Source organism: Gopherus flavomarginatus, chromosome 13 (assembly GCF_025201925.1).
Source record: "Gopherus flavomarginatus isolate rGopFla2 chromosome 13, rGopFla2.mat.asm, whole genome shotgun sequence".
Classification (NCBI taxonomy): Eukaryota; Metazoa; Chordata; order Testudines; family Testudinidae; genus Gopherus; species Gopherus flavomarginatus.
The window spans coordinates 6,797,477-6,868,891 of NC_066629.1; the positions used below are offsets into that span (position 1 = coordinate 6,797,477).

The 71,415-nt window shown below is 48.2% G+C and overlaps 2 protein-coding genes across 2 annotated transcripts in view; both read left to right on the top strand.

Annotated features, from left to right (window-relative positions):
• Positions 1 to 24,772: 24,772 nt before the first annotated feature.
• LOC127033543 (fibroblast growth factor receptor 3-like) lies at positions 24,773 to 49,842 on the top strand. The gene is made up of 14 exons (XM_050921482.1): positions 24,773 to 24,946; positions 31,523 to 31,646; positions 32,085 to 32,272; positions 32,878 to 33,022; positions 35,785 to 35,942; positions 36,899 to 37,083; positions 37,171 to 37,292; positions 38,843 to 38,953; positions 44,313 to 44,500; positions 45,793 to 45,915; positions 46,615 to 46,685; positions 47,360 to 47,497; positions 49,342 to 49,447; positions 49,744 to 49,842. The coding sequence occupies exons 1-14, from the start codon at positions 24,806 to 24,808 to the stop codon at positions 49,840 to 49,842; spliced, it is 1,899 nt and encodes a 632-aa protein (XP_050777439.1). The 5' UTR covers positions 24,773 to 24,805.
• A 10,466-nt stretch (positions 49,843 to 60,308) lies between these two features.
• Positions 60,309 to 71,415, top strand: part of LOC127033638 (protein phosphatase 1G-like) — a 17,974-nt gene continuing 6,867 nt past the window's right edge. The window contains exons 1-3 of the mRNA XM_050921675.1: positions 60,309 to 60,511; positions 63,464 to 63,533; positions 70,681 to 70,766. Coding sequence (XP_050777632.1) covers positions 60,392 to 60,511; positions 63,464 to 63,533; positions 70,681 to 70,766 — 276 coding nt within the window. The 5' untranslated portion in view covers positions 60,309 to 60,391. The remainder of the gene's footprint in view (positions 60,512 to 63,463; positions 63,534 to 70,680; positions 70,767 to 71,415) is intronic.

Here is a 71,415-nt window from a genome sequence, read left to right on the forward strand (position 1 = left end):
CATTTACGCCTCGACATCGGGCCCGGAGAGGCTGGGTTTTTATCAGCAGGCATCCGCCTTCCTCGGCTCCCTGGATCCTTGTGAGTGCCTGGTCCTGGGAGGGGACTTTAACGCCACCCTCGAGGAATGGGACCACTCAGGGACCGAGCAGTGCCCGGCCGCCGCGGACATCCTCCGGGAGATCGTCGAACGCCACTCCCTGGTGGATGTCTGGCGCGACCACCACCCGGACGACATCTCGACGTTCACCTTCGTCCGGGTGGAGGCCCATCGGTCGCGCCACTCCCGGCTGGACCGTATTTACTTGTCACGTTTCCACCTTTCACGGGCCCACTCCTCCAGCGTTCGGCCGGCCCCCTTTTCGGATCACCACCTTGCCACCCTGAAGGCCTCTCTCTGCGCGGAGAGGCTGGGGCCGGCCTATTGGCACTTTAATAATAGTTTGCTGGAGGATGCAGGCTTCGTGGCGTCCTTCCAGGAGTTCTGGCTGGACTGGCGAGGGCAGGGGCTCGCCTTTTCCTCGGCGCGGTGGTGGTGGGATATGGGGAAGGTGCGCGCCCGGCTCTTCTGCCGTGACTACACTCAGGGCACCAGCCGACGGAGGAATGCGGCGATAGGGCAGTTGGAGCGGGAGGTCTTGGAGCTGGAGAGGCGTCTGGCCGCCAGCCCCGAGGATTCATCCCTCTGCGGAGCATGCCGGGAGAAGCAGGAGGAGCTCCGGGCCCTCAAAGACCATCAGGCCCGGGGTGCTTTTGTTCGATCCCGCATCCACCTCCTTCGGGAGATGGATCGTGGCTCCCGCTTCTTCTACGCCCTGGAGAAAAGGAGGGGGGCCAAGAAGCACGTCACCTTCCTCCTGGCGGAGGACGGCACCCCCCTCACGGATCCGGCGGAGATGTGTGGGAGGGCCAGGGCCTTCTATGCGACTCTTTTCTCCCCGGATCCGACTGATCCTAACGCTTGCAGAGTGCTCTGGGGCGGACTCCCGGTGATCAGCACGGGTGACCAGGACCGGCTAGAGCTGCCTCTCACTCTGGCCGAGTTCTCGGAAGGCCTCCATCACATGCCCACCAATAAATCTCTGGAGTTCTACCGCGTGTTCTGGGACGTCCTCTGCCCGGACCTAGTTACTGTCTGGGCCGAGTCCTTGCAGAGAAGGATCCTCCCTCTCTCGTGCAGGCGAGCCGTGCTCGCCTTATTGCCGAAGAGGGGGGACCTCCGCGACTTCCGGAATTGGCGTCCCGTCTCGCTCCTCAGCACGGACTACAAAATCATTGCAAAGGCCATCTCGATGCGGCTAGGGTCCGTGCTGGCGAACGTGGTCCATCCAGACCAGACCTACACCGTCCCGGGCCGCACCATCTTTGATAACTTGTATCTGGTCCGGGACCTTCTGGAATTGGGGTGTAGGGATGGTCTGTCATTCACCCTCTTGTCCCTGGATCAGGAGAAGGCGTTCGACAGGATGGATCACGGGTATCTTCTGGGCACTCTGCGAGCGTTCGACTTCGGACCCCTGTTTGTGGGTTTTCTCCAGGTGCTGTATGCTTCTGCGGAGTGTCTGGTCAGGCTCAACTGGACCCTGACCGAGCCGGTCAGCTTCGGGCGAGGAGTGCGACAGGGGTGCGCCCTCTCGGTCTAGCTGTACGCTCTGGCGATCGAGCCCTTCCTCTGTCTCCTCTGCAAGAGGTTGACGGGGTTGGTGCTTCGGGAGCTGGGGCTGCAGCTGGTCCTGTCGGCGTACGCTGCCGATGTGCTCCTCGTGGTCCGGGACCCGGGCGACTTGGCGCGGGTGGAGGCTTGCCAGACTGTGTGCTCAGCGGCCTCCTCCGCCCAGGTCAACTGGGTCAAGAGCTCTGGCCTGGTGGTTGGGGACAGGTGGCAGGCGAGCTCCCTCCCACCCACGCTTCAGGCCATCCAGTGGAGCGCAGGTCCGCTGCTCTATCTCGGCGTGTACCTTTCTGCCACGCATCCGTCTCCGCCGGAGAACTGGCAAGATTTGCAGGGCAGGGTGACGGAGCGGCTCCGGAAATGGACGAGACTACTCCGGTGCCTCTCCCTTCGAGGGAGGGCACTGGTGCTCAATCAGCTAGTCCTGTCCATGCTCTGGTACCAGCTCAACACCCTGGTCCTGGCCCCGGGTTTACTGGCCAACCTCCATATGGCGATTCTGGAGTTCTTTTGGCCAGGTATGCACTGGGTCTCTGCAGGGGTCCTCCACCTGCCCCTGGAGGAAGGGGGCCAGGGCCTGAAGTGCCTACACACGCAGGTCCGTGTCTTCCACCTCCAGGCCCTGCAGAGGCTCCTGTATGGTGCAGGTAGTCCGATGGGGAGCGTATTGGCGCATGCCTTCCACCGCTGCTTCCGAGGGCTCCGATATGACCGGCAGCTCTTTTACCTCCATCTGAGAGATCTTCCGCGACACCTCTCTGGGGTGCCGGTCTTCTACCAAGACCTCCTCCTGACCTGGAAGCTCTTTTCAACAACCAGGTCTGTGGCAGCCACCGTGGGGGCTGATCTCCTCGCGGAGCCCCTGCTACACAACCCCCAGCTTTGTGTGCAGGTGGCGGAGTCCCACACGGTGCACCAGAGGCTGGTCTTGCCGGGAGTCACCAGGCTCGGAGACCTCCTGGACTACAACCGGGGAGACTGACTGGATCCCCTGACACTTGCTCAACGCATGGGGCTCTCCAGACCTCGCACTCCCCGGCGCGTACTTCAGGAGGTGAAGGCCACTTTACTGCCTACTGCTCGGGCCTGCCTTGACCTGCAAGAGGGCACGCCCTGCCCACCCTCCACCCCGGGCCCGTGGACCTTTTTATTGGGCCCTTGCCCTGTGGACCTAATCGGCACCCCCGCCCTTTCACTGCGAGCCAGCTGCATGATCTGCAGCCGGTTCTGTTCCAGATGGTGCCGAGGAAACATCTGTACATGCTCATGCTCCACACTCTTCACTACCTCACCCTCGTGTCCCACCCCGATACAAAGTGGCAGGACCTCCTGCCACCTCTCGAGGGTGAGAAGCCCTGGTGGGCCAGCTTATACTCTGCCCTGGTCCCGAGGCCCACCGGGGATGTCAGTTGGCGGCTCCTTCACGGGGCTGTGAGCATGGGCATGTACTTGGCGCGGTTTACCCCAGGCCGCAACACCTGCCCCTTTTGCGGCATGAAGGAGACCCTGGCACACATTTATTTAGAGTGCGCAAGGTTGCAGCCCCTGTTCCAGCTCCTCTTGGATCTCTTCTTGCATTTTTGGTTGCACTTTTCCCCTCACCTGTTTATCTATGCACTCCTCATCCGTGGCCCCACAAAGTTGCGGGATCTCCTTCTCAACCTCCTCTTGGCCCTGGCCAAACTAGCCATGTACAAAACCAGGGAGAGGAGATTGGGTGACGGGATTTCCTGTGACTGTGGGGCCTTTTTCTGCTCCTCTGTCCATTCACGCATCTGGGCAGAGTTCCGCTGGGTGGTGTCCACTGGCTCCCTTGACACCTTCGAGGAGTAGTGGGCACTGTCTGGGGTTCTTTGCTCGGTATCCCCATCAGGTTCCCTTCATTTAACCCTATGACCTCACTCCCGATCTTGTTTTTTTCATTGGTTGTCCCACATGATTATTTGGTATCACAGACCTGTGGATACTCACCTTAGGCAGAGGGGAGGTCCTTTAGCACTTCCTGGATACCAACAGGACTATTCTGCTCTTCTCAACTGGCCTGTGTCTATCACAGAGGTTAATGAATCCTTGTTTGGCTGAGGAGATTACAAACGAGTGTGTATTGTGGCAGTGTGTTGTGTTCACGCAATGAAATGACAATAAAAGTCCATGCATGTACAATTAAAAATAACTTAAACAAGTACAGATTTATGCATGCTTAGCCACTTGACTCCTATGGTGGGAAGACTTTGAGATTGGCAAGCAGGATAGCTATTAAGCTGCAGAAATAAAACATTTCTATAGTTGTCTACCAGTCACTGGCCTATAGTCAGCAAGATCTCACGTGGGAGAAAGTCTGAGGATGTTCATTCACTGTACATGTTGAATTTTTAGGGTACAGTTCATGAAAAGTAGCTGTAGCATGTGGTGTTGCATGGCAGAGTGTGTTGACACTTCACTCATGGAAATGCGCGCGCGCACACACATATATATATACACACACACACACTCTTCTTTGAGTAATGTCCCTGTGGGTGTTCTACGTCAGTATACGCTGCCTGCTCGTGCACTCTTGATCAGCGATGTTTGTCAGTGGTGTCCGCACCTATGCCCTCTTCACCTTCATACCCAAATAAACTGCCAGTGTCTTGCAACAGAGCAGTCCGTGCCCAGCAGTTGAACTATGCAGCTGGCTACCCTTTGCTTTCTTCTGCCTTTCTCATTTTAGTTTCTTCTTAGTTTTTTTTTCTGTTAGCACAAGTTCACGCTTTGAGAGAGTTCACCCCTTCTTTCCTCTGGGTCCCTGTTCTTTCCCTCGCCCCACCCTCAACTCCCGGCCCTCATCCGCAGCCCCACATGTGGGTTATGCTGAAGACCCTGGACTTCATATCTTTCCGTATGTGCCACAAGTCCTTCCCTTGGAGTGATGGAGATTCAACCTGCCTCTCTGCTGCTTGGGAGAAATCCACATTCCCTCTAAATGTAAAGTCTACTTAGATTTAAAAACAGATCTAAAAAATTGAGGTAGGAAAACATACATTCCTATTTATGTAGTGCTTTTTGAGACCCAGGCGGTGAGTTATCCCCAAATATATTGGTTCCATTCACCGGCTCTCCTTCGGCAGTAAACAAAGATGCTAGACTTCCCAAGGAAAGACCCCATTCTCCAGAATCAGACAAAAAAGGGAATGTCACTTCCTTGATCTGGGTCTCAAGAGACCTCATGTCCAAACACAGATATTGCTGAGGCTCCCTTTCCTGCAGTACTGTGACCACAGGAGCATACCTAAAAGTCATCTAGAGAGCTTCCAACACTGGCATCCGACTTAGCCTTCATTCAGATTTGGAGGCAAAGTCCTTATTGGTACAGTCTTCCATAGCCAGAAGTGAAAAGTGTACCGTACCTATTCTGGTGCTGCATCCAGCACCACCCCAAATGCTTACTCCTGAGAAAACACATCCACGCGCACTGGTACTGTCTAGACTCCTATCTCACAAAGACCTTCGAATCCTCAGAGAGCCCAAATCATCATTATTGAAAGGTACTGAGAGGCGCTCTGCGCTGGTACCAACTCATTTCTCTGAGCTTGCTTACCGTCCATCCTCTTCTTCGATGGTGACTCACACTGTGGTAGTGACACCATCCCCACACAGGCTCTTAACTTAATTCCTTTGACATGATTTGGACCTAAACTGGTGATAAAGTTGGTCTGTTTTAACATTGCTCATTCTTGTAAATGACTTTTTGGAAAATGTGTTCTTCAAGCCTTACTTCAAAAGATGGAAGATGACTTATTTACAGCCTACAAACCTGCAGAAGAGCACAAAAGATGACTCATGAGAGCATTCTGTGCCAAAAAATTCTGCACACGATATTTTAAATAATTGTCAGATAAATGTGGAGGCTCCAGCATGGTGTGGGGAGCTCAGGACACTGGCTGCACAGAGACGGAAGATCACTGTGCAGCTCCAACGTGCCCGCTCCCCGCCCCCCTGGGACAAAGACAGTGAGGCTGCACCCAACTGTGACATAGTGTGTCCCAGAAACACCCCAGGGCCCAACCCTATGTGCCGTATGCAATAGGGCAGGCAGGATCCAAGAGTGGAGGGGCTTAGTGTGGGGGAATCCAGGTGTGAGTTGGAAGGGTTCTGTGTGGGGCAGTCTGGGTGGAGGAGGCTTAGTGGGGGATCTGGGTGCGGGGGGAGGGAAGATCTAGATGCACAGGGACTTGTTGGACAGTTCTTGGTGCAGTATTAATGGAACTCTGCATGAGGGTCCATGTGAAGATGGTTGGGGTTCAGTGTGAGGCTCCAGTGGGGTCAGGATCCAGATGCAGCTGGTTGGGGCTTGGTAGTGTGGGTTGTTGGGATAGTCCAGGTGCAGGGGGAGTGCGGCTAGTCGGAAGGATTCTGAGTATAAGGGGGTCTGGATGCACGGGGAGCAGCTCCCTGTACAGCAATTCGTTCCTCTGCAGCTGAGGAGCGATGGATATAGAAAGTGTGGGGGATGATAGGGGAAGGGAGAGGAGGGAGTTGACAGAGCTTCCGTCAGCTGGGGGAGAAATCTGGGGATGGGTCTAGTATTATCCCAGATGCCATGCAGGGGAAGAGGAAGTCCCGTTCTCCATAGCCCAGCCAGGACTAGCAGCTGAGCCCAGTTCAGGATAGGAGCCGCCAGCCAGGTCAGATAATTCATTTTGCATTTAAATTTTATCGTGTAAATTCTGAGAATGCTTAAACTTCCAAATATTTTCTGATTCAGGTTGGATGGGCAATGGTCTGAAGGTTTAATGTCTTCAAATAATATTCTGCATTTCAACAGTCCATTGACTTACAATTATACTGGGACTTACGTCTGTAAGGTGACCAATTCCCTTGGACAAACAAGTGATCAACAGACTATCTACATTTTAGGTGAGTTGTTCTTTCTCCCTTCACTTCCTAAGCATGCTTTGTTTAAAATACTGTGCCAGAAATTGGATTAGGTGTCTAGTTGAATGTGTTTTTTAGCCATGTTCTATACCTAAAACTCAGTCTTTGATTAAAGATAATATAAAACTGTAAAGGACAAATGGAAATAAACCATAACCCTACTAGTACTGCTACTGTTTCTAGGGGCTAATATCGTTGTTCCATCATGCATGCAGTGTGCCAATCGTAGTACTGAAAGGGACCACAGTAGTGTCTTAGATGATGAAAAGTTAGATGCCTGCAAGTCACCAGGGCCTGATGAAATGCATCCTAGAATACTCAAGGAGTTAATAGAGGAGGTATCTGAGCCTCTAGCTATTATCTTTGGGAAATCATGGGAGATGGGGGAGATTCCAGAAGACTTTAAGGGGGCAAATATAGTGCCCATCTATTAAAAGGGAAATAAAAACAACCCAGGAAACTACAGACCAGTTAGTTTAACTTCTGTGCCAGGGAAGATAATGGAGCAGATAATTAAAGAAATCATCTGCAAACACTTGGAAGGTAGTAAGGTGATAGGGAATAGCCAGCATGGATTTGTAAAGAACAAATCGTGTCAAACTAATCTGATAGCATTCTTTGATAGGATAACGAGCCTTGTGGATAAGGGAGAAGCAGTGGATGTGATATACCTAGACTTTAGTAAGGCATTTGATACGGTCTCGCATGATATTCTTATAGACAAACTAGGAAAGTACAATTTAGATGGGGCTACTGTAAGGTGGGTGCATAACTGGCTGGATAACCGTACTCAGAGAGTAGTTATTAATGGCTCCCAATCCTGCTGGAAAGATATAACAAGCGGGGTTCCGCAGGGGTCTGTTTTTGGGACCGGCTCTGTTCAATATCTTCATCAACGATTTAGATGTTGGCATAGAAAGTATGCTTATTAAGTTTGCAGACGATACCAAACTGGGAGGGATTGCAACTGCTTTGGAGGACAGGGTCAAAATTCAAAATGATCTGGACAAATTGGAGAAATGGTCTGAGGTAAACAGGATGAAGTTCAATAAAGATAAATGCAAAGTGCTCCACTTAGGAAGGAACAATCAGTTTCACACATACAGAATGGGAGGAGACTGTCTAGGAAGGAGTATGGCAGAAAGAGATCTAGGGGTCATAGTGGACCACAAGCTTAATATGAGTCAACAGTGTGATACTGTTGCAAAAAGAGCAAATGTGATTCTGGGATGCATTAACAAGTGTGTTGTAAACAAGACACGAGAAGTCATTCTTCCACTTTACTCTGTGCTGGTTAGGCCTCAGCTGGAGTATTGTGTCCAGTTCTGGGCACCGCATTTCAAGAAAGATGTGGAGAAATTGGAGAGGGTCCAGAGAAGAGCAACGAGAATGATTAAAGGTCTTGAGAACATGACCTATGAAAGAAGGCTGAAGGAATTGGGTTTGTTTAGTTTGGAAAAGAGAAGACTGAGAGGGGACATGATGGCAGTTTTCAGATATCTAAAAGGGTGTCATCAGGAGGAGGGAGAGAACTTGTTCACCTTAGCCTTGAATGCTAGAACAAGAAGCAATGGGCTTAAACTGCAGCAAGGGAGATTTAGGTTGGACATTAGGAAAAAGTTCCTAACTGTCAGGGTAGTTAAACACTGGAATAGATTGCCTAGGGAGGTTGTGGAATCTCCATCTCTGGAGATATTTAAGAGTAGGTTAGATAAATGTCTATTAGGGATGGTCTAGACATTATTTGGTCCTGCCATGAGGGCAGGGGACTGGACTCGATGACCTCTCGAGGTCCTTTCCAGTCCTAGAGTCTATGAATCTATGATACCTGAGCCCTAAGTGCTAGTAAGGACTTAAATACAATGGCAGAGTTGGGGGCAGAGGGAAGAAATGTTATAAAACCCAAAACACTTTCCTGAGGTAGTCTGGTTTTATTCCTTTACCCTCAGCTGATCTGGTCAGAATAACCGTGATGCCTCTCACAGCTCATACACTCCTATGGAGCAAGCATAAAGCTAATTACAGGGGGCAGAAATGGTTAGCACATCTTGCTCCACCTGCCCCTTCCCATCTGTGTGGTACTCTCTTGTGGGTGGGGTATTGCTGTTGGCAGACTTTTAGTTAGTATTTAAATCGGGAAAGCACTTATTCCAGGGTTTCCGACGGTAAAGAATCTCAGGAGCAGACAGAAGTGCCATGTTATCATAGTACACGTTCCTTTGAGTATAGCAGCATATTGAAAGAGTACCATGGCCTAATAGTACCATGGCCTAATAGTTAGCATCAGTTGTAGATTACCACGATGATGGGGGTAAACTAAATGGAATTGCTTAATTTTACCAATAGGTGCAAATGTTTCAATGAACGGGTGGTAGCAGTATTCAGAACATGAACTATTAATTCATTTTATTCTTTCTATGTTCTTGAGGGCAATTCTTTACGGTAAGGTCTGAATCCATTCTTATCTCAGTAACTACTATGCTGGTGGCACTGTAGCTAGTGAAAACTACTACATGACAAACCATGGTTCCATGTTCTTTTTATTTTGCTTTGGTTTTGGTGCAAGGGGCTTTCAACATGTGCCCAGCCACTCCCACTGAATTAAGTTCCAGTCTGGAACTCTCAGCACTTCTGAAGTCAGTCCACTTCTTTAGGCCCTTGAATGTGAATTTAGTCTCCTAACTCTAAACACCCATTTTTAAAACATTGATTCTAGTCTTTCTGAACAGACTCAGCACTATGAGTAAAATGAGACAGACCTTTTCTTTCTGTCAGTAATAACACTTACCGTGATAGGAAAGGAAAACACCGTCCACTAAATCCGTTTGATTTCTTGTCAAAGTATAGTATTTAATGAAGAATGTGCTCTTCCCCCCAGTTAAGACTGGTATATTTTAAAGCATATCAATATCCTTAATATTATGCATGCCAAAATAAGGGTTACCAAACTGTCATGGAGTCCCTGGGCAATGCTCTGGAACTGCTCCCCACAAAGCCAGTCAGGACTTTGGGGAGCCTCCTCTCCCTTGGAGCAAACTGTCTGCAGGGCAAGAAGCTCACACAGCTTCACCTCCTTGGTCTCTCCTGGGAGCATTCAGCATGTGTCCCTCCGTGTGCTTCCCACAGCAAGCCCACCCCAGCGGGGTCCTGGGGAAGCTACATGGTCCTGCACCCCCACTTTGCAGTCAGACATGACTCTCAGCCAGCCAGTAAAACAGAGGTTTATTCGATGACAGGAACAGGGTCTAAAACAGAGCTTGTAGGTACAGCGAAAGGGACCCCTCGGCCGGGTCCATTCTGGGGGGCAGTGAGCCAGACCCTCACGTCTGCACTTCACTCCTCGTCCTCAGTCAGCTGCAGACTAACAACCCCCTCCAGCCCCTCCTCTCTGCTCAGCCCCTTTCTCGGGCCAGGAGGTCACCTGATCTCTTTGTCTCCAACACCTTTAGTTGGCACCTTTGCAGAGGAGGGGCCCAGGCCATCAGTTGCTAGGAGACAGACTGCCAGGCATTTATGTTTACTGGCCCTTTGCTCTGTAGCAATCACACACCCTTATTCTAGCACCTAGGTACTTAAGAACTGCCTAGGGAACACTGAGGCACCAACAGAGTATTCAGAGAAAACATTAAGAACGTTCCCAGTTCGTCACATCTCTCCCTCCTTCAAGACTGAACTGAGCCAGGTCACTCCAGCCGGTGACCTGGGGAAGTTCAAACCCACCAACCTTCCCATGGATGCCCCAGCATCTCTCTCATTCCTTGGTGTGAGTTACATCGGGACAGTCCAGTCTCGCGCCCTCCCTTAGGTCGGGTGTGCTTGATGGCACTCGCAGGCCGCATGTGGGAAGGTTTATGCGGCCCATACCCTTTTGCCATCCCAATACCCCTGGGGTTCAAACTGGGATGGGGTCTTCTCCCAGCACCCTGGTCTGCGATTTGGGCTCTCTTGGTTAAGAGCCCCCATCTTGGCCTTGATCAGCTCTAGGCTTGGGCAGCCGCTTCCCACCTTGTGGCCCAGATACAACATCTCTGCTGTCCCCACCTTACACTTTCCAGCTTTTATCGTCAGTCCCACCTCCTTGAGGCAGCCCAGCCCCCTCTTCACCTGGGACACCTGTTCCTCCCAAGTCTGGCTAAAGATGCACGTTATCAGTGTCTGCCAGGGCCAAGTTCTCCATCCCCCTCAGCTTGTCTATAAACTCCCCAGTCCTAGGCATGGGGTTGGCATCGGACACTGTGATGGCTTTAAGCTTCCGGAGGTCTCCACTAAACCAGATCATCCCATCTTCCTGGGGGACCAGCCCCACAGGTGAGGCCCATGGGCTGTAAAACAACTGGATCACATTTAAAGCCAGCAGGTCCTTGACCGCTCTCTCCAGGTTCTGGGCTGCTTTTCCAGTGACTCTGAACGGGGAACACCTGATGGGGAGATTGGCTCCCACCTCAGGGAAGAGATCCCCCAGGGGGTCTTCCCCCTTCTCCTCCCAATCCTCCCCTTTCAGTTCCAGGGGTCCCCTCACTCTCCTCCCATCCAGCAGCTCGAACGGGAAGTACCCTGTGGATTCCTGGGGCACCACCAGCTGCCTCCCTATTCCCCCCAGTTCTACTTCCCCTTGGGGAGCCCATTCCTGGTACAGGAATCCCTTCTTCCACAGGACTCTGTCCCTGCAGCCTTCCCCAAGGGGGTTTGCAGAGCTGTGGCCAGCAAGTCCCTCAGCTTCTCCAAGGAGGGATCCTTCTGCAGCTCGGTCTGGAATTCAGCTGCTGAGGAAGGGAGTGGGACCTGCTCCCTCTCGCTGGCTGGGCCTGGGGTCACAGCCCCCCTGAGCCCTGTCCCTGGTAGCTCCCTCCCTGCTGTGTAATCACTTCCCAGCAGCATGTCTGGACCAGGCAAACCTGGTTGGCAGCCGACCTGCCCTGCCTGGGTGTCCCCCCACTCAGCTGGGGTCTCAGCTCCCCCTGTGCTCAGCGCTGCCCTTGCTGTCCCAGTGGGGGCAGGCAGCGAGCTCTCTGCTCTGGTCACAGCGTCAGAGCCAGCTTCAGCTTTGGTGTGCAGGAGGGTGGGGAGCATCTCTCCCTCCCACTCAGCCCCAGGGCTCTGATTACAGGACTGCAGGTATCTGGAGCCCAGCAGCCCCTCCCCACTACCAGTCAGGTCATTTGCATTTTCACTGACCATTTCCCTCTTAGCTGATTCGTTCCCTGGATTTGAATTCAAACCTTCGGGCACTGCAGGAGGAGGGTCTGGATCCTGTCCCAAAGAGACACAGTCACCCCCCAACAGGGCCTCCCAGCCAATATCCTGGAGAACCCCAACTACCAGCCAGTCTGACTCCTCCTGTGTCTGCACAGGGATCCGGGCCATAGACGGGGCAAGGGGCTTCACCCGGAGGGCTTCACCCAGGTCCCACAGCCCCTCAGCATCTGCAGCTGCACCACCACAGTTCTCTCTGTCCCAGGGTCTCACCACCCCGGGCGTCTTTCCCCAGTGACCCCTAGGCAGCCCCCTATGTCTCTCCGCTCCACCATTGCCAGACCATGCTGCTGCTGCTGCTTCTCATGCAGCTTTTCCTTGGGCTCTTGCTCTCTCTCACAGTCCTCTCACTCTCTCGGACTCTGCTCCCATCCCATCCGTCTCCGATCCCCTGATGGGGACCCTGATCGTGAAGACCCTCGTCTGGTTGGGGACCAGACTCTCGGGGATGCCTGGCTGCTGTTCCAGGTGCTCCCAGATCCTCTTTTAGCCCCATCTAGGTCAGGAATCTGCTCCTCAGAGCGGTCCTTCTCCTCCAACTGCACGATTAACTGTGCCTTGGTGAACTTCCCAATGCGTAACCCTCTCTTTGTGCACAGGATCACAATGTCCTTCTTAAGGAGATGGTGATAGGCCATCACTTCACCGTTCCCAAGTGGCTCTGGACTCACAGGCCTGCGTGCTCTTGGCTCCCCTATGGTTTCCAGGAGGAACACCTGGTGTGCCAGCCCTTCTCGTGATCACCACCTCTTTGCCAGGGTCGAGCTGCAGACTCCTCCGCCCCGGGACTGCTCCTGCAATCCCCAGGGGAACCCAGCTACTGCAAAAATCCTTCTCTCCCAGGGTCGAGTGGCAAGCTCCTCCGCCCCGGGACTGCTCTCTGCAGTCCTCGGGGGTACCCCGTTACCCCAACAGTCCTTCTCGCTGGTCACACGCTCCCAGAGGCTAACCGCCCCCTGAATCCGTCTCTCTTTGAGCTTTCAGCACGCCTGGTCCTCATTATCCCTCCTTTGTTTTACTGCTCCCCAGTCATTTACTGCAAGCAGCACCATTCATGGGGTGTAGCACATCCCACTACTGCCACCAGTTGTCACGGAGTCCCTGGGCGATGCTCTGGAATTGCTCACCACAAAGCCAGTCAGGACTTTGGGGAGCCTCCTCTCCCTTGGAGCAGACTGTCTGCAGGGCAAGAAGCTCACACGGCTTCACCTCCTGGGTCTCACCTGGGAGCATTCAGCATCCTCTGCACCTCCATGTACTTCCCACAGCGAGCCCGCCCTAACGGGGTCCTGAGGAAGCCACAGGGTCCTGCACCTCCACTTTGCAGTCAGACGTGACTCTCAGCCAGCCAATAAAACAGAGGTTTATTCGATAACAGGAACACAGTCTAAAACAGAGCTTGTAAGTACAGCGAACGGGACCCCTCGGCTGGGTTCATTCTGGGGGGCAGTGAGCCAGACCCCCACCTCTGCACTTCACTCCTCGTCCCCAGCCAGCTCCAGACTAACAACCCCCTCCAGCCGCTCCTCTCGGCTCAGCTCCTTTCCCAGGCCAGGAGGTCACCTGATCGCTTTGTCTCCAACACCTTCAGTTGGCACCTTTGCAGAGGAGGGGCCCAGGCCATCAGTTGCTAGGAGACACAGTGCCAGGCATTTATGTTCACTGGCCCTTTGCTCTGCAGCAATCACACACCCTTATTCCAGCACCTGGATACTTAAGAACTGCCTAGGGAACACTGAGGCACCAACACAGCATTCAGAGAAAACATTAAGAACGTTCCCAATTTGTCACACAAACCTCATGCTTTCAAAATGCAGGCTCAGGAAGGATTTTACCCCTTCCCTCTCCCTTGAGCAGCAGTGCACATTTGATCATGTTCTTGCCTTCATCAGGCTCTTAGCAGATATTGTCGAAGGACCCAGTTCAGCAAAGCACTCAAGCACATACAAATCTTTCACCAAGTCCCGTGAGGTTTTAGTGGGACTTAAGTCCTGAGACTTAGACACATGCTGAAAGTTGTGCACATGTTTAAATGAATCTGGGCCAAACACAGGATGCTAGGTCTGATGCCTCAATAATCTAATGCAATATGGTAACTCCTATGTATCTATACAGTGAATATTTCTGCAGGTCTCTGCAGATTCTGTAGAACAGTAATACCTTTATTAGCTTTTTCACTGTATTTATCAGTCAGCTGGATAGAAGACAATACAAAAATTGCAAGAACTCATCTTGGAACAAAGGATATTCTGCCTGACGTAGGCTAAATTGGATACATTACATATCTGGCCACATGTTGAACATTCAGAGAATTTCCTACTGCCTAAGAATCTGCTGCCAGTTACTTTTACTGCTATATCAAATTGTAAAAGCAGGTGCATAATATAATGCCTTTTTTTGTATTTGCTGGAGATTGTTTAAAACAAGAGGCAATGAATAATGCTAAATCTTACAACAGGCTTCAGGGTATTATTTTATTGGTTGGTGGTTTCTAAACTAACAGTAGCCACTCAGGAAAAAAAGAACTACCAACTTTTGTAGACAGCTCAATAAAGGCAAACATGGTGTTAGGCGGTGTGAAATGACAGGGGTGAGTACAGAAAATATCATAAAGCCATTACATATTAGTGATATGCTCTCCCCTGGCATCTACTCTTTTGGTCTCCAAAAGAATATATCCCATTGCAGAAAGGATATAACCAAAAAAAAGAAGAGATCCAGAGAAGGGTAGTGAAAGTGCCTAGAAGCATGGAGCAACTTGGATCTGGGAGAGATTTTGGAAGATTGGGGTTGCATTGCTTAGAGAGGAGCTAATGAGGTGACGTGACAGTGGGGTATTAATTTACTGAATGGTCTAGAGACGACAAAATAGGTTCTCCCTCTTTCCCTTTGAGACCTAATAAAATGACAGGAGCACGGATTTAAAGCTGGCAAAAGGAAATACTTTCTTTGTCAAGGAAGGTAGCCCTTTAGGTGGCTTAGTCCATTGTTGTTATGGGGGGTTTTACATCTGAACTATCTGATGCTGGCCATTATTGGATGTGGGCTATTGGAGCGCGGCCAGTTGGTTGGATCTGGTATGACAATCTCAGTGTTAGTCACCTGTGTGACTGGGGGAGTGAGGAGGTAAAGTGCCTCATTGGACCTCAGACCCACAAGGTGCAGTGGGAGCAGTGGCTCCCTTACATGACGCCACACAGAAGCGGCATGTGACCTCACGTGTCTCCCCCCTACACTGATTTCTGCCTTCCATTTGGCCCTGCTCCCTGAAGTGCTGATGTAGCGGGGCAGAGCCCACCCAGTCCCATGCTATCTCTAGTCCCCCACCCCAAGAGGTACACGTCGTCTCTGATCCCACCTGGCACCCAGACATTTCAAAGCCCTTCTGCATGGTCAGAGCTTTGTGGCTCCCGGAAGCAGAGCCAGGGAGCAGCTGCTTTGCATGACATGCACTGTTTGGAACCAGGCAGTTTTTCTCTACTGAGCTGTAGTAGCTGCAGAAGACTGCCACGTGCTTCCTCTGGGAGGGTTTTGGCCAGTACATCCATATAGACTGGATGCCCTGGCCATGACCCCAGCTTCCCCTCAAATCCTCCCTCCCTGTGTTTCCACAGAGCAGCACAAAACAGGCGAGAGATGCAGAGCAGCTGTGCCCACTGCCCCCCGCCCAGTACTGCAGTTCAGCTGCTCATGCCTGTAGGAGCATCATGACGTGGCCATTGCAAATGTGTGTGCTGAGTCTCCAGACATGAAAACACTAACAGCTCCCTGGCAGGCAGAGCTGCACTTACGTAAAGTCCCTGCTTTCCTAGGCTGGGTCTGCACGACATACTTCAGTATGAAAAATCTACACCTGAGCAGCGTAGCTTTGCTGACCTTAACCCCCCGTGTGTAGACAGTGCTGTGTCGGCAGGAGAGTTTCTCCTGTCAGCTCTCACAGAGGTGGATTTATTAAACCGACAGGAGAGCTCCCGTCAACTTAAAGCGCCTTCACCAAATGTGCTACAGCGGCAGAGCTGCAGATTTGTAGTGTAGACCTTCCCCATGTCTCCTGATTGTAATGAAAGCACCATGCTGCAGTTGTGACAGAGTGACAAATGGGGGTTTCCCTGTCCTCCTATCTCAAGGATCTTCCCCTTTGTAGTACTCAGTTCCTACGAGTGTTACTGGAAAGACCTGCTCTGGAGAACAGGTGAGAAGAGTCTGTGCCAGAAGAATAAGGGTGAGGAGGACAAAATGAAAAGGAAATAAAATTTTAATTAAATCGCTCTTGTGATTTCACCATTGCAGTAATTCACTAGTCATCGTAGACCTTGAAAGACTTAACACACATGTTTAATGTAATGCACCATTCATGATCCTATAGCAATGTGGTGTCAATGGGACTACTCACAGTGTGTAAGGTTATGCACGCTGGTAAGTCTTTACAAGGTTAGGGCTTCAGAATGTTTCAGCTTAGACAGGAGCTGAGGTCCAGGGCCTCAAAAATATTTAGGCACCCGGTGCCCATGTGTTAGGCCCTAAAATACTTTTAAGCATCCAGACCTGCTAATCTAAGATTTGAAATAACCTGGCAGGATCCTTCTTGGGAAAAATACTTGCCGGCAATCTTTAGCCATTGTAAAGATGCAAAAAAATCACGAGTCTTGGGGGTAGGAGGTTGTTTCTTGGTTATTTTGGGTATTTTTGCTGAGCACCTTTAACACAAGATTGAGGGAAACAATTCACACTTCTGCTGCTTCTCCTATTTGGTTAGCGCTTCTGCATGGGAATGTTGACAGCAGTGGAAAAGAGGAGGGCTTCCTTTATTGTCCTCTTGGATGAAATCTTAGATTCTGCAGAAAACAGCAAAACAGTCACAGGAAGGCTCAGCAGTTAAGAAATTCTGAGACACGTAGGGCCTAGCTTTCAGTAGGGCTGCAGCCCCCTTCATTTTGGCATGCACACACCTGTGCTATTTGTCCATCAATCTCCATTCTCCAGAAGTGACAGATCCTCTGTTGGACAAATGTGAAAATCCTCACTTGTGCCCAGAAATGTAATTATGGAGGGTGGGGGTAGGTGCAACATTTCACATATGGAGGCTGCCTCTTGAAAGACTGCTCCATAGTGGTTTAAAAAAAATGACTTGAGTTTGATCTGCTGTTTTTTGTAGTGGTATCAAGAAAATGAAATACTGAAACACCAGTAGTGGTAGCACAACAAGTGACGTTTTCTTCTTGCCTTTCAAGATTCTCCATCATTGGGTGTTGTTGGTGGTGGTGGTGGTGGTTGTGGTGGTGGTGGTGATGATGATGAGTCTGAAGACACAGGTAATGGCTTGTTCCTGAATCATAGAATCTCAGGGTTGGAAGAGACCTCAGAAGATATCTAGTCCAACCCCCTGCTCAAAGCAAGATGAATTCCCAACTAAATCATCCCAGCCAGGGCTTTGTCAAGCCTGACCTTAAAAACCTCTAAGGAAGGAGATTCCACCACCTCCCTAGGTAACCCATGCCAGTGCTTCACCACTCTCTGAGTGAAAAAGTTTTTCCTAATATCCAACCTAAAGCTCCCCCAATGCATAGACTGTTTCTTTAAAGATATCATTCATACTATTTCCACTCAGGAAGGTGTTCTTTTAATTGATTACAACGTAGACATACAGCATTATTATTGTTGTTATTCAGAATATATATGGGGAACTGTGCGACCTGGTGGATAGGACATAATCATGCCTCAGGAGACCTGAGCTCTTGTCCTATCTGTGCTGTGGACTCACTTGGTGACCTTGGACAAAGGACAGAACATCTTTCTGCCTCAGTTTCCCTTTCTGTAAAACAGGACTGCGTTACCTTTGTGAAATGTGCTAAGGAGGCATCTTACCTCATTCAAAAGTGAAGGTGATAGCCTGTAGCATTGAAAATAAGAATTCCCCTAGTTTGGTACCTAGCCACCATAATGTGTGCTCTAGAAGTTCATAAATGATGGTAAGGCAGATATTTATTCAGGGCTGGCTCCAGGTTTTTTGCCACCCCAAGCAGGGAAGAAAAAAACAAAAAAAGATAAAGCCGCGATCGGTGGCACTTCAGCAGCAGCTCTACTGTGCCCCTTTGTTCTTCGGCGGCAATTAGGTGGTGGGTTCTTCGCTCCTAGAGCGAGTGAGGGCTCCGCCACCGAATTGCTGCCGAAGACCCAGACATGCCGCCCCTTTCCATTGGCCGCCCCAAGCACCTGCTTCCTGCGCTGGTGCCTGGAGCCGGCCCTATATGTATTATAAGGTCTTTATATTTATGCTCAAATACCAGGGTGGTGATGACCTTCTAAAAATCTAGATAGATTTGACCTGTCACTTCAGCTTTTTAAACTATAGTCTTAAACCTGTCATTGTACTTAAATTCAGGCAAACTCATTCTACCTATGTTTATTTCAGTGTAGCTATACTGGTTTTACATCAATGGAGAATCTGAGCCTCTATTTTTTTTAGCCAGTTTAATGCTTTTTCTTTACTATATAGCTTGCTGAGGAAAGGAGCGGCCATCGGCAAGATTCATTGATGCCCTAAGCAAGAACAACCCATTTGATCTGCACCCTCTGATACTCATGTTGAAATCAGCCCCAAGTCTGAGCTTCACATTGTTTGCCTTTTCTAATGGGCTCTTTCAACCCTCATGCTTGCTATTTTGAGTGTAATACCATTAATCTGGATCATTACATGCTTCAGAGACATTAGTGTTGTGTTCTGTTATGCACTTTCTATTTGTGCAAGGCAGATTGCATGTGTGTGTGTGTGTGTGTGTGTCTAGTATTTGAACTCCAGATCAGCTATGAACTTTGGCAGAAATTCAGCATGACTGGAACATTTCTCCTACCCACAGTATTAGATCTCTAGGACTCTGTAAAACAGGTCTGCCAATGTAATACATTTGTGCCAGAGTGTCTTGCAAGAGGTGAACGCTAATTGGGAGTTATGGTGCCAGCTGAACCATCTGCAGCAGTTAGTGGTTTTCTGATACCTGCTCGTTAAGGGCCTGCTCCTACAAGGTGACCACCAGAGGCGGCTCTAGGCACCAGCAAAGCAAGCAGGTGCTCGGGGTGGCCCATTTGCAGGGGCGGCAGGGATCCAGCATGGGAGCTGAGAATGAACAGGGGCCCCTGGGAGCTGTAGTTCCTTCGTTAGCTCCATACCTATAGAGCCAGCCCTGGAGCAGGGAAAGAACTACATTTCCCAGCATTCCCTTGGCTGCTATCAACAGGAAAGTGGGGGAGTGAGGTACTGAGACCTCATGCTGCAGCTTGGTGTGAATGGAGAGCTGCACTGGGAAGGGCAGGGAGACCCCGCCCCCATCCACTCCCTCCCAGTTCCCACCCCCTGACTGCTCCCCCTGAAACCCCAAACCATCCAACCCCCCTGCTCCTTGTCCCCTGACTGCCCCCTGGTACCCCACCCATCTAAGCCCCCCTGCTCCTTGTCCCCTGATCATCCCCCCGGTCCCCTGCCCCTGACTGTCCCCTGGTACCCCACCCATCTAAGCCCCCCTGCTCCTTGTTGCCTGATCATCCCCCCGGACCCCTGCCCCTGACGGCCCCCTGGTACCCCACCCTCTGTCTAAGCCCCCCTGCTCCTTGTCCCCTGATCATCCCCCAGGACCCCTGCCCCTGACCTCCCCCAGGACCCCACTTATCTAAGCCCCCCTGCTGGTGGTGTCCGACTGTCCCCTCCCACTGAGACCCCTGCCCCTAACCGTCCCCTGGGATCCCGCCCCCTGGGACCCCACCCCCTATCTAAGCCTCCCTTCTCCTTGTCCTTGACTGCCCCCTCCTGAGACCCCCCCCACTCTAACTGCCCCCTAGGACCCCACCCCCTACCTGTCCCCTGACTGCTCTGGCCCCCATCCACACCCCTGCCCCCTAACTGACTCCTGGGACTCCCACACCTATCCAACTGCTGCCTGTCCCTTGACTGCTCCCCCCGAACCCCTGACCCATTTAACCCCCCCTGCCCCTGACTGTCCCCCGAACCTCTGCCCCATTCAACCCCCCCTGCGCCCTGTTCCCTGACTGCTCCGACCACTCTCCACACCCCACCCCTGAAAGCCCCCCCAGAAACCCTGACCCATCCAACTCCCCCGATCCCTGTCCCTTGACTGCCCTGACCCCTCTCCACATGCCCACCCCCTGACAGCCCCCCGACCCATCTAACTCCCCCTGCTCCCTGTCCCTTGACTTTCCCGACCCCTTTACACATCCATTCCCCCAGCAGCCCCCCCGAACCATCCAACTCCCCCACTCCCTGTTCCTTGATTGCATCAACCCTGCTCCACACCCCTGCCACCTGACAGGCCCCCCCAGAAGCCCTGACCCATCCAACCCCCCAGCTACCTGTCCCTTGACTGCACCCCGGGACTCCCTATCCCTTCTCCAACCCCCTGGTCCCCTTACTGTGCCGCTCAGACCAGCGTGTCTGGCTCTGTGCGGAGCCTGACATTCTGCCGCAGACATGCTGCTGTGCTCCCCTGTGGAGCACACAGCCCCATCCTCCCCAGAGCGCTGCTGGCGTGGCGTGCTGAGGCTTCAGGAGCGGGGGGGAGCAGAGGAGGGGCACTGGATGCTGCAGACCCCAATGCAAGCGCCTCAATCCAGCCGAGCCACCATGTCAGCTGTGCTGCGCTCTGCATTGGGAGGAAAATCCTGGACCTTCTGAGTGTTTGATCGCTATTTAAAACCCCCAAAGCCAGACATGTCCGTGAAAATACGGACGTATGATAACCCTCGTCGTATGCTCAAGGAGTAGGCTTTGGCCCAGATATCCCCTTCAGAAGACATCAGCAGACTGGATTAGGGATACTGGTGTGACCTCGCCTTGCAGCCCACAAAGAAGGAATTGGGGGGACAAAATGGACAGTGCCCCTCTCTATCTGAAGCCTGGCAAGGGAGGTACGTGGATCCCACTAGAATTTAAAATGAAAAGTAAGGGACGGGAGGCTCTGGACCTAGGCAGCTCTAGATACTGTACCAGACACGTAGGAGGATTTCCACTTCTGAGTCATGGAAGCAGAAATTGACTTTTCCTTTCCAGATGTAGCTAATATTCAGAAAGGGAATCTAGCACCTGCCTTCCAGATTTGAACACCTCAAAATTCAGGAGTCCTCAAGCTCAGTTTGGGCAGCTGTTACTTCATTTCTCCCCAATCAAATATACTGATCCACTGTAACTTGCTGTAGAAAAAGTAGGATAAAATTGAGCAAGAAATGCTTCCCAGTGGTTATTAGGACTGGAACTGCTATTTTCAACAGCCATTGCCTTTAGTTTTGTTTGTTTAAAAGGAAGACAGTGATATTGCATGGCAAATTCTCCATAGAAATAAAGAGTGGAACCAAAGAATAATAAAGGCACCTCAGCTTTTCCTCATTTATGGAGGACAGTCTTATAATATGCATCCAGATATCCTCCAGTCACACAAGCTGAAAATTGTTCCACTTGACTGCAGTTCTGTAACTATATGGGAACCAATCCTGTCTGTAAAAGCAGCAAAGAGTCCTGTGGCACCTTATAGACTAACAGACGTTACGGAGCATGAGCTTTCGTGAGTGAATACCCACTTCGTCAGATGCATGTAGTGGAAATTTCCAGGGGCAGGTATATATATGCAAGCAGGCTAGAGATAATGAGGTAGTTCAGTCAGGGAGGATGAGGCCCTGTTCTACCAGTTGAGGTGTGAAAACCAAGGGAGGAGAAACTGGGTTTGTAGCTGGCAAGCCATTCACAGCCTTTGTTTAATCCTGAGCTGATAGTGTCAAATTTGCAGATGAACTGAAGCTCAGCAGTTTCTCTTTGAAGTCTGGTCCTGAAGTTTTTTTGCTGCAGGATGGCCACCTTAAGGTCTGCTATAGTGTGGCCAGGGAGGTTGAAGTGTTCTCCTACAGGTTTTTGTATATTGCCATTCCTAATATCTGATTCGTGTCCGTTTATCCTTTTCCGTAGCGACTGTCCAGTTTGGCCGATGTACATAGCAGAGGGGCATTGGTGGCATATGATGGCGTATATTACATTGGTGGATGTGCAGGTGAATGAACCGGTGATGGTGTGGCTGATCTGGTTAGGTCCTGTGATGGTGTCGCTGGTGTAGATATGTGGGCAGAGTTGGCATCGAGGTTTGTTGCATGGATTGGTTCCTGAGCTAGAGTTACTGTGGTGCGGTGTGCAGTTACTAGTGAGAATATGTTTCAGATTGGCAGGTTGCCTGTGGGCGAGGACTGGCCTGCCACCCAAGGCCTGTGAAAGTGTGGGATCATTGTCCAGGATGGGTTGTAGGTCCCTGATGATGCGTTGGAGAGGTTTTAGCTGAGGACTGTATGTGATGGCCAGTGGAGTCCTGTTGGTTTCTTTCTTGGGTTTCTCTTGCAGTAGGAGGCTTCTGGGTACACGTCTGCCTCTGTTGATCTGTTTCCTTATTTCCTCATGCGGGTATTATAGTTTTGAGAATGCTTGGTGGAGATTTTGCAGGTGTTGGTCTCTGTCTGAGGGGTTAGAGCAGATGCAGTTGTACCTCAGTGCTTGGCTGTAGACAATGGATTGTGTGATGTGCATTGGTGACCTTCCAGAAAACACCATCCTAGCCACCATGGATGTAGAGGCTCTCTACACGAACATCCCACACACAGATGGAATACAAGCTGTCAGGAACAGTATCCCTGATGATGCTACAGCACAACTGGCTGCTGAGCTCTGTGCCTTTATCGTCACACACAACTATTTCAAATTTAATGACAATATATATCTCCAGGTCAGTGGCACAGCTGTGGACACACGCATGGCCCCACAATATGCCAATATTTTTATGGCTGACCTGGAACAATGCTTCCTCAGCTCTTGTCCACTCACACCCCTTCTCTACCTACGCTACATTGATGACATCTTCATCATCTGGACCCATGGGAAGGAGTCTCTGGAAAAATTCCACCACGATTTCAACAGCTTCCACCCCACCATCAACCTCAGCCTGGACCAATCTACACGGGAGGTCCACTTCCTAGACACCATGGTGCAAATAAGTGATGGTCACATTACCACCACCCTATACTGAAAACCTACCGACCGCTATGCCTACCTTCATGCCTCCAGCTTCCATCCTGGGCACATCACACGACCTATTGTCTACAGCCAAGCACTGAGGTACAATCGCATCTGCTCTAACCCCTCAGACAGAGACCAACACCTACAAAATCTCCACCAAGCATTCTCAAAACTACAATACCCGCATGAGGAAATAAGGAAACAGATCAACAGAGCCAGACGTGTACCCAGAAGCCTCTTACTGCAAGAGAAACCCAAGAAAGAAACCAACAGGACTCCACTGGCCATCACATACAGTCCCCAGCTAAAACCTCTCCAATGCATCATCAGGGACCTACAACCCATCCTGGACAATGATCCCAACTTTCACAGGCCTTGGGTGGCAGGCCAGTCCTCGCCCACAGGCAATCTGCCAATCTGAAACATATTCTCACTAGTAACTGCACACCGCACCATAGTAACTCTAGCTCAGGAACCAATCCATGCAACAAACCTTGATGCCAACTCTGCCCACATATCTACACCAGCGACACCATAAAAGGACCTAACCAGATCAGCCATACCATCACCGGTTCATTCACCTGCACGTACACCAATGTAATATACGCTATCATATACCAGCAATGCCCCTCTGCTGTGTACATCGGCCAAACTGAACAGTCGCTACTGAAAAGGATAAACGGACACAAATCAGATATTAGGAATGGCAATATACAAAAACCTGTAGGAGAACACTTCAGCCTCCCTGGCCACACTATAGCAGACCTTAAGGTGGCCATCCTGCAGCAAAAAAACTTCAGGACCAGACTTCAAAGAGAAACTGCTGAGCTTCAGTTCATCTGCAAATTTGACACCATCAGCTCAGGATTAAACAAAGGCTGTGAATGGCTTGCCAACTACAAACCCAGTTTCTCCTCCCTTGGTTTTCACACCTCAACTGGTAGAACAGGGCCTCATCCTCCCTGACTGAACTACCTCATTATCTCTAGCCTGCTTGCATATATATACCTGCCCCTGGAAATTTCCACTACATGCATCTGACGAAGTGGGTATTCACTCACGAAAGCTCATGCTCCGTAACGTCTGTTAGTCTATAAGGTGCCACAGGACTCTTTGCTGCTTTTACAGATCCAGACTAACACGGCTACCCATCTGATACTTGAATCCTGTCTGTGTTCTGTGCACATCCAAAATTCCTGCTGAATGACCCACCCTGGGAGCGAGTTACTACTGACCCAGGGCTAGGGCAGAAGGAGGGTGGAGGTGTGGGGGGGAGCCCAGAGCTGGGGCAGCAGGAGGTGCAGGTGGAGAGGGGAGAGCCCAGGGCTGGGGCATCAGGGGGTGTGGGTGGAGCAGGTGGGAACCAGGGCTGGGGAAGCAGGGAGTGTGTGGGTGGGAGGGAAGTGAGGAGCCCAGGGCTGGGGCAGTAGGGGGTGCGGCGGGGAGCCAAGGGCTGGGGTGGGGGACAGCCAAGTTTTTTTTTTTGCTTCGGGCAGCAAAAAAACCTAGAGCCGGCCCTGGGGACCAGCAGCTCCTGACAAACACTCAACACCTTTAATGCCTTGAAGCCAGTGGAAGTAAAGCAAGTAGTCAGCACTACTCAGGATTTGGCCCTGACTTGAGAAACTCCTGATTTAACTCAATTTATCGTTCTTTGCTGGTTTATATATAGATATTTTTTTAAAATCTGGTTTATAGTAAACTGCTTCATCTCTTAGCACCGGGTGTCACAAAACACGAGCTGTGTGGTGTTACAGAAGGCCACATGTGTTTTGCCACATGTATGTATAGCTTCTATTCTGGGTCTTAGAAAGCAGCTGCTTTACCCCATGTTATGCTCTGCAGAAATAAGCCTATTTGTTTTGTGTCTTTCACTTCTCAGGTGCTCCTTATTGGACCCATTTAGAAAGGATGGAGAAGAAGCTGCTAGCTGTGCCCACAGCAAGTACTGTTCGCTTCCATTGCCATGCAGCAGGCAACCCCAACCCATCCATATACTGGCTGAAAAATGGCAAAAAATTCAAGGCAGAACATCAAATTCGGAGCATCAGAGTAAGGCATTGTGGGTCTAATCTTGGCTATGCTGTGTTCATTCATCTCTGGATCTATTATTGATGGCTCGATCGGAGCCAGCATTCAATGAGCAACCCTGATAGGGGCAAGCAAGCATGAGATCCCTGGCTTTACATAGTAAATATTTCCATGACCATTAGAGCTTGTGACATTTTTCTGCTCGATGTTTTTTCTATGATATGTACAAATTGCATTTCCCTTAGTACTGCCCATAATCCTGGCAACTTTATCATAAGTGAGCGAGAAGGATATCTGTGTATATCATCATAAACCCCACTGACTGTGCCAGAATGGGGGTATTTTTGATAACCATACTAATTGTTCCAATAATTGTTAAAATTAGCTGCTGCTCATTCTGGTGGAATGCCAACTCTGAGCATTTGCTCATGTTGCTAGTCTTTTTAAAAGTAACCTTGGAAAAAAAGATCAGGTGTATTGCTGTGCTCGCTGCAACAGCTAGATGCAACAAGGTACAAAGAGACAGGTTTTTGTCCAGGTTACAAAAGTGTAAACCCAGAGTGATACCACTGAAATCAGCGAAGTGACTCCTGACTTACACCCATGTAACAGAGATCAGCATCTGATCCAAGCTCTTAAGCAGACCTCTCTCTGTCATCATTCAGATGTGTAACACGAGCCCAGCAGAAATACTGAGACTCAGTTCAGTAACATTCTTGTGGTGAAATGCTGGAAGCCCCTTTGCCCTGGGTAATACCAAAGAGAGACCAGTTGGCAGTGTGATTTTGATGTCTACAAACAGAGCCCACAGACACTAAAAATGAGTAAATGAATGCCTAACCAGGCGACTTATCTGACCACAATTTCTGTGCCACCTTGTAATTGTACATCAAAATAAGGCAGTAACTGAGCAGGAAAATCAGTTGCTCTTGATTTTTTCCCTTCTTGTACTATACAAATGCCTTCCTGTTTACCCTTTTGGGGACCAGAATAGTTGGTGGGATGGTTATAAACACAACAGAGTCACAAGACAGAAAAATCTCTCTCTTTCCAAACTGTTTCCTCCTCCTTCACTCAGACTGCTCCTGGAAGAGCTGAATGTGTTTGTTTCACTTAAACCTTTGAAGCTTCCTAATCAGCACATTGTGGTTTGTTGACAAGGTTGAGGGCACACAGGCAATTCTAGATCTTTGGAGAAGTTAAGGTGAGAGGAGAATCAGGGAGGTAACTCCTCTCTGCAACTGATCTGATAACAGATAACATTTCGAAGTCACCCAGTGCAGCACAAACATTTTTGTACTAATTGTATGCTGTGCGGATCATCGTAAACTGCTTTCAGGCTTGCATGTGCATTTATACAAAAATGTGTGACGACAGCTGCACTAAATTATGCTTGCAGAATTAAACCTAAAGGTAAAAGTAATTCCACTTCCCACTTTCCTGTGGTGTGAATCTCTCCTTGAGTTCAGATAGAAAAGTTTCATCCTCTGCATCACAGTCACATCTCTTGCACCATAGCACTTCATTTTCTCTAGAGGCACCTTCCAGCAATAAGTAAATGTTTAAAAAGCTATCGGAGGCAGTGTGAGGCCTGTTAAACCAATAGGAGTGTAATCCTTCTGTCTGTCTAGAAAAGATCTCTCTCTCTTTTTCTCTCTCTCTCTCTCTAGATACAGAAACATCGCTTTGTTTCTCTTTCTTGCCTCCTACCCTCGTAGAGCTTAGATAGATAGATATGCCAATTTATATCAGGTGAGGATCTGCGCCAGAAAGAAAGTAAAAAATAAGTCAGTTCAGTGTATCATTTATTGAAGATTAAACTCTTCAGGTACGATTGAGTTTCTATCCCAGGATTTAGGCCCGGTAAAAGTGAATGGCCAGGTCAACAGCTGGTGGAGCTTGGACAGTTTACACCAGCTGAGGACCAAGCCCAGTGGATTAACCTGCAAAGACCAGAATCACAAATATTAACATTTCTGTGAAGATTAATGGGAGGAGGAGGCACACATCAGAGCCCTAAGGGGGCTCCTATTAGGGCCTTATTGGGGCTCTGGGTGTTCGCAGCTTCCCACCACCCAACACAGATGGAATGAGGCTGAGTAATGTCCGCAAAAGAGAAACTAACAACTAATGATTCCTCAAGAAAGGCTTTTAATGACTTACGACTGTAAAGGCAACACAGACAGAATAAGAAGAACAGAATTAAAGACCAACACTGAGTGAGGATTAATATAAATGACAAATTATACTGGAGACAGGCACAGGAACAAGTAATATTATGCATTAACTTCTTATTCCTATAAGTTCATATATGACAGACAATTAACATTGGAAACAGTTACTAGAACATGCAATGCTGCTATTTTTGATTAGCTAACAACCTTACTGGCGTTCTATTCACCTCCAATAGCATAGAATCCTCTATGTGATACTAGTACATTGATTAACTATATTTTACCAATCTTAACACATATGTATATTTTTGTTTAATTAATACACTTTTACTAACTTCTATACTAACTTTATGGTAATTTATACTGAAGACAGGCACAGTGACTTGCAAAGTTACTATGATTTATAATCTGTTAACCTTGCCCACACGGTGCCCGTTTCCAGCAAGGCACAAATACATATACTGTTGCTATATAATGATTTGCTATTAATTCCTACTACTTTTAAACAACTTAAACAATTGATTGATAAACTTAACCTATAGTACTAGTACAGATTTAAGATTAACCAGCTCAAGCATTACCAGACCGTTTTACCTAATACCTCACCCTGTTTTCATCCAAAGATACATTACCTTTCAGTTGACCATTCCCTGCACTGGCCAGGCACAGATAGTCAGTGAAGCGCAAGTCCCTTTGGTTCAGGGGGTGTATGTGAGCCTGACAAAGAGCGATCTCTTTTAGGTTAACAACACACACACACACATATGCACTTCTGCATTTTTTTTTATACAGTACTTGCTGGCCGTGCTTTTGAGCAAGTCAACCAATCAAGGTGGCCAGATTTTACAGGGTGCCATTTGCGGTTGTTTTGAAATAATGAACTGTGCACCTGTGATCAGCTCATCTTTTCTTTTTGCAGCTAGTTGTGGTCAACTTGCTAGACTTAAAAAACCTTAAATTGGCTTAAAGAGGTATCTGGTTGCAGAGCATAGTAACCACAAGTCTGTATCAACCTTTATCGAGTTTCCTTCTTAATCTATAAAGCTTCTCCATAGATTATGCTTATGCTTGCAGGATTCTACTGTACTCGCTTCTTACAGCTTCCAGAAGTTTGAGGCCTAACAGTACTTAGCCTGACACTACTTGGCAGGGCTTATGCACATTAAGCACAATTTCCTCTTTCTCTTTTTCTCCAGAGCTCAGAATAGTTTAGCCTTTGCTCTTTGGAAATCCATGGGCCAGCAGAAGAAAGCTGGAACTTGCAACATGCAAGTTTGGATTTTTTTTTTTTAATATTCCATCCTAACCTCTAATTTTTACCTCTGGTAAATGGCATTTAGATACCACCTAATGTGCCTCAAAACGGGGGAAGAGAAGACTTCCAAACATGGATGAAATAAATTATATACAGTTCATTCTTAAATGCCAGAGGATTGAAATTCATGTGACTTATCACATGACATTTCCCAAAGAGAATTAATATTATAGAATCCTTGCTGGAATCTATAATATTGTAAGCCTGGGTGTGTTAAATGACCCTAGAAGGGAATGGGGGGCTGGAAGGGGGAGATGGAGGATTATCCCTTCCCCAGACCATTGCACCGGCTTGCGTACCAGTCTAGCAAACATGGCCTTAGTTTCTAAGTGTGTCTGCAAATGTTTGTCTCTCAAGGAGCCAAGAGTGACAACCAGGGCCACCGAGAGCGGGTTCGGGCCCCACTGAAAAACAATTTTCAGACCCCCCAACAAGAGTGGACTGGCTAAACAGGGCCGATGAAGCTGGGGAAGCCAGGGTCCCATTCTAAACTGCCGGGCCCCGGTAATTTGTACTGGCTTCCCCCCTACCCTCTCGTCAGCCCTGGTGACAACACCAAATAAACCAGAGGGATTTCCAGTATCTCACTGATTTGATTAAAGTCTGCAACGAGTTACTTCATGTTTCTAATGGTTTATCAAGTACACTGACTGCCCAAAATTGGGGACATCCTTCTTGTGATCCCCTGGGTCTGGACTCAGCTTTCTACTAAAACTTTTCCTTAGTTATTTTTAAAAAATCTTTCCAGACACCTTCTGTGTCACAGGAACAGAGCTCTGACCCACAGTTTGAATCTGTATTCAGATCCCACTTCCCCAGAGCTCAAGTCCCATACAATGAGGTGATGGACACTTTGTATCTAGAATAGGCAAGATATGTGGTTGGATGTTTGGATCTAGGTTTATGACACTGCTTTGCCACTTGCTTCGTATCTGGAGCCAAGCTTTACCAGAGTTCACATCCTAGATACTACTATGATGGATGCTTTAAAAATGCCTAGGAGAGAAGGATAAAGAGGGGTGTGAAGATGTAAGGCTATGATATAAGCCACTATAGAGACAGATCAGTAACAGGTTTAGACCAAGACGCTCCTCTCCCCACCCCAAGTTCTGGCATCAAATTTGGTCCAGTTTCACCCGTAAATTACATGACAGAATGCCCAGTGAAATCTCCAGGAAGAGCATCAGAATTGAACCCATAATCGTCAGCGGCTAAAACCTTTCTTCAGTCAAAACCTTTCTGTCTTTCTATTAGGTATGCATTTAAATGCAGAGACATGCCATGTTGTCAACACTTAGAAACAAGGTTAGGAATGTAGGCCAGTCAACACTGTTACTTGAGCAGATGCTGAGATACAAAAGGTGGGGGGAAAGTATAGTTTTATGGCAAGAGTGTGACACCCTCCATTAAAACCAAGCCATGTTCGCTTCATAGCCCTTACACCCAATGCCCAGTGCAGTGGGGGAGGGACAGCTCAGTGGTTTGAGCATTGGCCTGCTAAACCCAGGGTTGTGAGCTCAATCCTTGAGGGGGCCACTTAGGGATCTGGGGCAAAAATTGGTCCTGCTAGTGAAGGCAGGGGGCTGGACTCAATGACCTTTCAAGGTCTCTTCCAGTTCTAGGAGATTGGTATATCTCCTATTATTATTATATTATTAATGCTGCTTTTGACAGGTTAATTGTGCTCTGATCCCTTTAAAACAAGGCATGGGGATCCAGATAACAACTAGTGAAAGATGATTACAGTGGCTCCATTTGATTTCACCAGCTGTAGCTAAAAGTGCTGACAATTGATTAACCACTCATTTTCTGCATCAGCCCTTGGTTTTCTGTAGTGTGCAGAACTGGCATCACTAGTGCCAGCTGATTCTGTGTACCAAGAATATGCTCCAAAACGCATTGTTAAAATACTATTGACAGCTGTTTGGGGGCCGTTGGCTTCTAACTGATGTCCAGAGGTTTGGGAAGGTTAACTAACTCTGCTCATGGGGATTATGCATACCAAGCACACGTGTGTCTGTGTCTGTGTATGTATGTGTGTGCGCACGCACATGTGCACATGAATCACTTTGAGGCAAGGACGCCAACATTCATTTTCAGCCCTGCAACTGATGGGCCCTTGTAACCTTGGCAAAATCACTTAAAGTGGACACCATTGGTTTGAAATCCAATCAGTTAAAGAAAAGACAGGGTGTTCATGTACTATACCCGAACCAGTGTCAGACACCTGACAGTTTTGTGCTTTACGCTCATGGTTTTCCTATGGTTTTTAATGTTTGTCTCTCACCTGTTACCCACTGGAAGACACACCCATTGAGAAAGGGAAACAGATAACTATATAAAGGAAATAGTGAGGCTGACTGTACATAAAGTGCTGCCTAATACCCAGAGTAAACAAACTGTAAAAAACAGAATTTTGTTTTCTCACCGATCTCTTTCAGTTCTAGTGATCGGCAGGTAGGTGTTACTGGTAACACAAGTAGGTTAAAGATTTGCCAAAAAAAAAACCCCAAAGGTGTGGTTCTTTAAGCTGATGGAGTCCATTTAACTTCTCTGGCCCCCAGTTGACTAGAGTATGTGATGCTATCTTATTTAATGTCTTTGAAGCACTTTCAGTTCCTCAGGTGAAAGGCAGAAGATAGAAGTGCAGCTCGCAATTATTTGTTTTACCTTAGCTCCTGTGAGCTCTAGCTGTAGACCTGGTCCTCATTGTGCTAGGTGCTGTACAAACGTAGAACAAAAAGATGGTCCATGCCCCAATGGGCTTACAGCCCATTATTTATATTATGGGAGCATCTACAGCCCCCGGCAGGATCAGAGCCTGTAATACAGCCCACCGTATGGTTGATTCATTGGGCTTGATTCTCACATAAAGACCACTTTACACCAGGCAGGCAGTGTAAATTGTCCTTGAAGTGGTCATAACTTACATTTACACACGTGCTGCAGCCCCAGCACGCTGGCAGAGTGGGGAGGGGGGGAAGAGGCCTGGGAATAAACAAGAATGAGGCCCATTGTGTTTTGCCATTTGTTCATTGATTATAATGGTCCAATGAAATATTAGCTGGTGATGTCTTATGATTGGCTGATGTTTTTTCCTTCCTCTAGTTACAGCGTCAGCGGTGGAGCCTAGTGATGGAGAGCGTGGTTCCGTCAGACCGAGGGAACTACACGTGCATTGTAGAGAACAAATATGGCAGCATTAGGCACACTTACCAGCTACGTGTACTAAGTAAGATTTCTCTACTTCCTCTTCACTTCTGATACACAGTCATCATCAAGATGGCTTATGTGCAATGATGATTTTGGGCTTAATCATATAGTCCGTCCCCTGAAGTGAATGATGCGGGTCCATAACCACAAACCCAGCTGGCCCTCCTTCTCAGCAAGCGTTCAAGGAGTGAATGCACTATCCTGGACATGATGCTTCCTGTTCAGGACTGAGGCATGTTGATTGGGGCAGTGTCTGGGAAGTCTGTGCTGCAGCTCCCCAGGTGTACCCTTTCTGTGGGTAAGCAAAGAGCTGTGTTCTCAGGGGTTGCTCGTCGAGTGCCTTTGATGAGCCCTAGTCCAAGCTCCTGTGCAGACATTGGTAGTGGCGCTGAAAGCCACAGACAGGCATGTTCAGTGGGGAGAGGTGTTAAAAACGAGTTCCCCATTTTCACTTCAGAAAGGTCCCGCCACCGGCCTATTCTCCAGGCTGGACTGCCTGCCAACCAGACTGTGGTGGTAGGGAGTGATGTCGAATTCCACTGCAAGGTGTACAGTGATGCCCAGCCTCACATCCAGTGGCTGAAACACGTGGAAGTCAACGGCAGTAAATATGGATCCAACGGGACGTATGTCACGGTGCTAAAGGTTGGTAGACTAAGTATAAAGTGAGAGGCAAGTCAGCCAGTCTAGCTCCCTGATAATGTAGGAATGTTCCCTAAAGGACGCTTTCTAATGGTGATCCAGAATTACATTATAGCATCAAGAGCTGTATTAACAGATACACTTTTGGTGTTTGACATTAAAAACAATTTCATGTGTTCCTCTGTAAATATTTTTCTGTATTAAGTCACTATTAATACAGCACTTTACTCTTTTCTCTCTACATCTCTTCCTTCTCTCTTTCTCTTTTTTCTTACAAGCTCTGTTTTTTCCCCCACACTCACCCTACTAAATAACAGTCGGTCCTGTTGTGGAGGCAATTTTTCCTTTTGATGCTGTTGCTTGCATGCTTCATTAGTGGGACAGAGTAAGAGCCTGGCGAAGGGAGCCTTTTGCTTTTACTACAGGTTGCAAACAGGAATGAATAAATAAATGTGGAAGATAGGCCACTGAGAACAAAGAAACAAAAAAATCTTCATCTGCTTTTGAAATTTGCCTGTAAATTTGTGCGGTGTCCTCAAACGTGCTGTGAATGTGGCTTATCCTCTGTTTTTCCTCTTTCTATATATGTGTATGTTTCCCCCTTGTAGACGTCAAGTGTTAACACAGCGGATAAGGAGCTGGAAATTCTGTATTTGCGAAATGTTACTTTTGAGGATGCAGGGGAATATATTTGTCACGCTGAGAATTCTATGGGGTTTTCACATCATTCTGCTTGGCTGACGGTTCTACCAGGTATTTCCTTCTGCGCTGTGCCCTTTCTTTCCTCTTGGTGATGCTTCAGTGTTCAAATTAGAAATGCCACAGTTCTGCAAACTCTGCATTACATGGAGCAGTGAGTTTTGATCTTTAGTCGACTTCTCTGCAGAAAGAACTCTCCTCTTCAGTTTGCCGTGCAGATCTCTAATCAAAACTGCAGTTGCATGTTAAATATGGACATGCTCACAAAGCGCTTTAGAGATAATAATGATTTGAACAGCTCAAGATCCCTTTGATTTAGACATGTAGTATTATTTCTACTTCAAAATAATTTCTCAGCCCGCTCATCTATAAATGGAAGGTCACAGTGAGAGTCCCTTGTAGAGATGGAGGTACAGAACCCAGGAGTCCTGGCTCCCAAGCACTCCTGGGCTGATTTTCAGAAGTGCTTATACTCTGAGCACCGACTGAAGGCAATGGGAGCTGTGTAGGCTCTGAAAATGGAGGCTGAGATGACCCCATCTTCTGCTCATTTCATGTACAAGAGTTACATTGACATAGAACAAGTTCAGAACATGCAACGGAGAGATCTGCAGTGCTGCTAAGAGAGAGAGACTGCACTGTCCCACACCCTGAAAGCTGGCCTTGTGTTAAAATGGATGAACTCGTGTGTGGGCTAGACCGCATGGGGAAGTTTCAACCAGCATTCCCCTTGAAGCTGATGGGGGTTCTGCCCAAGAACAATTGCAGAAGCAGACCCAAATCCAACCTTTTCTTTTTATGTAATATTCATTTTAATAGTCCATTGAATGGGCAGCAGATACATTATATTCTCTTAAATTCCCTGGGTATAAAACACATTTTGATCCTGCCTACCACCACCACTGGTAGCCCTTGCAAACAGACATACCCCAGAACATTTTTATGAACCAGAAACTTTGGCATTTCTAAAACCTGACATTAACTGAATAGGTGATTTTTTCATATTAATTGCCTTTGTTAGGGGTCAGAGTGTCTCCTCATAGACGGGCCTTGAGGCAAGTGGGATCTGCCAGTTCTTCTCTCTAAAATGGCTGGTATCTGATTCTGTTTCTGCTTCTGCCATCCCCTTGATTAAAAAAACATTTCCATTGGTTTAAGTTCAGAGGTTTACGTTATTATAAGTATCTGCCCAGATCGTATCCTCAAATTGTTGCATTGGTTTTAAAATGTATGAACTCGCAACATATTTAAAAAAAACAAAGCCCAGCTAAAGTGGAACTTGATAGTGAACTCAGATGCAAAGAAGCTCCAGGTATAGCAAACTGGAACGTGGGGTCCAGACTGCACCAACCATTAGGGAGCTGCAGATTGTAGTCATCTGCGGTGACCCTTCCACTTTCAGCAAAGAGAGAAAGGGCCTTGATTAGAGACTTCGGAGCCGTGAACCTTGGTGCTGTGATCAAATGTAGCAGTACCATCCCAACGGTATTTCATGGCATCTATACTCCCAGCCCTTTGTGAGGTCCCTCAACTGCTTCTAACTTCACTGGGGGTTAGCAGAGCTCTGCACCTGCCAGGGTCAGGCCCTGTGCAAAGGTTCCCTGCTCATCTGGTAAGCTGGCTCACAGCCATGTAGCTTGCTGCACAGTCTGTACGTGTATATATAGACAATAGCCATGCCCTGATTATGGGTGGAACCCCCGTTTTTCACATTGCTATTTTCCTTCATGGACACAGTCACTGAGAGCCTGATTCAAAGTCCAATAAAGTCAGTGGAAAGACTCATTGAAATCAATAGGCTTTGGGGTGGAGCTTGAGTGGTTCCATATCCCCTTTGCCTACGAAGGATTAGTGTTCCCCCGTGAGTTTTCTTCATTACTGTGCCCACAAGTGCAGCTGTACAACTGCTTTCAAGTCACGTGCACCCAGCTTACCCAGCTCAGCATTTAGCCCAGAGTGAAGTGACTGTGTGAAAGGAAGCAGAGTAATTTCACTATAAGGAGTTCCACTGCTGATTAAAGAATCATGGGGCATCTTCTTTCTGTTAGTATGTTTTTAGTTTTGCCTTGACCTCTTGTAAATTCAGAAGTGCCTGGACTGAAGGGAGCAGGTGGGGAATCATTCTTGATCTGCGCTTTTCTTGAGGGGGAGTTGCAGGATTGAGCTCTGAGTGCATGATGCTAATTATATTATAGCCGTCAAAATGATTGCGCTCATGCCTGTTCAAGGGGCCTACGGGAAGTTCGACTTTCTGGAATCCTGGGGTGGGATTTTCACTAAACTTATTGGGATAATCTGTCCTTCCCTAACTTGTCCGAACAAAATATTTACATTATGAATTATAATATAATTAAGCCAAGTTTTCCATTTATCCTCATTCAAGTATCGTGTTTTTAACCTCACCATACTTTGGAGACAGGCGTGATTCAGGTGAGATAAACTGAAATCTTAGCTTGAGTTGCCATGTTAATCTCTTGTCTGGGGCACATCTGTTGCCAGCATTGGAGTCAAAACTGATGAGTGAAATAGAGGAAGGGCCCGATCCTGCATTGTTTGCAAAAGCAAAACACCTGTTGTAAGCATTCAGAGTTGTGGATTTGGGAGGGCTCCTGGGTCAAGTCCAATGGGGTTACGCATAGACAAAGATGTGTCCAGCCTAGCCCTGATCCAATTCCCACTGAAGTCAATGGGAAGATTCCCATTGGTGACAGTGAGCTTTCGCTCAGGCCCTACCTGAATTTCTCGCACTACATGTGCACATGTTGGCTGCTGTTGCCTGTCCTCACCCTTCGCTTCCGTCTCTTGTTACTCTACAGAGCTAGTGGAGGCGGATGATTCTGGCTCCGTTTTTGCTGTCATCCTCAGCTGTGGCATTGGCGTCGGCTTCATTTTCTTCTTCTTGGTGGTGGTTATCATAATTGTCTGTACGGTGAAAATGACCAACAAAAAAGCCATGAACACCCCTACTGTACAGGTAACAGAAAGTAGATACAAGATTCCTATCCCCCCTATAGCTACCTTTACATTTCCTTTCTACATTAAGAACGTGACCCTATGTTTTTACTCAGGCTACAGTCCCATTAACATCAGCGGGCCCTTTGCCTGAAGGAGGGTCAGGCCCCGTGTCTCAGTGTGTTTTCACTTATTCATTTATTTTTTTCAGTGAAAACGTAGTGTGTGACAGTTAACTCTCTTTTTAGTTTGCAATTATTGTTTGTCAGAGGCCAGCAATTCCACAGAGCCCTGGGCTTACCTAGGACTAGTAAAACAGACCCTTAAACCAGCCCTGCTGGCCGCACGTAACAACACCTCAGGGAAGATGGACCTTCCAGAGAATAGCCTACCGTCCTGTGCCCGTAGCCAGCGTGAAGGGGAGGAGTGGGAAAAGAAGTGTATTCCTGGTCCTGTTCCCACTGAAGTCACTTGCAAAACTTCCACTGATTTCTGTGGGTCCAGAATTGGGCCTTCTTTCCGCAAGGGACAATGATGGCACTCTGTGCAATAAAAATCCCATCCAGTCGTGCATCAGAGACTGGCACTGCAGAGCAGTAAGCGTAGGAATTAAAAAGGACTGCAAACCCTGCTGGTTCAGCCTCTCTGGCTGTAAACCACCTATTGGGAATGGAAAGCTGGAACTGACTCCATGGACACAAACACACTCCGTGCATATAGGCCAGAACTTTAGCTGCTATAAACTGATGTAGCTGGTGTAAATCAATAGAGTACTGTCTTCAGTGAGGCTGCTCTGGTTTACACTGGCTGAGGATCTGGCTCTGCATGCCTAGATAGATACACTCCCATAATATGAGACTGATATTTTTAATTTCCAGGTTACAATTGATTGTAAGTCTTCAATAATCAAAGATTAGTTCAAAGTGATTTTCTTGGCTGGTTCCTTTTCAAGCACCGCTGCATGTTTCTGACACAGAGGCAGTTGGCAATAACATTTTATTTGCTCTATTGAAGCCGGTGTCATTGGAGTCAAACCCTTCCATGAATTCCGGTACTTCGCTGGTCAATCTCACCTGTGTCTCATCCAGTGATGGGCTGAAGCTAGCAAATGTTTCAGAGCTCGAGCTGCCTGCTGATCCCAAGTGGGAATTAATGAGATCTCGGTCAGTCAAACGTGTCGTTCTTCTGTCTTCATTCCAGTCCTCAGCCCGGCCACATATTAATTCATTTGTTTGTGTCTGTCACTTCAGCCTGACTCTGGGGAAACCTCTGGGTGAAGGTTGTTTTGGTCAAGTGGTGATGGCAGAAGCGACTGGGATCGATAAGGACAAACCAGACAAGGCCATCACTGTAGCTGTCAAGATGTTAAAAGGTACAGAGAACAGCACCATGAAGGAATGGCAGGAGTTGGGGCTGTTAGGCATTTGCCCTTGGCATTTATCTTGGTTTGGGGTTCATTTTTTATTTAAAAAATATGACTACATAAAAAGAGCAAACCTAGGGCCAAATTCTCCATTTGGCTTCCATAACTGATGCTTGTTTCCACAGATTTCTGTTAGGGTGGGTCACAGGAACTGATGAGTGTTATCTTAAGGGTAGCTAAGTGGATACAGCATTGGACTTGGCTACAGGAGACCTGGGTTCAGTTCCTAGCTCAGCCACAAATTTCCTTTATGATGTTGGATAAGTCACTTTCTTTACCCTTTGTCGGAGCATCTGGCCTTTAAAATAGGGATAATGCTTCCCTATCTCATGGGGGTTTTGAGTATAAAATCCATTCAGGATTGTAAAGTGCTTGTCTACTTGGGTGATGAGGGTCATATAAGCACTTCAGTAGATCTTCCTGTCAAATTGAATCCTGGCCAAGCTCCCTGAGATTACATCTCAACAGTTTTAGAAGAGGCAAAACAATGGGATTGTTGGGTTCCTCCAGATTCTCCTGTTTTCCCTGCCTAAAGCACTGAAGCTGCAGTAACTTGACTAGCTGTGGAAAACACCTGGAGGGGAGTGGCATGGCTAAGCCAAAGCAAGAAGTGCGGAGGTTCTGCCCAGTATTACTACTAATACCAGCTGCAACTTTTTTCAAATGAAAAATTTTTCCATGAGAAAGTGGGGTTTGACAAAACCTCATTGGTCAATTTTGATTAAACTTTTTTTGATGGAGAAGATTTCAACATTGCCAAACTGAAACATTTTGATGTTTTGTGTTTTGGTTTGATTTTGAAAACTAAAAAAAAAAATTAGTTTTCCAATTTATTCTGGGGGCTTTTACCCCACGATTCCAGACATATTTTACCTGCCCCTGATTCTTTTCCAGTACGAAAAAAATGGGAGAAAGTTTGTTTGTATGTATGTAAAAAGGTGGGGTAGAGTGGCAGTGACGCCCCCAAAATCCTAAAACTGAAGTTGACAATCCAATTTTTTTTTTCAGTTTCTAAACATCAAAACAAAACGCACAATGTTTTATTTCCATGTCAAAATTTTTCCGAACTTTTTGTTTGGCAACAAGTTTTGATGTTTCAAGTGTTCACTCTGATTTGGGACAAAAGCAAATAGAGCGGTTAAGCACTGGAATAAATTGCCTAGAGGGGTGGTGGAATCTCCATCATTGGGGATTTTTAAGGGCAGGCTGGACAAAAACCTGTCAGGGATGGTCTAGATAATACATAGTCCTGCATGAGTGCAGGGAACTGGACTAGATGACCTCTTGAGGTCCTTTCCAGTTCTATGTTTCCTGATTAACATTTCCTGCAGGATGACTAGCTCTCATAAATGCTCAGATGGCCAGCCTCCGTTCATTGAGTGTATAACATACTGTATAGTACTAATGCAATCTAGTTATGCTTTTACTCTCTAGACTCTAAGAAATGCCTATTCCCTTCATAAGTTTCTTTCTCTTTTTTTCCCCCCCATCTTCTCCAGATGATGCTACTGACGAGGATCTTTCTGTCCTGGTGTCCGAAATGGAAATGTTGAAAGTGATTGGGAACCACAAAAATATCATTAACCTCCTAGGCGCCTGCACGCAGGATGGTATGTTTCAGAGAAGGCCATATGCAACCATCGTACTTCATGATTTCAGTGGGAAGCAGTCCAGGGCCGGTGCAAGGAAGTTTCGCGCCCTAGGCGAAACTTCCACCTTGCACCTCCCACCCAGCTAATCTTGCCCCCCCATGGGAGCTAACTCAGCCCCCCACCTGGGGAGCCCCCCCCGCAGCAGCTACCCCCCACACCACGACAGCTAACCCCTCTCCACCCCGTCCCCCCACGGCAACTAACCCCACCCGGGGAGACTCCCCCTGTCCGCCCACGGCAGCTAACCCCACCCGAGGAGACTCTCCCCCATCCCCACAGCAGCTAACCTCACCCGGGGAGACTCTCCTCCATCCTCCTGTGGCAGCTAACCCTGCCTGGGGAGACCTCCCCCACCCCCGCCCCCACCACGGAAGCTAACCCTGCCTGGGTTTTCCCCCATCCAGTTCACCTCGGCTCCGCCTCCTCCATTGAGCACGCTGGCACTGCTCTAATTCTCTTCCCCGCCCAGGCGTGCGGCGCTGATTGGAGGAGACTTAGAGCTGGGCTGTGTGCTCAGCGGAGGAGGCAGAGTGGAGGTGAGCTGGGGCGGGGAGCTGTTCCCCTGTGCGTCCCCCCCCCCATTACTGCAGGCAGCCCTCCCCGCGCGCCCCACCACCCAGCTCACCTCCATTCCACGTGCTTGCCTGAGGGGACTTTTAGGCGGCCCCAATCACTAGGCACCTTAGGCGGCCGCCTAGTTTGCCTAAATGGTTGCACTGGCCCTGAAGCAGTCCCATTCTGCTCTGTGGTGCACACCGTACTAGCTCAGCCTTATGTGCACACAGTTGCTTTTCCATACATCTACTGCAGGTTTCTGGCCCAGCAAGCAGAGAGATTTCCCCTTGTAATGTAATATTGTGCTCCTGGCGCCTCTTATTCAGGCTGTGTAGAGGCCAGGAGGATTTCACCCTTTCTTCATGCATCTGAATTGGCCACATGATTAATTGTGTGCACAGACATAGTTAACTGCTTTGCTCAGTGAGAAGTTGGGTGGCTTTTAGATGTTGGAGCAAATATATATATGGTTCTGCCTGTTATCGATACTGGTTTTTCAAAAGCTTTTCCTTATTGTCCTCCTCTTTTGGGGAAAAAAGTGGAGCTGGAAGCAGAGAGATTGGTGGTTTGACTGTCATTTATTATTATTTACTCTCTGAATGCCCAAAATATGCTGGCTTTGAGTCCCAACTCTGTGGGTTTAGGCAATTCACATAATACCCTCTACGTCTAAGCCTTCCCAGCCATCAAACGGAAAGGATAATGCTCACCCACAGGGCAATGAGGCAGCTGAGTTAATGTTTGTGTGTCGGTTCTGAAGAGAGATGTTTGTCAGTGGCCGCTTGGCTAGAGAACCTGACCTGAGTCCTGTTCCTATCTGACTTTCTTAGGTACTTTGGTGGCCCTCAATACTATAGTATCTGAGCACCTCATAGTCTTTAATTCATTTATCCCCAGAATACCCCTGTGCGGTAGGGAAGTTCACAAATGGGGAACTGAGGCAAAGAGACAAAGTGACTGATCCAGGGTAACACAGGAACTTTGTGGCAGAGCTGGGGCTTGAATTTGCATTTCCTAGGCTAGTGTTCTAACCATTGGCCCTTCCTCTTCAGTGCTACATTGGCTGCTAACCTGCCTCATAGACTCTACATCAGAAGGGACCATCATGATCATCTAGTCTGGCCTCCTGCACAATGCAGGCCACAGAATCTCACCCTCCCACTCCTGTAACAAACCCCTAACCTATGTCTGAGTTATTGAAGTCCTCAAATTGTGATTTGAAGACCTCAAGGTGCAGAGAATCCTCCAGCAAGTGACCTGTGCCCCATGCTGCAGAGGAAGGCGAGAAACCTCCAGGGCCTCTGCCAATGTGCCCTGGAGGAAAATTCCTTTCCGACTCCAAATATGGCGATCAGCTAAACCCTGAGCACGTGGGCAAGACTCACCAGCCAGCACCCAGGAAAGAATTCTCTGTAGTAACTCAGATCCCACCTCATCTAACATCCCATCACAGACCACTGGGCATACTTACCTGCTAATAATCAAAGATCAATTAATTGCCAAAATTAGGCTATCCCATCATACCATCCCCTCCATAAACTTATCAAGCTTAGTGTTGAAGCCAGATATGTCTTTTGTCTCCACTACTCCCCTTGGAAGGCTGTTCCAGAATTTCACTCCTCTAATGGTTAGAAACCTTTGTCTAACTTCAAGTCTAAACTTCCTCCCGATGGCCAGTTTATGTCCATTTGTTCTTGTGTCCACATTGGTACTAAGCTTAAATAATTCCTCTCCCTCCCTGATATTCATCCCTCTGTTATATTTATAAAGAGCAATCATATCTCCCCTCAGCCTTCTTTTGGATAGGCTAAACAAGCCAAGCTCTTTGAGTCTCCTTTCATAAGACAGGTTTTCCATTCCTCGGATCATCCTAGTAGCCCTTCTCTGTACCTGTTCCAGTTTGAATTCATCCTTCTTAAACATAGGAGACCAGATGAGGTCTCACCAGTGCCTTATATAATGGTACTAACACCTCCTTATCTTTACTGGAAATACCTCACCTGATGCATCCCAAGACCACATTAGCGTTTTTAACAGCCATATCACATTGGCGGCACATAGTCATCCTGTGATCAACCAATATTCCAAGGTCCTCCTCCTCCTCTGTTACTTCCTACTGATGTATCCCCAGCTTATAACAAAAATTCTTGTTATTAATCTCTAAATGCATTACCTTGCACTTTTCACTATTACATTTCATCCTATTACTTTTACTCAGTTTACAAGGTCATCCAGATCTTCCTGTAGGATATCCCGGCCCTTCTTTATATTGGCAATACCTCCCAGCTTTGTGTCATCCACAACCTTTATTAGCACACTCCCACTTTTTGTGCCAGTGTCAGTAATAAAAAGATTAAATAAGGTTGGTCCCAAAACCGATCCCTGAGGAACTCCACTAGAAACCTCCCTCCAGCCTGACAGTTCACCTTTCAGTACGACCCGTTGTAGTCTCCCCTTTGACTAGTTCCTTATCCGCCTTTCAATTTTCATATTGATCCCCATCTTTTCCAATTTAACTAATAACTCCCCATGTGGAACCATGTCAAATGCCTTACTGAAATCAGGGTAAATTAGATCCACTGTGTTTCGTTTGTCTAACAAATCTGTTACCTTCTCAAAGAAGGAGATCAGGTTGGTTTGGCACGATCTACCTTTTGTAAAACCATGTTGTGTTTTGTCCCAGTTACCATTTACCTCTGTCCTTAAGTACTTTTTCCTTCATTTTTTTCCCCCAAGACCTTGCATACTACAGATACTCGGATCACTTTTTTCCCCTTTCTTAAAAATAGGAACTTTGTTAGCAATTCTCCAGTCGTATGGTACAACCCCTGAGTTTACTGATTCATTAAAAATTCTTGCTAATGGGCTTGCAATTTCATGTGCCAGTTCCTTTAATATTCTTGGATGAAGATTATCTGGGCCCCCCAATTTCATCCCATTAAGCTGTTCGAGTTTGGCTTCTACCTCGGATGTGATAATATCTACCTCCATATCCTCATTCCCATTTGTCATCCTACCATTATCCCTAAGCTCCTCATTAGCCTCATTAAAGACTGAGGCAAAGTATTTGTTTAGATATTGGGCCATGCCTAGATTATCCTTAACCTCCACTCCATCCTCAGTGTTTAGCGGCCTCACTTCTTCTTTCTTTGTTTTCTTCTTATTTATATGGCTGTAGAAGCTTTTACTATTGGTTTTAATTCCCTTTGCAAGGTCCAACTCTACATGGCTTTTGGCCTTTCTCACTTTATCCCTACATGTTCTGACCTCAATAAGGTACCTTTCCTTGCTGATCACTCCCGTCTTCCACTCCTTGTAGGCTTTCTGATTTTTCTTAATCACCTCTCTGAGATGCTTGCTCATCCAGCTTGGTCTACAACTCCTGCCTATGAATTTTTTCCCCTTTCTTGGGATGCAGGCTTCTGATAGTTTCTGCAACTTTGACTTGAAGTAGTTCCAGGCCTCCTCTGTCTTTAGATCCACAAGTTCTTCAGTCTAATCCACTTCCCTAACTAATTTCGTTAATTCTTTAAAGTTAGCCCTTTTGAAATCAAAAACCCTAGTCCCAGATCTATTTTTGTTTATCCTTCCATCTAGTTTGAACTGAATTAGCTCATGATCACGTGAACCAAGGTTGTCCCCTACAACCATTTCTTCTATGAGGTCCTCACTACTCACCAAAACCAAATCTAAAATGGCATCCCCTCTTGTTGGTTCTTCAACTACTTGGTGAAGGAATCCATCAGCTATCACATCCAGAAAAATCTGAGCCCAATTATGATAACTAGCACTTGTCCTCCAGTCCATATCCGGGAAGTAAAAGTCTCCCATGATCACACAATTCCCATTAGTGTTTACTTCATTAAAACATTAAAGAGGTCTCTATCCATATCCAGATCAGATCCCAACAGTCTGTAGCACACCCCAAGCACTATTTCAGGGGAGGCTCTAGTAGCTTGCTTCCCCAATATTATTTTTACCCAGACAGACTCTATCTTATCCATTCCATCCCTTCTTATTTCTTTACAGTTAACCTCATCATTGACATACAATGTGACTCCACTCTACCTTTGCCTTTATTTCTGTCTTTCCTAAACAGCACATAGCCTTCAATACCCGTACTCCAGTCATGACTATTACTCCACCATGTTTCTGTTATCCCTATAATATCCGGTTTCACTTTCTGCACCAGTAGCTCTAGTTCCTTCATTTTTTTACCTAAGCTCCTCACATTAGTATACAAACATCTTATTTTTTGCCATTTGGCTTCACTAACATTCTTTACCCAGTTAGGCACAGACATTCTACCACCAGTATCAACTATTAGACTGGTATCTACACTATCCTTCCTCCTTATGTCCATTCTTCTACCCACAGCTGTATTCTTTCTTGCTTTGTTTTCTTCCCTCTCAATGTTAAATTCCGGCGTGGAGATTACCTGGACGTCGCCCCCAAATTCCTAGTTTAAAGCTCTCTTAATCAGTTGTGCACCAGCCTCCATGCTAGAAAGCTATTTCCCTCCCTACTTAGGTGAAGTCCAGCCCAAGAGAACAGTCTTCCACCCATGAATGCTTCCCAGTGACCATACATCCCAAAGCCCTCCTTATAGCACCACTGCCTGAGCCATCTGTTGAGCGCCATAATGTCACTTCACCACCTCTTTCCCTTTCAGTAAAATGAGGCTAGTGACTCTCACTCCGCTTTGCAAGGCACTTTGTAATTATGATGTAACAGCCAGATTGTGACTGTTTTTTGTTGGCAGGCCCACTTTACATTCTGGTAGAATATGCGTCAAAAGGGAACTTGCAGGAATATCTCCGGGATCGTCGGCCGCCCGACATATTTTCACTCTACACCTGCAAGCTGCCGGAAGAGCAGTTAACATTTAAAGATTTAGTCTCGTGCGCCTACCAGGTGTCCTGTGGCATGAAGTATTTGGCATCTCAGAAAGTGAGTTGAGTGACTTGGAGTCTGTTGTTATTTATCACGTACATAAACATACGTGTCATGTGATAGGTGTGCACAGTGCATTGTGGGCAAATATATGACTGGGTTCTGCCTTTAAGAGCCTACAAGTACAGGAATTATTTTTTTTCAGTAAGAAATGCGTTGGTGCTTGCAAAGAAGCATTGTTAAGGGACCTAGAAGTCCATTTGTGTATGATCACATCCATTTATGAGCAATTTAGCTGGGTGCCCCTTTGCTGTAATAAAGAATCCAACAGTAAGTGTGTGAACAGTTTGGCAATACTTGGACACTGCACAGTCCGTATGAAAGGCAGACCTCAGTTGCGTGTTTTCAGTGAGCAAATACAAATGTCACACAACAGAAACGTCTAAATGCAGAAGTAATTGACTTTCAGATGTCCGACCCTCGGTCAATCTCAGCCACTAGCCAAAGGTGGCCACGGTCAGATTTAGAGCCATGCTGTGCTGTACGCTGCATCTTGGTGGTGTCAGTATGACAGCAAAATTGAAAGTCACTTTGAGAGAGAATCTCATCTCAGACAATAGAATCAGGAGCCTCTGTGGCTCCTTTTCAGTAATGCTGAAAGTGCAGAGCATCAAGGCTGAGGCAGAGACACAGCCTGTGACAAACATTGGTTTGTTAGAAGAGCAGTATCTCTGCTAAGTTTCCAGGTGAACGTAGACTCCCTTTGAGTTAGCCCAGCGAGGGATTTGGCCCATTCATAACAAGACCTGACACTTACATAGAGCTATCCATGGGCTCCGAAAGCACTTTGCAAACATTGGACCTGACACTAGTCTCACACTTGCTACGCTGGAGTTACTCCTGATTTATACTGACGTAAGCAATTGGACAATCAGGCCCATTTTACAGATAGGGAATCTGGGACATTAGTTTATACACAGTGAGTCAGTCGTAGAGCAGGGAATCGAATCCTAGTGCCCAGACTCTCCTCCCTGGTGGTGGCAGCTTGGTGTACAGTCCTGGGATCTAGCCGATCTCCAGTCCGAGTCTCCTGTCCTGAGAGAGCAGATGAAGAAGCACTGCTGGCTTGCCTCTGGAGGGGTGGGTGGGTGTGTGTGTGTGTGTGCGCGCGCACGCGCGCGCTAAGAAGCAGTTTGCCTGAGACTGCATGTGGCAGCGATGATCTAAAGGGCGAAGAATTAAATGGTGCAGCTTAATTGGCTTTCAGGTAAATGTATCAGCACTTCATAAACCACGAATCATAAGCAGCTTAACAAGCCCATATTTATCTCCATGCTCACCTTTCACAGTGCATTCACCAAGACTTGGCAGCCAGGAACGTGTTAGTCACTGAAGACAATGTGATGAAAATAACCAATTTCGGCCTAGCCAGAGATGTTGGCAACATCAGCTGTTACAAGGAAACAACCAGTGTGAGTACACAGCTGCCAAGTGCATGGGAGGTCCCAGTGGTGGAGGAGTCAGCAGCACACGCCCTTGGTCCACACCTTCTTTTTAAACAAATTACTGCATTGAGAAAAACATTTGGTCCTGATCCAGCAATTGGTAGCAGGCAGACAGGCCCCTGTACCCACAAGGAGCCCTGTTGAGATCATTGATAGTCCTGCTGAAATGACAAGAACACCCCATTTGATTTCAGCGGGATCAGAGTGAAGCCATTGGGTGAATTCACTCTGTGGATTTCCCCCTACAGTTCAGACTAAACAGCATTTTTGCACTGAGTGAAATGATCTCGTCAAGCCAGCGAGGCCTGTATGTGTTGGTCCCACTCTATTTTGAAACGGTCCAGCCCCACAGCTGCGTTCGTACACGATGGATGCTGTTTTTCATGCAGAGATTTAAATGTCTTGATTCATTAAACCCTGTCTTGGCAGTGAAATGCAGCATGCAAGAGGGGGAGGGTATTTATAATGCAGATAGCAGTGAAAACCGGCGATCAAATGTTATTATCTGTTTTCATGTGGCCACTACTGCCTGCACAGTGATCAGGGAAGCAGATGTGGTTGCTAATGAAAATGTTTCAAACTGGATTAGAATAGAAGATTCAGATAGTGCCCTTGTGTCTGAGTGAATATGCTGATGGAACATTCCCTTTGTCTTCCTAATTACAGGGTCGGCTGCCTGTGAAATGGATAGCTCTGGAAGTATTGTTTGACGGGGTCTACACTCACCAGAGCGATGTGTAAGCATTATTTGTATTCTCTCTTCTGTAAATTTCACATGCTGTAGCTTCAGTGCTCCAAAATCGTAGTTTCAGCACACAGGTAAAGCAGCAATGGACACGTCAGTTTACCTAAATTAGAGAGATAGAAAGAGATACACAATCTCTATTTTAAAAAAGAAAATGAAGGAGGCAAAATGCATTTTGAAAAAGTGGACTTTTAAATATAGCACAGCAGCAGTGCCAAGGCATTTAACATTAGACCTGTGCTGATTTTTGTAGAGAGTGTTTCTTCCAGTCTGGCCAGTGAAATAAGGGTTGTAACAAGCAAGCTTTGATATCAGCTTGCACAGTGGCCTGTGGTTCCTAGCCTCTGATACAGTGAAGCTGGGCATGAATCATTGGATTTGTTCCATTCAGTGGAGCTGGTGGAAGACCTAACGAAGAGCCCAGGGTAATAAATGGGCTGTCACCTATCTGATTAAATGCTCATTTCAGTTTCAGACGTGGTGCCTGGGAGTTCTTTGCTAGTGAGTTGGATCAGCAGAGATCTCCAAGTAACTAGTGAAAATGGCCTAGGCAATTAGTCATGCTACTGACGGCTGTGTTAGCTGTGCACTGCACTGAAATAAAGCAAAAAAACAAACAAACTAAAAAACCTCACTGAATTTTAAACATCTTTCTTTGGTTCCCAGCTGGTCTTTTGGAGTGCTGCTATGGGAGATCTTTACTTTCGGGGGGTCTCCATATCAGGGAATTCCAAGCAAGGAACTCTTCAAATTCTTAAACGAAGGCAATCGGCTGGACAGGCCAGCAAACTGCACTTATAATCTGTAAGTGAGGGAGGGAGTAGCTTTATGGCCTCATTTCTAGAAACCGTGGCTGACGCACGAGTTTATTTTCCTTCTTAATTCAGTTTCTCCAGGGTGTGTGTGTATAAATATTGCTGCCCGTTCCTTTATCTGACCCCCACTTACTACTGTTTAGCTGGTCCTGCTGTGCGATTATCCAGCTGGCTCCAGATAGACTTACCAAGCCTGATGCATTTAGACTCATTACATCACTGACAGTCAAAATATGCAGCTACGCTTGCTATGCTTGGTCGATTCATGTCAACCCATGCCCAGCTCAGGTCTGTGGATTTGCCTAGTGAGGCTCAGGCGTAAGCAGACTAAGCAGTTGCTTAGGTCCCCAAGCAGTATTTGTTGGGGTGGAGCAGGGGAAGAGGATAGTCCTTCTTTGAGCCCCCAATGGGCTAACACTGCCTCTGGTGACTTACCCTTAGAATGCAGCATTTCCTGCCTGATGTATTTGTCTGATTGCAGCAGTACTCCACTCCCGGCACGTTGGTCACTGTGCAGACAAGAAACACTTTCTCTGGCCCTGAGACCATTGCTAGGAGGCCAGTTCTGAGCCTCTGAAAATGGCATCATTACATATAGTTTCCTTCCTTGTTGTTTCAACTTCAGTAACGCCCTAAACAAATGTGAATTAAGTAACATTTAATTATCTGTGTCTAACTCCAGTCAGTACGCTGGGACTGAGGCAGGACAAATCACTATTTGGTGAGTGTTGTGCTAGCAGTACTCCATTTTAAGCCTGTTGTCTCGCCATTCCCGGCTGTTGCCTTTTAACTCTTTCCTGGTCCAGTTGGCTTTGCCTGCTCCACACTGTGGACAAACTGTGGACAAACCTGCTGTAGGCAAAGCTTTCCCTGCTGTATGCTGGATTTCAGAGCAGACCAATCTGTATGAAATTGGTATTTGCTCTTGTTTCATAAGTGCTGCATCTCTGTGGGAGGACGCCCTCTCCTGTAAACATCATTGGTTCCTGCTTAAGGGAGAGGGCACTCAAGACCAACAGGGCCTGATGAATGTCCTTTTCCTCCTAGCAAAGTGACAGGGTGAGAGCCAGGCCTTAGCATTGTTTACCATACAAACCAGATTTCCGACTAGGACATTAGGGGCTTCTGTTTGGATAATCCAATGCCTTCCTATTCAAATGTGACAATTTATGGCTAGCTTTGTGATTTGCTGGTCACCCACGTTATTGTAAAGGGGTGTGCCTGCATGTCAAAGAAGTCAAAGTGTGAATTTCCTCCTCCTTCATTTCCCTTTGGGGCCTCTGGTCCTGCTGCCAAGACCATGAATGCTGGGGCTACATAGAGCACCAAGCCATTGGCAGCCTTAGGCCTATGCTCCCAACGCCATTGCCAAGGACTGTGTGATAGACAGCTACAGTGATAAAACTCCTGATAGACCCAGCTGCCTTTCTCAGTACTCTGTAGCCTGGGCTTTCCCTCACTCTTCACACCCAGTTTCCATACCTGCCCCTTTTGGGCTCCGGCACTGTGGGTTCCTAAGGCCCCGTGCTGGAGAGGTTTACCTAGGGGATCCCCTTTCTTTACTTCTGCTGCAGGCATACCAGCTGGGTTGTGTTATGCCCTGTACCAAGGCACAGACTGGTGGCTGTATCTGGGCTGGACAGTGGGTTCAGGCACAGAAGGAGCTGCATGTCTCACTTTGTTTAAAGCAATGCAAAAGAGTGGGGGCTGGTTCTGCCCCAGCAGGTGCATGGGCCAAAGCCTGGCTGTGTTGGGACATGTAGATCTGCACACGTGCTCTTCTCTCTCCCCCACCCCATCACAGGGAGACCTCTTGCTCTTTGTTCTCCTCAGGTACATTATCATGAAGGAGTGCTGGCATGTAGTCCCATCGGAACGGCCAACCTTTACGGAGCTAGTGGAAGACCTGGCTAGGGTCCTTACTGTAACAACAACTGATGTAAGTGTTTCTCTCTGGCTAAAGATCAGTCCTGAGCAGAGATGGGCCTGAATCAGAGCCCTGCAGTTGAGCTCTGGAGGTGGCTTGAAATTCAGACCTGGCCCCTATCTTTATAATTGGCTAAGCCAAAATCCCAGATCCCAAAACCCTCATGCTTTGGGAGTGTTCAAAACCCAGCTGTGGCATCCCCAGATCTAACCCTAATGCTTGTGGTAACTGAAAAGTGTTGCAGCATCATTAGCTATCTCTTCTCCCTCACCCCCGACCATGTAACCATGTGACTTTTCTCCTTGCAGGAATACCTTGACCTCTTCGTGCCATTTGAGCAGTATTCCCCTGCCCGCCAGGACACAAACACAGCACCCACTCTTCCTGTAATGAAGCCTCTTCTGTGAAACTGCTTGGTAATTCAAGAAGCTTTTTGTTGTTGAGCCGTAGAAGAGTTGTAGGGGTTTGGGGTTATTTTTTTCCCCATTTTGCTGTATAAGAAGTCTAAAAGCACTGTTTCTCCTGAAGGAACTACTCTCTAGTCAAGACGATTTGATATATATATATATATATATATATATATTTAAAAAACAAACAAACACCTCCCTGTTAAATGTAGGGGTGCTGACTTCTGGACCTCCAGAAATGGATTATCGAGTGCCAAAGTTGCCATTCTGTGCCTGAAATATAAAGAAGAGGGGAACAAAAACCCTTTCTTTTTCTGGGGAGGAGAAGTGTAAAGAATGTAGAAATTCTTTGCTTATGCAATCTGTTCATGAAGCTTTTTGGTGAAGCTGAAAAGACACATTGCCCGCAGGGATTAATATATTTATATAAATAGCTGTATTTTTGTTCGTTTTTTTTATAGTCGCTTGATCATTACCCAGCTACTTAGAAAAAAAAAATCCCCCTCACACACAGTCACAATCTCAAAGGAGTTAATGGTTTGGTGGCAAACAGCGGTTTGACTGTAATAGATCATAACCCTCTCTTGCACTTGGGCTGTGGGTGACTGGTGTATACAGAAGAGTCAGAACATTCCAAACGGAAGGGCAAATGCATGAAAGTCATTGTAATGTGTTCATTTTGGGGGTCATAGAGAGGAAAGCATCAAAGTGGTGGGTATAAAGGTACCACACGTCTCCAGGGAATTGCTAAATAATTAAATCAGAAGCAGAATTAGGGTATGTCTATACTACCCACCGGATCGGTGGGCAGCGATTGATCCAGCGGGGGTTGATTTATCATGTCTAGTCTAGACATGATAAATCAAGCCCCAAGCACTCTCCCATTGACTCCTGTACTCCTGCGCCGCGAGAGGCGCAGGCAGAGTCGACGGGGGAGCGGCAGCAGTCGACTCACTGCAGGGAAGTGAAGACGCTGCGGTGAGTAGATCTAAGTACGTCGACTTCAGTATGTTATTCATGTAGCTGAAGTTGCGTAACTTTGATCAATCCCCCCCTCCTAATGCAGACCAGGCCTTAGTCTCTGATCTTGCAACTTCTTGCACATAGCAGACTGTCCGTCCAGAGCCCTATTGTCTTCAGGGGGGCTTCATGTGAATGCAGTATTTTGCCAGTGTGCTGGATGCTGCAGGACCAGGCTCTAAGAATGTAACACTCACGCTCTTGAGATGGAGATTTGAGGTTTTGGTTTTTGCTTTAAAGCCCAAGAGAAGCAGCTGTTTCAATACTTCTCCCCTTTCAAGCTAGCAGGTTGTCTTCATCCATCCACAGTGACTTGGAGAGAGAAATTACGGGTGCCTGTAGGCAAGAGCCTTTAACTTATATCAAAAAGGTTTATTCCAGAGAATTGTGTATATATCTATCTATCTATCTAAAAAAAGAATGTATAATATTAATGCAATGTAAAGCAGTACTAAGAGGGAAATCTCTCAGAATAAGAGCATTGCAATCTAGCATATACTGATCTGGGCAAAAGATTTTTTTTTTTTTTAATATCTTCACAGTTTTATTTTAACAATTGTATCTTAACATGTATATTTGTAAATTTATTTATAGACATTAACATATCTGTTCATCGGTTGAAATAGCATAGCATTACTGTAAACTTTAAAATTTACTGCATTTAAGTTCTTTAACTTATTAAATATGGAGAAAATAGATTAATCAAGTTTTTCTTTTGTGTTTACAGGAAATACTGAGAGACTATATAGATGTACATTCCTTTAACAAATTACATTTAATGTTATAAATATATATATATATATTTTTTAATTAGTTTAACCTGGATTGCAGTGAGCAAAGGTAAGTTTATTTTGCAATACATCATCAGTGGTTAAATCCAAACAAATAACAGAGAGACGATTTTTACATATTTGAAAATCTAAGGCCAAGAATTCTTCCATCAGTTTAACCACTAGGCATTAAGGAAGTGTGGGTGTTTTATTTTTCTATTTTTGAGTGAAGGTATCTTTGAGGTTGATCTTAAAAACAAGTATGCGGCAAAGCTAAATGTTGACTTTGAAGGATACATATTATTTATTTATTTTTCTCCTTGCCGGTATCATTGCATTGTCGGATTTAAGAAATAACACACTGGCCAAACAGCAAGAAGAGCCACATTCTTTATAGGGGAAGTACAATGATTGTATATCACTTTTAAGTCTAACGCATGCAAAAAGTCCCAATAATGCCTAATTTACTGGACTTACCTTTTGTATGCTATTTATATGCCTCTGTGACAAACCACTGTTTCAAAGCACACTAACTTAAGAGGGGAACTTTAGTATGGACCAAGAAGGCATGGGGAGGTATTTTTGTGAGAAGATTTTAACTCTTTTACTAACACAAAGAGGCAAATATCATAATAACATGGTGGTTTGGTTTATTTTTTCTCCTGTGCATACAACATATCAGTGATTCAAAATAACAGGCTGACAGCATCTCTCATTAGTATTATTTTTTAGCACCACAAGGCTCTTCTCATAAATGTAGTAATTTATACTTTCAGTGGAAGTTCTTGAGAAAGTAGATTTCTATAGATTTGTTGGGGGGGGTTAATTAAAAGAAATGTTGGTATTTTCTTACAAATGTTTGCTAATTGTACATTCCAAGTACCTAAAGCATTAGGTTTCCCATTAAAAATGTACAAATTTGTGCATGATTTCAAATGTTATTAGATATTATAGATATATAATGTAGTGAGGTTTTTACAAGATGTATCTGTAGACTTGTTGACTTTAACATTTCTTATACAATGCTTATATAGTCTTATAGCCTGGACTGTTATCTTTTAAAGCTTTTTAAAAAAAAATTCTGATTTTGTTGCATTTTATACTGTTGATGTTACAATCCACAGATTTGCACAATGTGAAATTCTTTTTTGTTGGTGAGCAACTTTATTGTTTGTTTGAATATTGTATTTCCTTTCCTGACAGCTGCAACTGTCAAAGGTGTGAAATGAACACTAAATAAACGTATTCTGCTTTTGTTAACATGAAAAAAATGTTTTTACCCAAAAATACAAATAAATGTGTTGTTGAATTTGTTTTTCCAGTTTCAATGGGTCTGTTCAACAATAAATCCTCTGTTTTCTAGTGTGTCTTTAGTGATTGTCATGGTAAAGAGACGTTGTATGGTGCTGCATTGTGATATTTATTTTACAGGCCTAGTCACTACCCAGATTTTGTGCAGCTATAACTGTTGTGGTTAGGGGAGCAATTTTTACCAATATCAGTTATTCCACTACAAGCCTTAGTCTACATGTAGCTGTAATGGCATATAAGTGCCGTATACTACTAAGAAGTTTATTCCTCTTCTTGTACTGGTACCTTTACAGCAATGTAACTTCATCCACAATGCGGGAGGGCGTGTATGATGACAGATCATCTTTTCGGTGGAGATAAAGCCTTACTTAGTTAGTGAAATCCTAGCTTTACTGATGTCAACATGAGTTTTGCCATTAATATCAGTAGGGCCAGGATTTCCCCTAGCTAAGTAATATTTACTCCACTGGGTCAGTGATGCTACAGTGGTGTAAGATACGCTTCACTGTGTGTACAAATAGCAGTCTGGTCAGTGGAGTCATTGTTGTCATGGGTCCAATCCTGTTTTCTTACCCAGGCAAAAATTGCATTGATTGTAATGGCAGTTGGCTTTAATGTGGACTACAGGTTTGGTGCATTTAGTGTTAAGTTTCATGAAAAAACTCAAGTATTCATGGAAGGTCCCAAGTGGCCTCAGCTCCCATTGAGTGAGAGGTGTGGGAAATCAGACCTAGGTCTTCAAAGGTATTAGATGCCTAATTGCCACTGATTTCAGTGGGAGTTAGGATGCCTTTAAAGATCAAGGCCTCAGTACCATGCAGGATCGGGCCCTGCTGCAGCCAGTCCTGCTGCCAGTGAAGGGCTGAGAGCCAGAGGGGGCCAATGTTTTGCTCTGTGTTGAGGTGTGGGTTAGGTTTTTGCATTAAGTTGCCCCTGGTGAGATTTAAAGCAGCTGGCCTATGTATGAGAAGCGTGGGCTGGACTTTAACTGTAATATCACAGCTCTAGAAGACCTAGGTTTCAGCTGCACAACTAGCCAGACCTACTGGGCTACAGTCCATATTTAACTTCATTTACAGGCTATGTCTACACTAGGGAACAGGTGTATTTTTAACGTATGTTACATTCCTTGTGTAGACAAGGCAGCTGTAGTTTTAGCGCTTTTGCCGGTCAATGGAAATGCTGCGGGGGGCGAGGGGGCGGGGGCAGCCAGTGAATACAAGGTGACACTTTTCAGAGTAGCAGCCGTGTTAGTCTGTATCTGCAAAAAGAACAGGAGGACTTGTGGCACCTTAGAGACTAACAAATTTATTGTAGCATAAGCTTTCGTGGGCTACAGCTCACTTCATCAGACGCATGTAGTGGAAAATACAGAAGGAAAATATAGATATACACAGAGAACATGAAACAATGGGTGTTACCATACACACTATAAGGAGAGTGATCAGTCAAGGTGAGCTGTTGTCAGCAAGAGAGAAAAAGAACTGTTTGTTGTGGTAATGAAAATGGCCCATTTCCAGCACTTGACAAGGGGATGTAAGGAACGAGGGGCGGAGGGGAGGATAAGCATGGGGAAATAGTTTTACTTTGTGTAATGCCCCATCCACTCCCAGTCATTATTCAACCCTAATTTAATGATGTCCAATTTGCAAATTAATTCCAATTCAGCAGTCTCTCATTGGAGTCTGTTTTTGAAGTTTTTTTGTCGTAATATTGTGACTTTTAGGTCTGTAATCGAGTGACCAGGGCGATAGAAGTGTTCTGTGACTGGTTTTTGAATGTTATCATTCTTGACATCTGATTTGTGTCCATTTATTCTTTTACGTAGAGACTGTCCGGTTTGGCCAATGTACATGGCAGAGGGGCATTGCTGGCATATATCACGTTGGTAGATGTGCAGGTGAACGAGCCTCTGATAGTGTGGCTGATGTGATTAGGTCCTATGATAGTATCTCCTGAATAGATATGTGCACAGAGTTGGCAACGGGCTTTGTTGCAGGTATCGGTTCCTGGGTTAGTGTTTTTGTCGTGTGGCGTGTGGTTGCTGGTGCATATTTCCTTCAGGTTAAGGGGCTGTCTGTAAGTAAGGACTGGCTTGTCTCCCAAGATCTGTGAGAGTGCTGGATCGTCCTTCAGGATAGGTTGTAGATCCTTGATGATGCACTGGAGAGGTTTTAGTTGGGGGCTGAAGGTGCTATTGATCATGATATGGTCAATCTGGTTCTTATCTCTGCCACTTGAAGAACACCATGTCAGCTTGTGAATGTCACTATGTTTATATAGGGTTCCACTGATGACTAGGTCATTCATATTATAGAAATCAACAAGCTTTTCTCCATTTTCATTCATGGTGCCACACCCATGTCTTCCCAATGCTCTGTCATTGTTTGTGTTGTCCTTAACAAACCTTGGCATTCATGTCTCTCATAACAATAGTTAGGTCATGATGTGGTACTCTCTCTAACTTTGCCTGTAGTGTAAGGTAGAATTTATCCTTCACTTCGTCACTGTCATTTGTCGGAGCATAGCACTGTCTCAGTCTGGCTCTCATAAATCCACTTTCTTGAGTGGTAACAGCTAATTTAGACCCCATAACATGTATAGTTGGGATTATGTTTTCCTATGTGCATTACTGTGCACTTACCAACATTTATCAGTTTTCTAGTATATTTTCTATATGGAAAATACTCTGTGACAAATGTATGGTTGGTCACAGCTGTTGAGGATTCAGAAAAACTTCAGAAGGACTTCACCCAGGAATTTACTTAGACCATTGGGCCTGCTCCTTCCTAGAAAATACTCCAAGGAGAAGGAGGCAGATGGTATCCACAGCTGTATCCTGTGCAACCCCCTGCAATGGAAACCCAAGGGTCCTCCTACCCTCCCACTTCACCACAACCTCTACGGTGTCAGTTTCCATGCCCACGTGTATAGGGAAGAGGAGGATCAGTCCCACAGGAAAGAATATATGGGGAGGGGGAAATAATTGAGGATCAAGAAAAAATGAAGAGATGTGATCAACTCTTTAACACACACAAAACATTCATCGTGTTAAACACAGTTACAAGCCCATAAAATATGTCCCTCTTGGGACTTCTGTAGAACTGATGAATGAAATTGTTCTTAATTAATGTAATTTCTGTTCACCATTCACTACACTTGCCTACATTGTAACTTCTGTTCACTGTTTGCCATCCGCTACACTTGTCTATATTGTAACTTCTGTTCACTGTTTGCCATATTGTAATTCAAACCCCATTTTAAAACGCTCACTCCATTTTGTAAAAGCTTCCTCCAACCTTCATTTTTGCAAAGCCTGCTGTAATCTTATTACTTTAGGTTAGATGTGTGACTGAGGTATGTATGGATGATGGAATCAACCTCCAGCCCCAGCCTGTCCTGATGAAATAGAGTTCAAAGCCCAGCGGCTGAAGATGTAGACAAGAGCCCTAAGTAAGAAGAGTCCACCCTAAAAAGAAAAGGTACAATAGAAGAAAGATCAAAGCCAGGTGCCAGGCTGACAGTCACACCTGCAATTGACGGGTGATCAATCACCAAACCCAGAAGTAGCTTGACACAGCAAGACCTATAGACTCTGGATTCAAACTAAAGCCTACAAAAAGGATGGGTGAGATGGGAGACTTTGGAGGGTAACGTTCTGCTGCCAACATGGAAGGGCATCGGTGCATGGCCAACAGAGACCCAGTTCGTTCTTGTGCCTGGCTTTCCTGGCCAGTTAGCTGCCACAAGCTACGAACCCATGCTGCAAAATCAAGCCATGAACTTAAGCTATCTTCAGGACTGGTAACTGTGCAGCAGCTGCAGAACATCTGATGGGGGGGTGTGTGTGTGTGTGTGTGTGTGTGTGTGTGTGTGTGTGTATTAGGTATAACGTGTGTATAAGGATTAAGATATTAGTTATTGGTCATAAATCAAATTATCATAATAAATGTGGCATCTTTGTCTTGCCCCCTGAAAAGATCTTGTGTAGTTTTCTCTGTACAACACTTTTTCAGCTTAGCAATTGCTGGAGGTGCCAATGAGGTGAGGCCAAATGAAGGCTGGGAACCTGCCCTTGACAGTGTCCGGTTGTAATGGAGTGGGGACTGTCTGTGTGGGGGTGAGAGAGACGGGGAGGACTTTAGGTGGGGGACAGGACCTAAGCCTGTAACCTGAGCCAGGTGGGTGGGAGGGGTGTCAGCACCTTTTGCCCGGAAGTAGGACAAAGGAGGGAGGAGGAAGGGGCCTGCTGGGGGGAGTTAGTTCAGTTTCAGTTTTGGGCTGGGTGGTGGGAATTCAGGGTATCCTAAGCTGGGATCCAAGTACCCTGAACCCCCAGAAGGACTCGACTGAGGGGTCCTGACTGTGCCTACAAGTTCTGCTGTAACCTGCATTCCTGTTGTCCAATAAACCTTCTGTTTTACTGGCTGGCTGAGAGTCACTGTGAGTCCCAGGAAGAGGGGTGCAGGCCCAGACTCCCCCACACTCCGTGACACCGGTTGCTTCAGTGGTACCAAGAGACTTTTAGTCTTTCATCTTAAATGTGACCCGCTGATCAAACACATTGGGTATGTGCCATTTCCTGATGCATGAAAGCCTGCAAGGGTTCAGGGACCACATAAAAGCTTTCCCCTCTCCCTGAGAAATCTCTGACTCATCAGGTCTCCAGTCCGCTCTTCGGCGGGTCTCTCTGGTTTGGGAAGTTTATCAGCCTTTCACAGCTTTCTCCGAAAGGCTGGAATTAGGTATCAACCAAACACAGTTTCTCTCTGGATTGTGAACTGCACCCTCTCTAGTATATTTATTCCCAGTGGCACCCACAAAATGCTAGGAAGTTTCCAAACATGCAGAAAGCTGCAAGTCCTGTGCTGCCTGGATGAGCTGACGCTCAGACGCCTCATGGGGAGACTGGAAGCCAAGTTGCCTTACTCCGCTGTAAAAGGGATGGATTCTGCTGCAGTGGGCAGGATTGCCTTCTGACTCTCAAGCTAGTCAGGTCAGGTGTCTCTATAGCAGGCCCCAAGCCACACCTGTGCCATCTCTCCCATGGCCACTGCAATTCCAGGGCCATGGTATCCTGAATGCAAAAACAGCCCATGGGCCCTGGGGGCATGCATACAGGAGCCTATGGCCAGGTCCCCAGGGGTGCACATGAGGGGAGGGGGCACACATACAGTCCCCAAGGGGCTGGATGATACACACAGTGGGAAGGGGCATACAAGGGCCCCCAAGGGGATACACACAGGGCCACGGGGGCAGAGGATGCACATGGTCTGAGGGGTCACACACATGGTCCCTGGGGGGACACATGGGGGATGAGGAGCACACACAAGGTCTCCAAGAGGAAGGGAGGGGAGCACACAGGTCCCCGGGGATGAAGACTGCACTTGGGGGGGGGCTCACATGGCGGGGAGGGGGATGCATGTGGGGGGAGGGGCACGCACAGGCCCCCCCCAGGGAGCACGTGGGGGGGAGGGGGATGCACGTGGGGGGGAGGGGCACGCACAGGTCTCCCCAGGGAGCGAGGGGTGCACATGGGGGGTGAAAGGGGATGCACATGGGGGGAAGGGCGCGCACAGATCCGTCCAGGGAGGAGGGGGATACACGAGGGGGGAGAGGCGTGCACAGGCCCCCCCCAGGGAGTGGGGGGTGCACGTGGGGGCAGGAGGGGGATGCACGTGGGGAGAGGGGCGCGCACAGGACCCCCCCAGGGAGCGGGGGGTGCACATGGGGGGAGGAGGGGGATGCACGTGGGGAGAAGGGCGCACACAGGCCCCCCCCCAGGGAGCGGGGGTGCACGTGGGGGCAGGAGGGAGATGCACGTGGGGAGAGGGGCGCGCACAGGCCCCCCTCCAGGGAGCGGGGGGTGCACGTGGGGGGAGGGGTGCGCACAGTCCCCCCCCAGGGAGCGGGGGGTGCACATGGGAGGAGGGGCACGCACAGGCCCCCCCCAGGGAGCGGGGGGTGCACATGGGGGCAGGAGGGGGATGCACGTGGGGAGAGGGGCGCGCACAGGCCCCCCCCAGGGAGCGGGGGTGCACGTGGGGGCAGGAGGGGGATGCACGTGGGGAGAGGGGCGCGCACAGGCCCCCCCCAGGGAGTGGGGGGTGCACGTGGGGGCAGGAGGGGGATGCACGTGGGGAGAGGGGCGCGCACAGGACCCCCCCAGGGAGCGGGGGGTGCACATGGGGGGAGGAGGGGGATGCACGTGGGGAGAAGGGCGCACACAGGCCCCCCCCCAGGGAGCGGGGGTGCACGTGGGGGCAGGAGGGAGATGCACGTGGGGAGAGGGGCGCGCACAGGCCCCCCTCCAGGGAGCGGGGGGTGCACATGGGGGGAGGGGTGCGCACAGTCCCCCCCCAGGGAGCGGGGGGTGCACATGGGAGGAGGGGCACGCACAGGCCCCCCCCAGGGAGCAGGGGGTGCACATGGGGGCAGGAGGGGGATGCACGTGGGGAGAGGGGCGCGCACAGGCCCCCCCCAGGGAGCGGGGGTGCACGTGGGGGCAGGAGGGGGATGCACGTGGGGAGAGGGGCGCGCACAGGCCCCCCCCAGGGAGCGGGGGTGCACGTGGGGGCAGGAGGGAGATGCACGTGGGGAGAGGGGCGCGCACAGGCCCCCCCCAGGCAGCGGGGGTGCACGTGGGGGCAGGAGGGGGATGCACGTGGGGAGAGGGGCGCGCACAGGCCCCCCCAGGGAGCGAGGGGTGCACGTGGGGGCAGGAGGGGGATGCACGTGGGGAGAGGGGCGCGCACAGGCCCCCCCAGGGAGTAGGGGGTGCACGTGGGGGCAGGAGGGGGATGCACGTGGGGAGAATGGCGCGCACAGGCCCCCCCAGGGAGTAGGGGGTGCACGTGGGGGCAGGAGGGGGATGCACGTGAGGAGAGGGGCGTGCACAGGCCCCCCCAGGGAGTAGGGGGTGCACGTGGGGGCAGGAGGGGGATGCACGTGGGGAGAGGGGCGTGCACAGGCCCCCCCAGGGAGTAGGGGGTGCACGTGGGGGCAGGAGGGGGATGCACGTGGGGAGAAGGGCGCGCACAGGCCCCCCCAGGGAGCAGGGGGTGCACGTGGGGGCAGGAGGGGGATGCACGTGGGGAGAGGGGCGTGCACAGGCCCCCCCAGGGAGTAGGGGGTGCACGTGGGGGCAGGAGGGGGATGCACGTGGGGAGAGGGGCGTGCACAGGCCCCCCCAGGGAGCGGGGGGTGCACGTGGGGGCAGGAGGGGGATGCACGTGGGGAGAAGGGCGTGCACAGGCCCCCCCCAGGGAGCGGGGGCTGCACGTGGGGGAGGAGCGCGCACGGGGGCCGCTCCCCGAGACTCAGAGTCCCGTTCCCGCCCTCCTCGCGCGCGTGCGCAGACTGGCCTCCGGCCCGCGCTCCGTGCCTCGGCGTCTCTCTTCCTGTCGCTTGCGGCCGCGCTGGTTCCGCCTCCCGCCCGCCCCCGCACCATGGGCGGCTCCCTGGCCAAGCCCCACACGGTGAAGAGCTCGGGGGACGGGGCCCGGGCTGGGCCGCGCCCGCTGCACTTCGGCTACAGCGCCATGCAGGGCTGGCTGGGCTCCATGGAGGTGAGGGGGCGGCGTGGGGAGCCGGGGAGCTGGGGGAGCGGTGTGGGGAGCCGGGGAATGCGGGAGGGGGGCGGCGTGGGGAGCCGGGGGGGGGCGGCGTGGGGAGCCAGGGAGCTGGGGGATGCGGGAGGGGAGCCGGGGGGGGCGGCGTGGGGAGCCGGGGAGCTGGGGGATGCGGGAGGGGAGCTGGGGGGGGCGGCGTGGGGAGCCGGGGGGCGGGAGGGGAGCCGGGGGGGGCGGCGTGGGGAGCCAGGGAGCTGGGGGATGCGGGAGGGGAGCTGGGGGGGGAGCGGTGTGGGGAGCCGGAGGGGGGCGGCGTGGGGAGCCGGGGAGCTCGGGGGGGGGAGCGGCGTGGGGAGCCGAGGGGCGGGAGGGGAGACGGGGAGCCGCGTGGGGCCCTCGGTGGGTGGGCGAGACGGAGAGAGGAGAGATGGGAGGGGGCGCGGCGCCCTGCGGGGGGAGGGGGCACGGCACGGGACCCTTAACTGCTGCTCGGTACATTTTATTCTCTCCCTCCCCATAAGCCTCAGCAGACTGATAGTGACCCATCCCCAGGGGTCTCCTGTGCCTTTCCCTCCCCCCTCCTTCTGCAGAGCTAGGGGGATTCCCCTCGTCTCACACCCCCAGCCACTTTCTCCAGCCTGAGGCATGTGTGTGGCTCCTCTCTGAATTCCCCGCCAAGCTGTCTGCTGGGGACCTGCTGGCACAGTGCCATCACCACTAGATGAAGGGGTGCTGATTCTCTCTGTTTGCATTAATGCAGCCTGGAAGCAAACTCTCTTATTAAGGATCCAGCCCCCCCTGCCGCTGTGGTTAAGGGCTGAGAACTTCCAGGCCATGTTTCAGTCCTCCAAGGAGTCCCCTGGCAAAAGTGCCAGGACACAGCTTTCCTGATACTTCCACAGAAATAAACCAAGTTTTTTTGCAGGGGCGACTCTCCTCTCTAGTCTCTCTGCTATACCATAAAAATAAAGCTGCAGTAAAGGAAGGACCCATGCCAAATTCAAGTTCCTCTGGCATTTCCTGGTTTTTGAGTGTTTACCTGTGCACTTCCTATCAGCCTAACATAGGGTTTAATCTGCTGTGCCAGTGTAAACGTGTCTGTCCCGGAGCTCTTGGGCCAGCCCAACAAATCTCCCCCAGTGGCATTCAGATAACCATCACAACCTGTAGGCTGATCCAATGCATCCAATTTCCTCACTTCCTTCCCTCCACCTTCCATTCTGGAATTGGAAGTGGAGCAGAGCACAGGGAGCTGCCCATTCCCCCTGGCTCCCCAGCCTCTAAGGTTAGAAGAGACGGCGGATTAGTGCTGAAAAATGATGGTCACCTGCATGGAAACCCCAGCCTCCCCTGCTTGCCCGGTGAGCACCAGCCAGAGAACTGTTAGTTTGAAAGGCACATTCTGTGCTTCAAATTCAGCCCAGGTCACTGCCAGCTGCTGTTCCTGGCCCAGATCTGGGGACGGGAAGGAATTTGGTCATGAGCCCTTGTCTGCTGCTCTGTGATGTTCTGCTCTGTATAGGTGATTGTCCCATGCTCGTTACCTCAGTGTCTGAGTGCCTATAGATAAAGGCCAGAAAGGATTTCATTTTTGTGTCAAACAGTCCCCTTGGTGGGCCACCCTTTCTGCTGGCTCACCTGAGAGGTTCCGTGGGCGGCCGGAGAATGAGCAGGATTCTGACACCAGTGCCATGGCAGAGACGCCTACCTGGGAGGTGGGATTTCCGTAACACTGTTTCTGATTCGCTCCAGTGCACAGAGAACACTAGGGGACAGTGTCAGTTCTAGACTCCTCGGCCTACCCTTCAGCTCATTTGAGACCAGCACGCCGTTACCCAGCCACATGGGGCGTGCCCAGGAAAGGCTTGGCACACTCAGGCTAGAGAGAGGGGAAAGACCTCTAGCCCAGGTGTGCAGAGATCCCCTACAAGGGCCTGGGGAGTGTGGTGGTGCTGCCGTACCACTTCCTGCTCTCAGTAGTCAGCGGGACACTCTCCCTCCTGTCAGGTATGACTGGAGCAGGTGACACTCCAGTGTGCATGGATCTGGGCTGCTTATGAACTGGGGAAAGGAGCCAGGCAGTGGGAGGGGCCACAGACTCCCTGTTTGACTTTGGCCAAGTCCTTTGGGGCTTGTCTACATGGGGAAACTTACTGGCATAACTACCAGTATGATGCTACCACTGTTGTTCTCCTGGTGTGCTATGGTGGTGTAGTCATGCCAGTACATTTCCTTGTGTAGATAAGCACTTGGTCTCCCTGGGCCTCCGTTCCCATCTGTACAATGCGGCCAGTAGCCCCATCCTGCCGCACAAGGGAGTGTGAGGATAAAGACCCTCGGATGGTACGGTGACAGGAGTCTGGATGGATAGGGCTGGAGTCTGGCTCCAGACTGGCAGAATCCCAAGTTACCATTTTAAAGAGCTCTCAGTCTGGAAGAGTGCAGAGGTTGCTGTGCACAGCAGAAGGCTGAAGAGTTGCATGCCCCTTCCAGGAAGAGCGAGCTGCTCTGGTGAGCTGTAGATGGAGCGTGTGCTGTGGGTCTGGGGGGGTCTCAGGAGTGTGAAATTCACCCCCTTACCTGCTGTAGTTGCGCTAAGTCACTCTCTGGGGCAGACATAGGTAGGTCAATGAAGGACTGCTTCCATCAGCCTAGATACCATCACTAAGGGAAGTGGAGTTCCTGCGACAGCAACACCCCTTCTGTCACTGGAAGAAGCATCTGCGCTATAGTGGCATGTGGCTGTGCTACTGTAGCAGCTGCTTCTTACTGTTCGTGCCCTTCTCTGGTTTTCTGAGAACAGCGTGTGAGTGGGAAATCTCCAGGTGTGAAATGTGAGTGTGTCTGTGCTGGTACCGTATTTTCCTGCCCCTGAGCACATTTCCTGCCGGGTCAGCTGCTGGGAGCAAGTGCAACCCCAGCACTCTGACTTGGTGCTTTCTCTTTCAGGATGCGCACAGCTGTGTTCCAGACTTAGACAGTGAGACGGCCCTGTTCTCTGTCTACGATGGACACGGAGGTAACTGCTCCCCTCGCTCTTTCCAAGGAATTGTACTTGGGCAGCTTCTCACAGGGGACTGCTCTGGTCTGCTGCAGTGGCTGCCCCTTCAGGGCAAACCGCTCTGGCTGTAAAAGCCCTGCTTCTTCTTGAGAAGTGTTCTCTGGGGCAAAGTGCGGACTGAGGCTGCCAATGGCTGTGGGAAGAAGGGCACTGGGTTGGCACAGTGGGATCTAGACAACCTCCTTCTGGTGGGAGTTGGGCTTCAAGGGTCTACAGGAGGCATTCCAGGACTGAGGCTGTTTTTCCAGCTGGGCAGGGGAGCGGTTTGAGGGTCACCACTTTGAGGTGAGCACGTGCATAAGAACATAAGAATGGCTGTACTGGGTCAGACCAAAGGTCCATCCAGCCCAGTATCCTGTCTACTGACAGTGGCCAGTGCCAGGTGCCCCAGAGGGAGTGAACCTAACAGGTAATGATCAAGTGATTTCTCTCCTGCCATCCAGCTCCACCCTCTGACAAACAGAGGCTAGGGACACCATTCCTTACCCATCCTGGCTAATAGCCATTGATGGACTTAACCTCCATGAATTTATCCAGTTCTCTTTTAAACCCTGTTATATTCCTAGCCTTTACAACCTCCTCAGGCAAGGAGTTTCACAAGTTGACTATGCACTGTGTGAAGAAGAACTTCCTTTTATTTGTTTTAAACCTGCTGCCCATTAATTTCATTTGGTGGCCCCTAGTTCTTATATTATGGGAACAAGTAAATAACGTTTCCTTATCCACTTTCTCCACACCACTCATGATTTTATAGACCTCTATCATATCTCCCCTTAGTCTTCTCTTTTCCAAGCTGAAGAGTCCTAACCTCTTTAATCTTTTCTCATGTGGGACCCTCTCCAAACCCCTAATCATTTTAGTTACCCTTCTCTGAACCTTTTCTAGTGCCAGTGTATCTTTTTTGAGATGAGGAGACCACATCTGTACACAGTATTTGAGATGTGGGCGTACCATGGATTTATATAAGGGCAATAATATATTCTCAATCTTATTCTCTATCTCCTTTTTAATTATTCCTAACATCCTGTTTCTTTTTTTGACCACCTCTGCACACTGCATGGACATCTTCAGAGAACTATCCACAATGACTCCAAGATCTTTTTCCTGACTCATTGTAGCTAAATTAGCCCCCATCATATTGTATGTATAGTTGGGGTTATTTTTCCCAATGTGCATTTCTTTAAATTTCTCCACATTAAATTTCATTTGCCATTTTGTTGCCCAATCACTTAGTTTTGTGAGATCTTTTTGAAGTTTTTCACAGTCTGCTTTGGTCTTAACTATCTTGAGCAGTTTAGTATCATCTGCAAACTTTGCCACCTCACTGTTTACCCCTTTCTCCAGATCATTTATGAATACGTTGAATAGGATTGGTCCTAGGACTGACCCTTGGGGAACACCACTAGTCACCCCTCTTCATTCTGAGAATTTACCATTAATTCCTACCTTTTGTTCCCTGTCTTTTAACCAGTTCTCAGTCCATGAAAGCACCTTCCCTCTTATCCCATGACAGCTTAATTTACATAAGAGTCTTTGGTGAGGGACCTTGTCAAAGGCTTTCTGGAAATCTAAGTATATTATGTCCACTTTATCCACATGTTTGTTTGACTCCTTCAGAGAACTCTAATAGATTAGTAAGACACGATTTCCCTTTAGAGAAACCATGTTGACTTTTGCCCAACAATTTATGTTCTTCTGTGTCTCTGACAATTTTATTCTTTACTGTTGTTTCAACTAATTTGCCCAGTGCTGACATTAGACTTACCAGTCTGTAAGTGCTGGGATCACCTCTAGCTACATTAGCTATCTTCCAGTTATTGGGTACAGAAGCTGATTTAAAGGACAGGTTACAAACCATAGTTAGTAGTTCCGCAATTTCATATTTGAGTTCTTTCAGAACTCTTGGGTGAATGCCATCTGGTCCCAGTGACTTGTTAATGTTAAGTTTGTCAATTAATTCCAAAACCTCCTCTAGTGACACTTCAATCTGTGACAATTCCTCAGATTTGTCACCTACAAAAGCCAACTAAGGTTTGGGAATCTCCCTAACATCCTCATATGTGAAGACTGAAGCAAAGAATCCATTTAGTTTCTCCGCAATGACTTTATCGTCTTTAAGCGCTCCTTTTCTATCTCGATCATCAAGGGGCCCCACTGGTTGTTTAGCAGGCTTCCTGCTTCTGATGTACGTAAAAAAACATTTAATTACCTTTGAAGTTTTTGGCTAGCTGTTCTTCAAACTCCTTTTTGGCTTTTCTTATTACATTTTTACACTTAACTTGGCAGTGTTTGTTCCTATTTACCTCACTAGGATTTGACTTCCACTTTTTAAAAGATGCCGTTTTATCTCTCACTGCTTCTTTTACATGGTTGTTAAGCCACGGTGGCTCTTCTTTAGTTCTTTTACTGTGTTTTTTTAATTTGGGGTATACATTGAAGTTGAGCCTCTATTATGGTGTCTTTAAAAAGCACCCACAGCTTGCAGGGATTTCACTTTAGTCAGTGTACCTTTTAATTTCTGTTTAATTAGCCTCCTCATTTTTTCCTAGTTCCCCTTTCTGAAGTTAAATACCACATTGTTCGGCTGTTGAGATGTTCTTCCTCCCACAGGGATGTTGAATGCTATTGTATTATGGTCACTATTTCCAAGTGGTCCTGTTATAGTTACCTCTTGGACCAGCTCCTGCACTCCACTCAGAACTAAATCGAGAGTTGCCCCTTCCCTTGTGTGTTCCCGTACCAGCTGCTCCAAGAAGCAGTCATTTAAGGTATTGAGAAATTTTGTCTTTGCATTTTGTCCTGAGGTGACATGTACCCAGTCAATATGGGGATAATAGAAATCCTCCACTGTTATTGAGTTCTTTATTTTGTTAGACTCTCTAATCTCCCTTAGCATTTCATCATCACTGTCACTGTTCTGGTCAGGTCATTGATAATAGATCCCTAATGTTATATTCTTATTAGAGCATGTAATTACTATCCATAGAGATTCTATGGAACATGTGGATTCACTTAAGATTTTGACTTCATTTGATTCTACATTTTCTTTCACATACAGTGCCACTCCACCACCTCTCCCCCACCCCCCCAGACCTGTTCTGTCCTTCCTATATATTTTGTACCCCGGAATGATTGTGTCCCATTGATTGTCCTCAGTCCACCAGGTTTCTGTGATGCCTATTATATCAATATCCTCCTCTAACACAAGGCACTCTAGTGACCCATCTTATTATTTAGACTTCTAGCATTTGTGTACAAGCACTTTAAAAACTTGTCCCTGTTTATTTGTCTTCCCTTTTCTGATGTGTCAGATTATTTTTTACGTGAACGTTTCTTCATACACAGAGCAGGTCCTAGAGGAAGGGGCACTTCCAGTTCTGCAGTTAGGGGATGGCTTTGGGTTTGCAAGCTGCTCTGGGGGGCTTTGCAGTTGATGGCCTTGATCCTGCTTTAGTTTCTAGACTGTAGCTGAAGGTCCTTGCCTTGATGCTGCTGCCCGTGCCCCACTTCCCACGTCAGACTGAAGCCTGTGTCCTTAGAGACCAAGAGTGTTTTTAATGTATAAGGGGGATGGCACTCAGAGGCTTGCTTTGTGAAAGGGGTCACCAGTGCAAAACGTGAAGAACCACTGAGCTAGTCCCTTCCCCTCCGCACGCACAGCTAAGCCAGTACTAGATACAAGGGCCACAGTCTCCATTGGGAAGTCTTCCATTTGTGCTCTTTGTTTGGGTGGTTGTTCGCTCTCCGGATGGAGAGGGACCAGACATCCATCCAGGCTCTCCAAATCTTTCTGAATCTCTAATGTTTCAAACTAGTAAGTAACAGTCAGGCAAGGTGGGATATTATTAGCCAAATGTGTCATTTCATCAAAAATAGCATGTTAGTTTGACAGGATCTATTTTCCATAAACCCATGTTGATTTGCATTAATTATATTATGTAAAAACTGCCACGTAGTGTCAGCCATGGTCCCTCTAGCACAGTAGCCTGTCTCTTACAGTTGTCCATGCTGGAGCTTCATGGGGAGTGCACATAACAAGGTAGTTAGTGATCCATCCTGTCTTCCCCTGCTGGCTTCTGGCAGTCAAAACTTTAGGGTTGCCCCAAGGGTTGGGTTGCGTCCCTGACCACCTTGGCTAATAGCCATTGATGGACCTGTCCTCCATAAACTTCGCTATTTATTTTTTTGAGCCCAGTTCTACTTTGGCCCTGGCAATGAGTTCCACAGGTGAATTGTGCATTGTGTGAAAAGGTATTTCCTCTTGTTTTGTATTCATCCTGCTACCTGTTAATTTTATTGGGTGACTCCTGGTTTTTATATTGTGGAAAAGGGTAAATAACACTTCATTATTCACTCTCTTCACACCAGGCATGATTTTATCTTTGTTCCACTTTTCTGAACCTTTTCTAGTTCCATTATATCCTTTCTGAGATGGGGTAACCAGAACTGGACACAGTATTCAAGGTGTGGATTCCCCATGTACTTACTATGGGGCATTATGATAATTTCAGTCTTAGTTTCTATCACTTTCCTAATGGTTCCTACCATTCTGTTAACCTTTTTGACCGCTGATGCGCATTGAGCTGAAGTTTTCAGAGAACTATTCACTGTGACTCCAAGATCTTTCTTGAGTGATAACAGCTAATTTTGAACCCATCATGCATTACTTTGCACTTATCAATGTTGAATTTCATCTGCTCAAATTTCCCTGCTGAATCACCCAGTTTTGTGAGATTCCCCCTGGAACTTTTTGTAGTCAGCTTTGAACTTAACTATCTCGAGTAACTTTGTATCATCTGCAAACTTTTCCTCTTCCCAGTTCACTCTTTCTTCCAGATCAGCAGTTAGTGTATTAAACAGCACAGGTCTTTGTACAGATCCTTGGGGGATCCCACTGTTTATCTCTGTGCATTGTGACAACTGACCATTTATTCCTACCCTTTGTTTCCTGACTTTTAACAAGTTACTGATCCATGAGAAGACCTTCCCTCTAATCCCATGACAGTTTAGGCTCTGGTTACACTACAGCTTAAGTCAATATAAGTTATGTTGTTCATGGGTTTGAATTAGCCACCCTCCTGAGTGCCATAACTTATGCTGGTGTGGGCAGTGCTGTGTTGTCGGGAGAGCTTGCAGGGGCTGGAGTAGTTAAGCTGACAGGAGAGCTCTCTGGAGTGGTGTAGCTGCATCAGTGCTCTCTTGTGTAGCCACAGCATAATTTTCCTTAAAAGTCTTTGGTGAGGGACCTTGTCAAAGTCTTTCTGGAAGTCCAGGTACGCTCTAACCACTGGATCCCTCTTGGCCACATGCTTGTTGACCCCCTCAAAGAATTCTAATAGATTGGTGAGGCCTGATTTCCCTTTTGAAAAGCTGTGTGGATTCTTCCCCAATGACCTGTGTTTAACTCGATATTTGATAATTCTGTTCTTTACTATGATTTCTGCTAGTTTGTGGAGTGCTGTAACCACTGACCGGGATTGCCTCTGGAGCCCATTTTAAAAATCAGCATTACATTCTAGTCATGTTGTGCACTGTCCTTTAATGCTTTATAAACTGAGTCCTGTATCAGCTGTTCCGTTGTTCTGGCCAGGACTGATGTCTGTCTGATAGGCCTGTGGTTACCTGGGACATCCTGTTCATCCTTTTAAAGTCGCCACCCCAAGATGGTCACTGTCTGTGTCACTGTTGTTGATCCCTTTCCCCCACACTATCTTCTAGCTCAATGGTTACTGCACTCACCGGGGATGTGGGAGAGCCAGGCTCCAATCCCCACTCTGGAACAGACTTGAAATGGGGCTGCCGATTCTCTCTGCTGCTCAGAGTGAATATGGTCTGACCGGACGGGTCTGCATCATCCAACTTCTGATGCATCCCCTTTTGCCAAAGCTGTTTTCACAGGGTTTCCATTCCTTGCCAGTTGCCCAGTTTCTCCTCTCCCTCCAGGCAGGTTTGAAAGAGCTGTGTGTTTGCCATTCATTCCTTACTTCCCCTGACAGCGCCATCACCTTGGGGGGACCCTGCATTTTCGCTGCCCTTCTCCTTTCCCTGCATTCTTGGCATGTTCTTGTTTGGCTGCTTCCCCCTTCTCCATTCCCAGTTTGGTTCCTTCTCCCACTCAGATCTCTGGCCCTTCCCTTCCAGACCAGAGGGGCTGCTCCTCACCTCTCCCATCGGAGCTTTTCACTGGGCTGCTTCCCTGCCCCCTCTGTGCATTCTGCCAAGTCCCATTGGATGAGCTGAACTCCAGGAGTTATTGATCACTGCTGCCATGTCAATGCCGTCTTCTCTTAGTCGGGCCCACCTGTCGTCTGAACCATGGCCCTGTGGTCTGCCTGGCTGCACTGGTTACCCAGGCACCCCCAAGGAGGAGTCGTGATGTCAAGCAGCCGACAGCTGGTTCAGGAGCGAAATAATCTGTATGCTTATGTGCAGGCCGTGGGTCTGTTACACGCAACTCAGAGAATTTCTCCTTCTTCCGTGTCTGGCCCTGTGGCTTGCTTCTCCTATCATCGCCTCCTGCATTTCTTTCCTTCCTCTCCCAGTAGGACTCCGCTCTGCCCATTAGGACCACAGTCTCCCTCGTTAATTGTAGCATCTCCTTCCTGTTGCACTGGGGCAGGCGCTCCTGTATGTGAACACTCACTGGCTGCCCCCTGCATGCTGGAAACATGGCACCTCCCAGATTATCTGCACTGAGCATTAGCCCCCTTTCCCCTGCTGCAGTATCAAAGCTTGGCTCTCCAGGTGGGACTGGCCTGAGAACAGTGGAGTCCCTTGGAACCTGGCCAGCCCCAATGAAGGGTGAAAAGCCTTGGAGATTTGCTGGGGTCCCAGGGCTTGTCATACTGATGGTGTCTCCAGTGGCAGCAGCAAGTCCTCCCACCTCAGTGGTGCAGCTCCTTGGGAAGTGGAGGCCCTGCGCCAAACCCTGAGAGATCCCACTAGCGACCTGTCCTCTACAGCTGGTTGCTGTCTCCTCCTCCTGCACTGATCTCCATCCTGGCTGGAGGCCCCAGATTTCCCTCGGGGCTGTCAACTCAGCTCGCTCTGTGCCCAGGGCCACTGGGAGGAGCAGGATTTTCAAGCAGCCTCTGTTCTCTTTCAGGGGCAGAGGTTGCTCTGTATTGTGCCAAGTATCTCCCGGAGATAATCAAGGAGCAGAAGGCGTACAAGGAAGGCAAACTACAGAAGGTAAGAGCCTGGCACTGCAGTGGATAAGTGTCAGCATCAAGGCAGCAGAACAGGCCTCTCTGGGTGTCTGGTCCCCACCCAGATCCCGGTGTCACCTGGGATTGCCCAGCCCCTCCCTCGGAGGCAATCCCAAGGCCTGGTTAGTCTCCCAGGGAAGCTTTCTTCCTTTTTCCACTTTGGGTCTTCTGCTCACTAGCTGTTGGCCTTGTTGTTTAACTGTTCCACCTCCCTCCTTTAGCTCCATTGAAGTTACTGAGAGGCCGTGCTCATTTCTGGCTTATGCCTTGCCTTCGCTGCAGAGTCCCCCTCTCTGCTCTCCGTATCCCCGCAGAGCTGCCCTGGTTTTCAGTCTCCTGGATCAATGCAGGAATCGGACTGATGGGCAGCAGTGTAGGTGATAGAAATGCAGCCCTTTGAGACTCACAGCGATGGCAGAGTGGAGCTTTCAGAGAAGAGGCATTAGGCGGCATATCCTGAGCACAGGCCAGTCTGGCAAAACCAGTGACCTATAGGAACAAGGGGTTGTTCTCATGCTGACCCTCCCCAGTGCCATCTCGTCTGCCCCATGTGCTCTCTGGCAAACGTGGCCATTCACCTCAGTGATTCTCCTGAAGGGGCTGGGGATGTGATGGGATCCCAGGGCTGCTGA

Bases quoted from the DNA above. Each gene is read 5' to 3' on its own strand.
- LOC127033543 (XM_050921482.1), top strand. From the start codon at position 24,806: ATGGAGAAGAAGCTGCTAGCTGTGCCCACAGCAAGTACTGTTCGCTTC. The intron at 31,647-32,084 runs GTAAGATTTCTC...TTTTCACTTCAG, and splicing joins TTACCAGCTACGTGTACTAA to AAAGGTCCCGCCACCGGCCT. The intron at 45,916-46,614 runs GTGAGTACACAG...TCCTAATTACAG, and splicing joins GTTACAAGGAAACAACCAGT to GGTCGGCTGCCTGTGAAATG.